Source organism: Salvia splendens, chromosome 17, assembly GCF_004379255.2.
Source record: "Salvia splendens isolate huo1 chromosome 17, SspV2, whole genome shotgun sequence".
In the NCBI taxonomy this organism is placed as follows: domain Eukaryota; kingdom Viridiplantae; phylum Streptophyta; class Magnoliopsida; order Lamiales; family Lamiaceae; genus Salvia; species Salvia splendens.
In genome coordinates this window covers 5,055,767-5,117,352 of record NC_056048.1, presented here as the reverse complement: position 1 = coordinate 5,117,352, position 61,586 = coordinate 5,055,767, and the positions used below count along the sequence as shown (strand labels likewise).

General features: G+C 41.0%; 4 protein-coding genes, 2 long non-coding RNA genes and 1 pseudogene across 8 annotated transcripts; 3 read left to right on the top strand and 4 right to left on the bottom strand.

Annotated features, from left to right (window-relative positions):
* Nucleotides 1-11,783: 11,783 nt before the first annotated feature.
* On the bottom strand, nt 11,784-13,224 carry LOC121773338. Its single transcript, XR_006044742.1, has 4 exons — nt 13,072-13,224; nt 12,766-12,993; nt 11,963-12,525; nt 11,784-11,838 (listed from the first exon to the last, which is right to left on the bottom strand). It is a non-coding gene; the product is annotated as an uncharacterized LOC121773338 (long non-coding RNA).
* Nucleotides 13,225-13,354: 130 nt separating this feature from the next.
* On the top strand, nt 13,355-16,922 carry LOC121773337 (nuclear transport factor 2-like). Of its 2 annotated transcripts, none has more exons than XM_042170165.1 (9): nt 13,355-13,667; nt 13,813-13,880; nt 13,955-14,092; nt 14,413-14,692; nt 14,774-15,003; nt 15,170-15,332; nt 15,441-15,562; nt 15,686-15,751; nt 16,301-16,922. In XM_042170165.1, the coding sequence occupies exons 2-9, from the start codon at nt 13,836-13,838 to the stop codon at nt 16,655-16,657; spliced, it is 1,401 nt and encodes a 466-aa protein (XP_042026099.1). In that variant the 5' UTR covers nt 13,355-13,667; nt 13,813-13,835; the 3' UTR covers nt 16,658-16,922. The 2 variants fall into 2 exon arrangements, with proteins under 2 accessions (XP_042026099.1, XP_042026098.1); XM_042170164.1 differs by having other exon boundaries at nt 15,170-15,338.
* A 14,444-nt stretch (nt 16,923-31,366) lies between these two features.
* Nucleotides 31,367-32,708, bottom strand: LOC121773718. The gene is made up of 2 exons (XR_006044835.1): nt 32,569-32,708; nt 31,367-31,598 (listed from the first exon to the last, which is right to left on the bottom strand). It is a non-coding gene; the product is annotated as an uncharacterized LOC121773718 (long non-coding RNA).
* An 8,933-nt stretch (nt 32,709-41,641) lies between these two features.
* Nucleotides 41,642-42,874, bottom strand: LOC121774204 (annotated as a pseudogene).
* A 3,902-nt stretch (nt 42,875-46,776) lies between these two features.
* Nucleotides 46,777-51,030, bottom strand: LOC121774907 (protein ORANGE, chloroplastic-like). Of its 2 annotated transcripts, none has more exons than XR_006045065.1 (4): nt 50,774-51,030; nt 47,540-47,689; nt 47,203-47,364; nt 46,777-47,128 (listed from the first exon to the last, which is right to left on the bottom strand). XR_006045065.1 is itself a non-coding variant. In XM_042171813.1 (4 exons), the coding sequence occupies exons 2-4, from the start codon at nt 47,663-47,665 to the stop codon at nt 47,086-47,088; spliced, it is 318 nt and encodes a 105-aa protein (XP_042027747.1). In that variant the 5' UTR covers nt 47,666-47,689; nt 50,774-51,025; the 3' UTR covers nt 46,777-47,085. The 2 variants fall into 2 exon arrangements, 1 of the variants encoding a protein (XP_042027747.1); XM_042171813.1 differs by having other exon boundaries at nt 47,203-47,351; nt 50,774-51,025.
* A 27-nt stretch (nt 51,031-51,057) lies between these two features.
* Nucleotides 51,058-54,672, top strand: LOC121774203 (ethylene-responsive transcription factor-like protein At4g13040). Its single transcript, XM_042171116.1, has 6 exons — nt 51,058-51,192; nt 51,987-52,052; nt 52,501-52,656; nt 53,714-53,888; nt 54,094-54,215; nt 54,296-54,672. The coding sequence occupies exons 1-6, from the start codon at nt 51,156-51,158 to the stop codon at nt 54,412-54,414; spliced, it is 675 nt and encodes a 224-aa protein (XP_042027050.1). The 5' UTR covers nt 51,058-51,155; the 3' UTR covers nt 54,415-54,672.
* A 2,718-nt stretch (nt 54,673-57,390) lies between these two features.
* Nucleotides 57,391-60,774, top strand: LOC121775345 (protein KINESIN LIGHT CHAIN-RELATED 2-like). Its single transcript, XM_042172423.1, has 3 exons — nt 57,391-57,812; nt 58,152-60,146; nt 60,292-60,774. The coding sequence occupies exons 2-3, from the start codon at nt 58,207-58,209 to the stop codon at nt 60,503-60,505; spliced, it is 2,154 nt and encodes a 717-aa protein (XP_042028357.1). The 5' UTR covers nt 57,391-57,812; nt 58,152-58,206; the 3' UTR covers nt 60,506-60,774.
* Nucleotides 60,775-61,586: the final 812 nt, after the last annotated feature.

The following is a 61,586-nucleotide window of genomic DNA, read 5'->3' as shown; positions in this document are numbered from 1 at the left end:
GGAGCCGCGGTCCTATCATAGTAGAAGAAGCGATTTTGCCACTTCGGCCACTTCGTTTTACAAAAGGCCCTAAAGGGCTGTAAAGGGATCAAGTAAAACCAAGACCCCTTCCTCTTAAATTGAATGAATTTAAGGATCGCCTTCAAAGACAAATCCCTTCCTAACCTACGGAGTTCGGCAGCGAAGGCCGACAAGTGCCTCCAAGAGTTCGGAGTCACTTGGCCTAAAGGAAGCTGAAAAAAATCTAGTAAATCTATAAAGGCAGAAGGGAGGGGGAAACGAAGCCCGCATTCTAAGCAGGCCTCGTACACGGTGGCGTACCCCTCCGGCGGGGAGTCAGCCCTATGATCACCGTCAGGTACCACCGCCTTCCCCCCAGGAAAAAAGTATTTTTCGGGTAGGGATATCACAGTATCCTTACTCAAAATACTATGGAAATACTCTACGGTCTTCTCCCCGGACTCTTTCCGGCCAGAAGACCCCTTATCCCCTTTCCTACCGCTACCCGACTCCGAAGAAGAAGAAGACATTTTTCTTACTTTTTGAAGGTGAAGAAAGTCTGAAGAAGCTCTTGAAAGCGGAAGAAAATTTCTCGAGAAAGAGAGAGTATAGAAGACGCAACAGCAAAGGTGTTCAAATGAGGAAGAAAGAGCATATTTATCAGATTCGGGAAAGATTTCGAGATCGTTGCGCCGTTTCGAATCCCACCTTTTCAGGATTCAACGGCCGGATTTTACTGTCGCATTTAATGCAGGCACGCGCAAGGCACGTCCCCTGACGTCAGCCTCCCCCTTACCATTATCCAGAATGCCGAAGTGACTCACCTCGCCGAAGTGATTCACTTCGCTTTTCGGGGGGGGTAGTGATGGGGTACGAACTAAACCCTAATGGCAAGCCCAATAACAGTGACGGCCCATCAGCCCAGAGCCCAAGAAAGAGTATCTGTTCGGCACCAAAGAGTTCGGCACGACCAAAGAGTTCGGACTCAGCCTACAGCTCGGTAAAAGCCGACCAGTCAAGCTCTCCTCTCAGATCGGCAAGAGCTGATCGGTAAAGTCCAGCAGTTCGGTCTCAGCATTCGACCGAACTAGGAGTTAGTGGACTCATGAAAGGCCTCCACGACCTCCGCTATACCCACGATCTATTTAGTGGTACGAAGCAGTTATTGAGCAGTTATTGCTCACCCACGATCTTGTTAGTGGGGCTGCAAACCACGACCTTAGTTCAATGTATAAATAGAACTTAGATCAGATAGAAAAGGGTTAAGCTCTCTAGAGATAAAATACCATATAGCAAGTCTGTGTTGTAAGCTGTAATCCCAGATCAAGCAATACAATCTTGCCCTCCCTTCTTCCCGTGGACGTAGATTTACTTCAGTAAATCGAACCACGTAAATTCTTTGTGTCGTAATCTTCATTCTCTACCAGCATTTACTAACATCAGAAATTCGCGGATCCATCACACAATGATCGTAATTAAGCAGAATATTTAAAATAGTATATTTTGTATACCTTTACACATCCTATATATAGACACACATTTCCAATACTTTTAATACACAAACATAAATTTAAAAAAACCTTGACAATTAATAGTCTAAAAAATGAATTGTTTCTCCGGCAGCAAGCGCCACTACAAAAAGATAGCGCTGCAGCCGCGTCAGCCACCGCCACCACCATCCATGGCGCCTCCACCTGAGCCACCGTAACACGGCCATCGCCTCAACCAACTGTACCGTTTGATTGGGCGCCGTATCGTCGCTATTAGCATTATGACCACTCCTGTGCGTGGTTGGGATAGCTCTCGGCTTTTGTGGTTGCGCTGTTGGTTACCTCTTATTTGTTGGCGGAGGGAGGTGTGTGTTGGTCGTGGTTATGTCATTTGCTTCTTTTGTGTCTTTGATTTTTTACTTAGATGCGCGTCTAGCTAGTTCAGATATTGTTATGTTGGTGATTTTTTTTTATTTTTAGTTGGATTGAACTTTCTACTTTTAATGCTCACAGTCTCTTGTGATTGGATTGAACTTAGTAATCCCACCTTCAGTAAATAAAAACACATACTATACTATTTGGTTCACATGTTTGATTTTGATTTTTGGAATCGTATTTTTTTCCGTGTTAGTATTGCGTGATTGAATTGGTCCATATTACTAACAGATTTGTAGAATGTTGGTTCATTTATTGGTTTATTAATTAGCAAATTAGGTGATTGGCGATTTTTAGTAGGCAATTCCTCATCCATTTAAAACTTCAATTTGAAATTAGAATCCACATTATCATGCATGTCCTATCGTTCTCTTACCCATCCCAACTTTCACCAACACAAGAAAGACATGTCATAATACTTTTCTCAAATCACACATGCATCACGTCATGTGTAAAAAGAAGGAAAATAAATAAATGGAAATGAAATTTCATTTTTCGCAAAAGACAAAAATTCACGTCTTTTCGTTTCGATACGACGAGTAATTAATGTGGCCGTCGTTAGGAAAACGTGCCTGATGCGATGTGGTTCTTATCCAACTTTTCATCTTGATTTGATGTCAAAAGTGTATTTGATACGTGGTCTATTTTTTCGTGTAGGTATCGGGAGTGCAAAAAGTGGTGATCGAGCAAGACCCGGAGGACAGAAGACGGGCTGTCCCGGTGCTGCCCGGCACTCGGCACGGCTGTCCGGCGCGAGTCCGTCCTGGCACGACTCTTGTGAAGTTGAACCGTCGTTCGTAGAACGCGAACCGTCATTTGGAAAACGTGCTTGATGTGATGCGGTTCTTTTTTTTTCTCCCTTTTTTTTCGGGGTGTTACACATTATATTTGTCGAGTTATTAGTTTTTAACTTTTTATTGGGTCACCCTAGCCCGTTCATTTAAGAATTTCTGGCTAGCCCATTCTTCAATCAGATTATTTATCTTATAGGCAAAATATTATATATTCATATCGCGTATTAATTTAAGAAATCTAGATTACTTACTTGCACTAGGCCCATAAAATCTATACCTTCCTTTATTCAATAGTCCAATTAATTAAAGTATCAATATAACTAAAGATCGAATTATATCATTACTTAAAAATAGTTACAAACATCAACTAATTGATTACACAACCCTTCAATATTACAATTAGGTTAAGAACATCGTTTATAACTACTTATGTACATATATTTATTTTTAAGACGTACATACACTTTCTAAAATTGTTGATGCTCGTCCATATTACACTATTAGTATTCTCCTACATTTTCAAATTATTAATATGACCAAACTATTAAACTTCTACCCCTAACTCAAAGTCATAAACTCAAACTCCCTTATAAATATTTTCGAACTGATATTCTCATATATATTTAAATAATTTATTATTAAGTCGTTTTCTATACTTTTAAAAAAAATGAATTCTAATATGTTTTCTTCTCATCGACATAACAAAATCAAGAACCAAATTTTCCACCATAATCACCAATATCGTGACATTTTACCCTCATACATAACTAAACTCATTAACAAAAAATCACACCCAAAATTCGATCAAAACAAACCCAAGATCCACATATGATATATCCATATCAATTATCAATACACAAAACCCTCTCTATAACTTAAATACAAACCACCAAAACTCCAAAAACATAAACCAAAAAATAAAAATGATTCTTTTCGGCAGAGCGGCGCTCTAGACACGAGGCTTCGACCTCCCATGATCCCCCGACGCCGGAGCCGGAGATGCAGCTGGTGCGGCACTACGACTACCCCCCTGCGCCGGTGACGGAGCAGCAGCTGGTGCCGTGCTACCACTATCCCCCTTCCACAACGCCGGAGCCATACCGCCGGAGTATATCGCCGGCGCCGGAGCCGGAGGATCTGTACTACCGCCCAGCACTTATAGTGTTAATTATTCAGTAGGCTTTTAATTTTTTTTGATATTTTTTCCAATTTGTCCAAACATACATAACACCACATTTGATTCGCATCATGAATCTATTTTTAACATTTATAAACTTGTTACACTAGTAAATTGTGAAAATCTTCTTATCATACACGTCATCGTATAACTATTTACAGAATGTTTTAAATTTTAAGTTGACGGCATGTGTAAAAAACTAATGAAATATAATTTTTTTTACTAACTTATCTAATTAATTTTGGGATGAATCCAATGCTGTGCATATTTTGATTACATATCAAAAATTTAAAATAAATATTGCTTAAATGAGTGGATATATTTAGCACGAAAAACACAAGTGGTTGATTTACTTTTCAATTAGAATTAATAATTAAAAATCTCTGTGTCAACATATTAAAGTTCTCTTTTGACTAAACAAATATTCTAAGAAATTGTTTTAGTGTGTAAAGAAAGCAAAACGGATGACATATTCTACATCCCACATAACACACATTGCTATATTTATCTCGAACACTAATATATCATTTAAAAAATCATCATTCCCATCGACATAACTAAATCATGACAACCAAACAATTGTTACCGCAATCATTAAAAAAGTTACATTATATCCCATCCTCATAACTAAAAATTCGATTACAAAATCACATTTCATATAATTCGATCCCCCTATACTTAACCCTCTATATAATACATGCAAGAACTAACAATCAAATATACCAAGCCACAAAAATGGGTTTATTTGGCAAAAAGAAAAGCAAGAGATTTTCTACTCTATTTCAATCCAACTTCTTTAATTTCACATCACCATTTCCGTTCTACAATGAAAATTAACACCTTTTTAACTCTAAACATATATAACAACACATAAAATGAACGAGAACAAGGATAGGAAATTTGATTCGCATCATTAATCTATTTTGAACATTTATAAAATTTTTATACAAATTAATTGTGAATATCTTCTTGTCATTATGAGAAATTTTAAAACAAAATAACTAGTTCAATTTATTAAATTGAGGGTATTATGCATATAGAATTATGTATAGAAAATAATTGAAATATAAAATATTTTACTATCAAATCTAATAAATTTCGGAATAAATCCAATGATATGCATATTTTAATAGCATATCCAAAATTTAAATAAATATTACATAAATGATTAGAAAAATTTAGTATTGTAAAATTAAATTTCTCTAATAAATTTGATAGTATCCAAAATTTAATTAGAATAATCAAATTTAATTTTTGCTATATTTTGAAAGGTTTTTTTAAATCCCTTTTTTCATTTTGTATGATATTTATAAAATGTATAAATAATGTAAAAATACTAGTACATTTTTTAGAACTAACATTTTTTCATCAAAGTAGAATATTCTAGTCAATAGGACATATTGATGTACCTCCTGTCCTCAAAATTAATACTAGTTCTATATATTAGTAAAACTTAATGATATAATATTAATAATTAACAGATATTATACTGCAATAATATTTAAGAAAGAACTAAAAAAACTCTGCCCGCAAATTAAAGTCCTCTTTTAACTCAGCATATGTCTTAAGAACCCAATCTCTCTGTGTTTTTATGTTAAACTTTTTGTGAGCAATATTAACTCTATGATAAAATTAACATAATTATATTGGGCGATTAGGAATCTCTTTGTGAAATCACATAAATCCTATTTATATAAGGCAAGTCATAAAATCTTATAAATAGAACACCAATTCCATAGGAGAGCCCAAATTCGAGGTGGTGTGCATTTGGTGTGAAAATAAACGACAGTCGAAATTTGCTAGAGAGATAAAATAGAGAGGTGGTGTGAATTTGCTGGAGAGAAGTGGTGTGCAGTTTTATACAGAAAGAAACAATTTCATGTGCAGTGTTACAACTATAATTCATGGAAAAAGTAAATTGTAGTATGCTTTTATTTTTTTGGTGTGTAATCTCTGGCATGCTTATTATTCTTTTGGTTCAAAGTTAGAATATGATCTCCAAAGACTCAATCCATCAAAGAATGAAGCAAGATTTCTTTAAATACCTACCATCAGAGATCCTCACTGATATCTTGTTGAGACTCCCTCTCGAATACATTGCAACTTGCAAATGTGTTTGCAAACCGTGGCTCAATCTCATTGATAGTAACTATTTTTTCAAGTCCCATTTTTCTAAATCCCCTCCTACCCTAGTAGTCTCGATACCTGGTACTAATGCAAATTGGTTCAATCTTTTCAAATTGGAAGAGAAGCCCAAGCGCAAGCCGAATCCAATCACAAAGTTTGATTTCCCCCAAGCAACAACAATACAAGGTTCTTCCAATGGTTTGCTTCTTCTGAAAAATCCTTTTTGTGATCATCTTTATGTATGTAATCCTATCACCCGTGAATTTGTTGAGCTTCGTGGCCGTCTTACTCGCCCTCGAGAAGATTGTTATGGAATTGGAGTGAGCAAAATTAGCGGACAACATAAGGTTGTATATCTTAACCCTAACTACGACGGATGCCATGTATACACTCTTGAATCGGTATCGTCGTGGAGACGCGTTAAAGGTGTTATCCCCTCGTTTGATCGTTGTTACAACTCCGTTGCTGCATTTGTTAGTGGCAATCTCCACTGGTTTGTTTCAAATGGAAGCGAGACTCCTTATATTTGCTGCTTTGATCTTGAGAAAGAATGTTTTAGCACATTCTCTCCCCCCACTTGAATGTCTCAAGAGAACTATCTCTGTCAATGGAATGTTGTATACTTTGGGGGACCAAAATATGAATGTGACAATGATCATGTGATCTGGTTATTGAAGGAATATGAAGAAGTCGAGAAATGTTGGTGCAAGGTACATGTCTACATTAGGCAAGCACCTCTTTTAAGGGTCCTCATCAAACATCCTTATTATGGTCATGGTTTACACAAACGTCTTCAGCCTATCAATGTTTACGAGAATGGAGACATGTTGACGTTATGGAATGTGGAGCACTTTCTATACTACTCTAACAAGAAGAAAAGTCTTACAAAAATTGGTTTGTTTGGTAAGATGGATGATGATTCTTTGTGTATTAATTCCATTATTCTCACTCAAAAGACACTATGGTATGAAGAATGTAATATCATTTTAGTTTGTATTTTTTTAAATCCTCGTTGTAATTTACTTATGCTGACTTTTTTATTTATTTAATTATTATTAATAGATTGTTTAGTTAAAAAACCATTTTCTTTATTTAGTTTATATAGGGGTTGTAGCTTTGTTTATATATTTATTTTTCTTCATTGTCATTTTAGTTTACACTATATCCTAATCTTTCTGTCATTGGGGTTGTAATTTAATTACTGTATTTGTTTTCATTTGTCCATTAGTAATTGTGGTGGTCTATATATTATAAATTTATTACCAAAACTGGCGTTAAGTTACTGCTATTTGTATTTTGTAAACTTAGTTAGACTAGTTAACTCTGCTATTTGTATTTTGTAAACTTAGTTAGACTAGTTAACTCGTAGTAAGTAATACTTCAAAACACTATCTTGACGCCAAGACTAAGCCTAAATTCAAATTTGAGGCTAATGGTTACCAAACAATGATAGATGTATCAAATGGGTCAGTAGATAATATTTTAAAATGAGTTTATTAGACATGATACATTATACAGTACTTTAAATGGTGTTGTGTACTAAATGGGCTTTCATTAGTGCCACTAAAAAGGTTTTCTATTCTAATTAGTGTGACCTATTATTATGATTGAGGCCCATAGCTATAGCTTATATAGAGCTATGCAACCAAAATCTGTTGTTGCTACATTTACACTCTATTAATAATTAGACTGAACTACATAAAATGTCTCTGACGTTTCCATTTGTTTTACTTCAGATCCCTGACTTAAAAAATATCGTCATAAGTCTCTGGCCTTTAACATAATCACATATCAGGTTTTTTCGGACTAAAAGGCCCTTTAGCCCTAAAAGGGCATTATGGGCATATCACACGGACTTCTGCAGTGGCGATTTGACGGGTGTGCGTCAGCGGCTGCCACTTATACCAGACTCCATTTGTAATTTAACAAATACATTTCAAAATTTTCACTTTGCAGTCGTGTCCCATCTTCTTTTTTATTTATAACATTGTATTTTAATTAATTAAAACAACATACTCCTAGAAAATATAGTCAATACATATAAGAATCATCCAATGTAGTTTTTGAAGTATGGGGTAGTTTTAATATCACCAATTAATTTGGATATATTCTTCAATATTTAAAAAAGGACATGGGTATGGTATTTATACTAATTAATATGGTATTTATAGTCCAGGTACGTAACAATCCATTTCTAGTGATTTTTAATGTTTTTTCCCACAAATTAATGAACATTTACTTACTGTTTAAATGACCAATCAATTTGGTGCAGGCAGTCACATTTAATATCGTTTGCCTTTTTTATTTTCTTTATCCCATTTAATTAATAAAGTGCTTAGTCACCTATAATCAACGAGATAATATGGGATAAAAACTGTTTGAAAATATAAACCGTAAATTTGTAATTTTGTAAAATTGAATGATAACAATAATAATAATGAAAAATTAATGGAATTATTTTATATTCAAAGTAGTTAGGTGTGGCCGTGTGGATAAATTATCTGAGCATGATTTATGGTTGCCCGCAATATACCAATTCTCCCTAAAACTATTGGCCACATCACTTCCGAGGCCAAATACTGTTTACTGTTTTCTCCCTAAAATTATTGATTTACTGTTTCCGAGGGAATAAGCAACGTAATATTCAGCACTTCTACTACTCCTACTTTATTCGGGTGTGACGAGTCGATAGGATACAATTTAATTTTTTAAGTAAATGAATGAGTGATATAAACTCTTTTTTACGAGTAAAATTGTGGAGTAATTTAAAACAATTCATAATGAATGAGGAATTAATTTTTTCACTTTAATAATGGGTAAAGTATATTTCATAAAAAATCTCATAAATATATTTAAAAAATCTCATAATGAAAAGTGAATTGAGTAGAGGTAATGGGCTAACGTCAGTCCTTTCTGCATTTTTGGACTTGCAAATAATAACAAACAATTTCCATAACAAAAAGCTGGGGTCTCTAATTAGGAGAACAAATTCCAACAACATTAAAGAACATCATATAGTGTCGTAGCCTATAGATCTCAACAAATAATAGTACTGCCTCTTTCGAGAAGCTACTGCCTAAAATTCATATATATTTATGATTCTTTTATTAGATAACAGACTATTGATTTGACAAAAGTGTAGAATAGGCATGCTAAATGTCTACAAAAGTGCAGAGTAGGCTGGCAAGGGTTGGTAATTTATCTTAAATGCCCTGCATGGCATAAGGGTATTATAGTCCGAAAAATGGCTACAAATATACGATACGTGATTATGTTAAAGGCTAGAGACTTGTGGCGATATTTTTAAAAGTCATGGGTCTGGAGTGAAATAAATAAAAACGTCAGGGACATTTTATGTAGTTCACTCTAATAATTAAACAAAACAATTAAAATATATTAATACAAATATAGTCATTTCTTGTTGATAGTTGATACTGTCCATTAGAGGCCCATTTTTCTAACACAGTGATCAAATGAAAAAAAAACGAAGAAAAGAGAACTGTATTAAAAAGAATTACGAATAGTTATTTAAATCTAAAATAGTCAAATTATGATTAATTCTATAAGATTTGAAAACGTATTATTAAATTATTATGTTTCAATTTTTAAATTTCTCAAATCAATGTTTGAATTTCGAATCCAATAAGATTCACCAAAATTTGACCGAATTTGATTATAAGGATTATTTTAGAAGTACTCCGTATTTATCTTTATTTAAAACGGAAAGAGCCAAAGAGGGCGAAATTAGTGTTCCTTTCGATAGCTAATCTTTAGGGCATGTTCAAGGTCCTAGATATGGGAAGAGCATGATAAATTCTGATCCATAATTTTAAATGACTAAAAACTGTATGGCCCAGGAATGAGAGAGTCATTTCATGTGTTTGAGTTCCAAGAATTGGGCCGTCCACTCCATATTTTCGGATTTTTTATTAATTAATTGACTAATGCAGATTTACAAATAGACAAAAATGCCCTTTCAAAATTTTTGGCAATTACGACACATCCCGCCAAGTATTACCGCGAGGCAATTGTACTGATTTGAATTATTTCGGATGAAATAAAATTGGGGAAGGCAGACACATATTCACTCACCCATTTGAAGATAGTCACAAATTCCTTCACCCAGAAGAAGACATGGAATCGAGCCTCTTGCTGAATAGAGGTAGGAACCACACAATCCAGCGCTTGACCATATTATTGAAAAGGTCTTCAATTGAATCGTTGTATTGGCTCATGTTTTGGTTGATGATTGTTGTGTGCATTTGGGTCTGATTCCTAAAACCCACAAATCTTATGTTAGCATTAGGTTCGATTGATACATATTTGGGCGACGTGGTGATTTATCGAGAGCTGGATGTTTACTTTTGGTTAAACGATGAGATTTTTGTATCTATCTATTTTGTATAGGATATACTACATTATTTATCGAGAGTTCCATAATGTATACAACTTTCTTTGTGAAGTCCAGCTCTCAAAATTATGCAAAAACTGACTTCCTCTACGTGTGCGAATTGTAGGTGATAAGGCAAAAGGGAAACGACCATGGAGCAATCGTTCAAGTAGCCTGGGATCTGACAGTCGGTTTTACAGTTTACAAACATTGAATCAGCTGTTTTTCAAGGCATTCGAGTAGAATATGTATTCCAATGTCTGAATTTTATGTGTTTTGTTGGTTTATTCAGTGCTTGCTGGCTCCTCCCGGCAGAAGTTTCGCAAAGGGGACCGTTCTCGTCGAATGTGGACCCAAAGGGAAGAAGAAATACTTGCGGCAACGCTGCTCGAACTTGTGGCACGGGGCTGGAAATCCGACAATGGTTTCCGGGCTGGGTACCAAACTAAATGTGAAGATGCAATCCGTGCAGAGTTTCCCAATAGCGACTTGAAAGGTACCCCTCACATAACATCCAAAATCTAATCTTGGAAGAAGAGTTACGGATGTTTGTTAAACATTTTGGCGAGAAGTGGGGTTGGGTTTAGTCCAGATGGTGATTATAAGATAGATTGCAGCGATGATCAATGGGACCAAATTGTTTCGGTATGGAGATTTTTTTTAGGCATCTGCCATTGCTATTTCTTTCATATATATCCCACGTCCTCTACTTCTGCTACTAATTTGATTGTCAACCACCTAGACTGATAAAGACGCCAAGCTTATGCCTCGAAGTCGTGGCCTCTTTGGGAAACCTGGAAGTTAATCTTCGGCAAAGACCGAGCATCTGGTAGAGGGTCAGAGGATTTAGAGGCCGCCGCAACTCGAATGCGTTCCCAACTGGCCGGTGGTAGTCAATGCAATGAGAACGATTACTACCCTTCGTTTGAAAACTTTATTGATCCAAATAGTCCTATGGCTGGTAACACTGATGTGAACGATACTAGCTCGGGCAATGGCGGCAAAGAAGCGTCGATCAACAAAACAAGTTCTGGCAGCCGCAAGAAGGAGTCAAGTGATGCAGTTCTCATGGAGTTCCTGGGGAACCTTCATGCCGAAACAAACGCGCGTCTGGAGATGATTTCTGCACGAATTGGCTATGACTTTGACATGGGGAAAGCAAGGCAGGACGTCTTTGAAAAGCTTGGGATGGTGGAGGGCCTAACTCTTCCCCAGCGCTACCTTTTGTGCAACATTCTAGGCGACAAACCTCAGCGCCTCGAAGTGTTTATGGGGATGCAAGCCAATGCTCGACTTGGCTATGTTCTATGCCTCATTGATGAATACCGCAAGGAAGGTTAACAGGATATGTGTGTTTGGTAATTAGTATGCTTTATTACTCACTAACACGTTGATGTGGGTACCATCAAGGGCACCTAGACATCCCTAAGAAAGTCAACCAAATCACACAGCTTAGGAAGTGTTAGTGCACTTTATAAAATGACGAATGCATTCAATTTAAAAGATATAACAAATGATAACCATTACCAATTGAGGTTAGGAGTTTTACCTTAAAACATCTCCAACGGTGGTCCGTGCAATCATCGGGGACAGGTATGGGCTTCGCTAGGAGGACAGAGTGTAAATTGACTACAGCACATAAAACTCTATGCACATAATAAGAAATAGTGCCACCCGAACGCCAGAAACTAAACCCCAAACTACGGTTTTTCCTATGGTGCGCTAAGACTGACACAAATATAGCTACGTGTTCTTCCACCCCAACGCATTTTCCCATCTTCAGACCCCCACGCTCACTGAGTATACGACATAGTCGACCGAACGTGTTACGGTCCATACGCAGATTGGAGACGCAATCTGCATTTGACACATGCAGTAGGCGATTCAAGCGCTGCAACTGTACTGGGATCTTGTTCAATACGCTTAACCGATGAGCATGCTCAACAATCCTCCATTTTTTCCGTGTAGAACGTGTGCGCAGATATCGATGAATAAGAGTCGTCGTCTCAACTCGATATAGCAACATAATATTCTCGAGCATCAGGCACAAACGAGCGTGATTTGTATGACGTGTTGGCATAATTATTTCTGCGTTGGTCGACTAAATAACAACTATACCGAGCAGGGTATAATCAACATTACACACAATGTAACAAGCTTCATCATTTTCAAACAACTGAGCAACGTAAAGTCAGATACAGATACTACACACAAAGTGATAAATAATATTCTTATGATCGAAAACCCCCAAAAATTTGGGCTTGACGGAAAACAGTTGCAAGTAAAGATACAATGAAACATCTTTTCAAATTTGCACACGGCATAGAAATGCAATTAGGCCATGCTTTTTACCTGGGGATTAAGTCAGTCAAAGCTCGCTTCGAAAGATAGGTGATGTAAATTCGCTTCTGGAGATGAGACGAGGCGGACTGCGGCTGAGCTTGTCTGATGAATTTGAGCCGTTAGAGTCACAAGTGTGTAGTCCCTTCTTGCGCTTTGCTCACGAAATTGTAGAAGATTCTACTCATCCGGTATCGAAATCCAATTGCTGAACAAACCTCACTCACTACCGTTGATTGACTGCTTCAGATCAATAAGATCAGAATACGTATTAGGGAGTGCTCAATTAGTCGACAGCTATGAGCTAAAAATCTTTACCGTAGCGAGATCAGGCACGTCACTGGTGTTGGAGAAGCGGGTAGTGAGGAATTTAGGGCTCTTGTGATTCTCCGTCGATTTTGGGGAAATGAAAAATGGGGGAGTGGGTAATAAGCCCGTTTTGGGGTGTGAGAATTTTGTCAAAGGGGTATATTTGGGATTTTGTGTTCATTTATCGGTGCATTGAATGAGGCAGAATTTAAAAACCACCAAAATTTCCTGATTTGTTTTGTGCATATAACATATTGAAACAGTGCACAAAATCTTGAAACTTGAACACTGTATTAAGCCTAGAATTGAAGGCATTTCTTGCCATTTGAAGGAACTTGAACATGCCCTTAGTTAATTTCGATTAAAATACTAATATATAAATTCATAAATCTTCGGAAACCCTTCTTCTTCTTCTTCTTCTTCTTCTTCGTCGCCCTCTCTCTCTACTGCCAGCGCTCGCGCCTCTTCGAGATCCTCATCCACCGCCGCGCCTCCATCGACGTCGTCCAAGCCCTAGATTCCGTCGCCGGAGCTGCGGAGGATTTTCGGATTTCGAAATCCGTTTATTTCTCGTTGCTCTTTGCGGCTAATCGATTTGCTTCCAGGTACGGCGACAATCTATTACGATTTACCCGCGAATTTCTATGAATTTTGATGTGATTTAATTTGATTTGATTGGTAGGAAGTGATCCGTAAAGTTAGTTTTTTTAATTAACTGCGGCGTGATTAATTCGTTGTTAATGTGTTTAGGGCTGTTGTAGGTGAGATTGGGGATGGCAGCGGCGTTAGTAGCTCAGCAACTTGTTACTGCTAGTGTTGTAAGTTTTTTTTTTGTTGAGGATTTTTTATTATTTTGTTGTTGTTGCTAATTCGGCTCTTTGGTGTGAGCTAGGTTGGGAACGCATTTGTGACACAGTATTATCACATTCTGCATCTATCGCCGGGGCATGTTCATCGATTTTATCAGGACATAAGTATGCTTGGTCGACAAGAGGAGGATGGCACCATGACCATCACCACCACTATGGAAGTAATTCCACTCTCCCTCTACTGCATAATGTTTGAGATTGGAGCTCACGAATTTGTTCTTGAAATGAGAAAATAAGTCGATGTGACTATCGATTTTGCAACAGAAAGTTTGTTTTTTTAAACTTTTGTATTGATTGTTCAAGCCATTAGGCAAACAAAAGGTCTTATCTTATGTTTGTTTTTGTTTTTCGACGAAGTTCACTCCATTTGTTCTTGATTGTCATAAATAATTGTAATTTAATGCGTGTTTCTAAATCGATTAGTAAATGTTGATTGTTGATAAAATGTTCTCTGTTGTGCTGCTATGATGTGATTGCACAGGCCATTAATGCGAAGATTCTTTCCCTGCACAATGATAAGTTGAAAGCAGAGATTAAATCAGTTGATTCTCAAGAGTCCTTTAGTGGTGGAGTTCATGTTCTTGTGACCGGCTGTATGAGGGAGACCGACAACTCATGCTACAATTTTGCGCAGTCATTTTTCCTTGCCCCACAGGACAAGGGTTACTTTGTTTTAAATGATACGTTTCGGTATTTGGATAGTGTCCCTGCAAACCCAGCCGTGGTCAATGACATTGTGGTGCCTGCCTCTCCTGAGCTAGGTAACCTATATATACCTCTCTACTTTTATACTGGTCCTATTGATTGCCGATTGTGAAGTGATAAAATCGTACTCTTTTTAGTATATGCCGTCCCAGCAACAGTTGTGGAGAATCATGTCCCTGTCAACGAGGATAGCGCACCCCCTGTGGAAGAAGCTGTGGCAGGAGAAGTTTACAGTCCATCTGAGAGTAATGGTGTGGCTATTGTTGTTGTGGCTGAGGTCGTTGATGAAGCTGAAGATGATAAGCAAAAGATTGTTGAATCTAGTGCCAAAATTGAGGAATTGCCAAAGAAATCTTATGCTTCTATTGTAAGTAGGACACAAGTCATGAAGTTGAGATATTTATCTTTTGTCTCATAGTTTTGTGGTTATTATGAACAAAGTTCTGACTGAACTGTGTGCATGGTTTGTTTAGACTTTACGAAACTCTTTCTCGTTTCAAATGTTTATATCCATTAATATACGTAATGTGCAGGTGATGCATCTCAAGGGAAATGTTGCATCTTCCCCACCTCCACAAGTGACTCATCGGAAAGCTCCACCCAAGATTGTAGAGCCAGTGCATCCACCTTCTGCCCCAGCAACTGATGGACCTATTTCTGGTTCAGAAGTTGTTGATAATGGAAACAACCCAGATGGTGAAGGCATTATATTCTAACTTCCATTTTCCGTTATGAGAACAGGTTGTCGAGGGTTGTATCATGTTTTCTTCTATTTTTCTAATACACCCTTCTTTATTTATGCAGCTGATGGTTACTCAATATACATAAAGGGTCTCCCTATGAATGCTACCGAGAGCTTACTTGAGGAAGTATTCAAGAAATTCGGTACTATCAAGCCCGATGGAATTCAAGTTAGGAGCAACAGAGTATGTTTATTTCCGACTACTGTTTTCGATTAATTGTGGCACATCACATGCAAGGGATCTTTACTGTGGGTGTCAATCTTTATAGATACAAAAAAATAACACTCCTAACTATTCTTGCTGCAGCAACAAGCCTTTTGTTTTGGCTTTGTGGATTTTGAGGATGCAAGTTCAGTACAAAAAGCTCTCGAGGTATGCATTTTATGCTCACATGCAACATGAAGCTTTTAAAAAAATTCTGTGTCTAGTCTAGATCAAATATGTAGTTCTATTTTCTTAGAAGCAAGCTATCCACTACTTAGAATTTGATGTTGGCTAATCTTTCCCTAGCGATCTAATTCATTATTGATGGCCCTCTCTTGATTGGCCACCATGCACAATGTTTAAGTTCAACTTATGTGTTTACATTTATGTAATATGTAGTATAATAATTTTCTGCATATGTTGTCTCAACTGCTTCACCTGTGGAGACATGGCTTATATGATCGACGAATCTTACTTTGTCTTTTCTGACCCAAGTTCATATGTAGAACTTATTCATTTCTGTATAATACTTCTTCACACATAGTATATCACCTTATTCACTGAAATAAGTCCGTATGGAGAACGTTATTCATTTACGGTGCTTCTTAATCATCTATGAAAGAATCAGTTTCCATGTATATGGAGCTCTCTCAACACGAAGCTGGTGGCTAATCTCTGAGTTTGATTCATAGTTTTTACATGAACTCAACGTTTCAGGCTTCTCCCGTGACAATTGGTACACGCCAAGCATTTGTTGAGGAGAAGAGGTCTACTAACAATCGAGGAAATTCCAAGGGGAGATTTCAACCAGGAAGGGGTTCTGGTGGATTCAGAAGTGAAGGAGTAAGAGGACGTGGGAACTACGGAGGTGGGAGGGGATACGGGAGGGGTGATTTCAATGGAAGGGGTGGTGAGTTTGGCGGCAGGGGTGGCAGGCTCTCAAATCGCGATGGATATCAGTGGTCTGAAAACATGAGCAACAATGGTGGCAGTCGCATGAACCGCGCTGGTGGCTTCCCAAATGGCAACACAAAGACTGTCGCTGTCGCTCCTCAGGTTTCTGCTACTGCTTGAGCAATGAAGGTAGGTAGTCAGTGTGTGGCTTCAACTAGGTGGATTTATTTTAGTTTCTATTTAAATCTGTAGGGAAATTTTGTCGAACAGCTTAGTCCGTATTACCGGTTTTGTTCACAGTTTTCCCATTCTTGGGTACAGTTTTCTATAAGTAGGCTGAGGTTTAGTTTTTTTATTTTTTGAATTATAGCATATTGGCTGATGAAAAATTAAAATATTTTGTACTGGGCTCATTTCTTGGAATGAAATTCAGTTTCCCATTTTATTTGTTGCTTATCACAATGGTGTTTTAATCATATAATCTAATTTTTTCACTGTGTTTCATTTTGGAATATAACAAAAACTTTAGTACTATCAATTTTGCTGATGCTCTTTACTTTTTCTAACAATGCATGTTTTTTCAGGGTAATACTTGAAAATTATGAAATGGAAAGAAACAGAACTATATAATACTATGAATAAATTGGCACTTGTGATGATTTTTTTTGTATTATGTAGAAGAAAAATATGTTAATATTATTAGTGTCTTGGCAATAAAATTTGAACACCCCAATAACATTGACATGTTATCCTTTTAGAATAGGTAAAAAAAGGCTCACATTCAAGAACTTTTTTTCCTAAAACCACACCAATTTCGAATGTGGCACTAATACTCCTTCCATTTTATTGCAAGTGAGTCATATATTGATTTTAGGCGTTCGTATTTGAATCATTTTCCCCTTTATTGCAAAAAACAACTTACTTTATTTTAAATTCTATTTAATTCAATCAATATCAATTACTCAATTTCCTGAATCAAAAGAAACACACAAGTTCAATGAAATTGAAGAAGTAGTAATAACTAGATCATCTTAATCTCCTATGACAATAATATTCCATCCGTCATAAAATAAGTTAACACATTGATGAATCCGCGAATTATTGATGATGATGAATGCTCGTAAAAATAAATTACGACACGGAAATTTTACGTGGTTCGATTTACTGAGGTAAATCTACGTCCACGGGGAGAAATGGGGGCAGGTTTGTATTGCTTGATCTGCAAATTACAGCTTACAACACAGACTTGCTATATGATTTTTTCTCTAGAGAGATTCTAACCTCCTCATATCAGATCTAAGTTCTATTTATATATGGAACTAAGATCGTGGCTTGCATCTCCACCCTAAGTCGTGGATGTCGTGTAGGTCATGGCCTAAGATCGTGGATGTAGCGTAGGTCATGGCCTACGATCGTGGCCTGAGTTGACACCACGTGGTAGTGGGTGCGTTGGACATCCTGTATGGGTCCACTAACTCCTTGTTCGGTCGAATACTGAGACCGAACTGCTTTGGTTGCCGATCTTTGAGTAGAGCTTGATGCCGACCTGAGAGCAGAGCTTGATTGGTTGGCTTTTACCGAGCTGTAGGCTGAGGCCGAACTCTTTGGTAATGCCGAACTCATACTCTTCCTTGGGCTTTGGGCTGATGGGCCGTCATTGCTGTTGGGCTTGTTTAGTGCGCACCCCATCACTACCCCCCCCGAAGGGCGAAGTGAATCACTTCGGAGAAGTGAGTCACTTCGGCATTCTGGATAAAGGCAAGGGGGAGGCTGATGTCAGGGGACGTGCCTTGCGCGTGACTGCATTAAATGCGACAGTAAAATCCGGCCGTTGAATCCTGAAAAGGTGGGATTCGAAACGGTGCGACGATTTTGAAATCTTCGCCGAACCTGATAAATACCTCCTTTCTTCATCATTGAAGCACTTTTGCGACTGCTTCTTCTGCACTCTCTCTTTTTTGCGAAGATTCTCTCTCCGCTTTCAAGAATTTCTTCAGACTTTCTTCACCTTCAAAAAGTAAGAAAAATGTCTTCTTCTTCTTCTTCGGAGTCGGGTAGCGTTAGGAGAGGCGGTAAGGGGTCTTCTGGCCGGAAAGAGTCCGGGGAGAAGACCGTAGAGTATTTCCATAGTATTTTGAGTAAGGATACTGTGATGTCCCTACCCGAAAAATACTTTTTTCCTGGGGGGAAGGCGGTGGTACCTGACGGTGATCATAGGGCTGACTCCCCGCCGGAGGGTTACGCCACCGTGTACGAGGCCTGCTTAGAATGCGGGCTTCGTTTCCCCCTCCCTTCTGCCTTTATAGATTTACTAGATTTTTTTCAGCTTCCTTTAGGCCAGGTGACTCCGAACTCTTGGAGGCACTTGTCGGCCTTTGCTGCCGAACTCCGTAGGTTAGGAAGGGATTTGTCTTTGAAGGCGATCCTTAAATTCTTTCAATTTAAGAGGAAGGGGTCTTGGTTTTACTTGATCCCTGTACAGCCCTTTAGGGCCTTTTGTAAAACGAAGTGGCCGAAGTGGCAAAACCGCTTCTTCTACTATGATAGGACCGCGGCTCCTAGTTTTCCCTGGAGAGGGCCGAAGTCCGTTATCCGTCATCCTCGGCCTGAACCGTTGGACGAGCTCGATGGCGAGCTCAACAAGATTCCCATAGTTAGGAAACAATACACGGAGTCTGAGCTCGTCAAGGGCGACGTCGTGTTCGACATCTCGTCTTCGGACGAAGAGGCCGAGGGTGAGGATTTCTCTTTATCTTTATGCTCTACTGCTTTAGCGAAGAAAACTAACCTTGCTTTCTTGCTTTTTGGCAGTGTACATGCTGAATAAGGCTATCCGAAAGTCCTCCGAGCTTGTGGAGCCGGAGAGGCAGAGAGCCCCTCGCTCGGCGTCTGAAGCCGAGAAGGATCCGAAGAGGCAAAAAACCTCTTCTTCGGATCCGAAAGAGCCGGAGTCGTATTCGGCTAAAGGGAAGGGGAAATTTCATGAGTCCCCAAGAGTGCCGGGGAAAGACCTGGTCATCTCCGAGGTGGTTGCAGACATCCCGGAACACGTCCCTGAGCCTTTTCAATGGCCGACGAATTTTGTGGAGGTAAGCTTTCTGACTTGGCTTCTTTTCCACATTTTTTGATGGCCATTCTGTTGAGTTTTTTCCTTGTTCATCTTCAGAGAGCCAAGCTCGTCTCCGTGGAGCTCTCCAAAGCATCCCACGACTACGAGGAGATGCAGAAGGAGTTGCATCTTGCTCGTAGTCTGGCCGAACAGGCTGAGGCCAAATTTGAGAGGGCCCGAGCTGCTAGGATCTCGGCTCAGGATGAAGCTCGGTCAGCCAAAAACCAGCTCATCATCCTGCGAGAGCAGACGAAGCTCCGGGAGGCTCAGAAGGAGGCAGCCGCCGTGGCTGCCCAGGGGGAGGCTCTCCGTGTTTACACGGAGAAACTCTTTTTGAGCAGCCAGTTCTCGGCTTTTGTCGGTAGTCTGGTAAGGCTAATTACCGATAAGGGCGAGCAGGGGGCCGACGTCGTGCTGCCTCTGTACAGCCGAGAGATAGCAGCTCGGCTTCAGAATCTGCCGCTCCTTGAGGAGCTCGCTTCATCCTCGGTCCTGCTTTCTGCAGACCGAGTCCGGAGTTGTCGAGCTGATCGGGACGAGAACCTGGAGGCTATCTTTGCCTCCGTGGGACCCGTTTCACCCGCTTCGACTTACAACGGAGAGGGTGAGGCCGAGCCGCTGGAGCCGGAGGCCGAAGTCGAGCGGGCCGGGCATCCGGAGAAGGAAGCCGATCAGGAGGCGGAGGCGAGGCCGGCAGGATGCGAGGCCGAGGCTGAGGTAGCTCAGGAGAAAGAAGCTGAACCAGAGCGAGGAGCCGGAGACGAAGCTGGCGGAGTATGATTTCGTCTCCCTTCTCTTACTCTGGTTTCTTCCTTGTAAAATGGCCTTGAAGCCCTCCTAGTGTAAAAAATTTTCCTTGTGAATGAAAAATTCTCTACACTTGTCTTCGTATAGCTTTTCGTACTCGCCTTTACTCCTGTTGTATTTTACTATCTGCTCGGTACAGCTGCCGAACTAATATAGCTGCTTTGTACTCAAGGAGATGGAGATACTTCACTGGAAACGGCTGTACTCTTCGGCTTTAGACGAAGCTGAGAAAAGAGCTATAGCCGATCAGACGAAGAATGACGAGCTTCTGGCTCGTTTAGTGAAGCTGGAGGCCGATAATAAGGACTTAGAGTCCGATAAGAAGGATCTGGAGGCCGAGCTGAATACGACCATTGCTGAGAGGACTGCGTACGAGGATTACATCCGTGTGCGCGGGGGAGTGACCATATCAGATGTTCAGAGTCGAGTTGACGAACTGTGGGAGGAATATCATGTACTCCGGAGGAACAATGCGCTGGAGAGCTCGGCTTGCCAACAAGTTGTGAAATCATTGCGGCGCTGGGCTTCTCGGTACAACATTGTTCTTTCTCGGCGCCCCTCCATAGAAAGATTGCTTCGGCATATCGTGCCAACAGATGCTCGCACTCCAGATCAAACCTCTGGTTCCCTTGTTCAAAATCCTACTCCCAGTCAACAACGAACTCCGGAACAGCCGGAAACGTCAAGACGAGAACGGGCTCAGGAGCAACCGGAATCGTCAAGACAGGGACGGACTGAAATTCGCCGAGGAGTTGTGACTATGAGCGAGCAAGATCAGCAGATGCTTATTGCAGAGACTCTTCATCGCCGAGGTGTTAGGACTTCTCGGGCTCGGGGAAGAGGCGTTGGGTCGAGGATAGCATCTCGTCGACCTGCTTATTCTTCATCTGCTCGGAACAACCGAACTCGGCTTCCAGAGGATTTTGCAGATAGGTGGCTTAACTTCAGCAACCCTGGACAGTAGAATAGTCCTTTGTAATAGCGTAACGCCATTTTGTAGGGTAGCGGAGTTGTGTGCCGAACAAGATTTGAAAAATGAAATTTTGTTTTCGCTTCTAACACTGTATTTACAGCTTAGCGAAAAAATTTCATCGTACTTGTCCTCGGTCTTATGAAGTAAACTTCTTTGACCGGACTCGTCTTTGGTCTGATGAAATAAACATCTTTGACCGGACTCGTCTTTGGTCTGATGAAATAAACATCTTTGACCGGACTCGTCTTTGGTCTGATGAAATAAACATCTTTGACCGGACTTGGTTTGTGTTCTAATTTGGCGATTTTTGTCGCCGGGATCGAACTTTCCCTTGTCCTAATTCGGCGAGTTTTATCGCGTGGATCGGACTTTCCCAGTTAACCGAAGTGGTCTTATGCAGTAAACCTCTTTGACTAGACATGGTCGTCCCCGGTCTTATGAGGTAAACTTCTTTGACCGAACTTGGTCGTCCTAATTCGGCGAGGTTTATCGCGTGGATCGGACTTTCCCTTATTGCAGTTCGCTTCAGACGAAGTGCTTATTAAGCTGAATTGCGGTCTTGTATCCTCCTTGGAAGCTTGGACTCACAATCGTTGGCTTATTGCAGTTCGTTTCAGACGGACTGCTTGTTAAGCTGAATTGTGGTCTTATATCCTCCTTAGAAGCTTGGACTCACAATAGTCTTTAATAATCGATCTAAAAAGGGGATCAGTCTTTAAAGAACGATATACCTTGGTACCATTTGTAAGAGACGACAAGCACATAGAGACAAAACACATAGAGAAAAATGAAAAAGACGAAGGAAAAAAACTTTAAACCCCTTTTTTTTTTTTTAAAAAACGACAAGTAAAAGGTACAAGTAAGAAACAAACAAATAAAAACATATACCCCTATGACCGAACTAGACACGAGACGGACTGACCGGACTTTTGTCTCTTACAAGTGGAACTTCTTGAGGTTGGAGACGTGCCATGTTCGGGGTACTTGTTCTCCTGACATGTGAGTCAATTTATAAGACCCTTTGCCGAGGACTTCTGACACCCGATATGGACCCTCCCATGTGGGTTCGAGTTTGCCCAGCTTTTCTGCTCGGCTTACTTCGTTGTTTCTCAAGACGAGATCTCCCACCTGAAATTGAAGCTTTTTCACCCTTTGGTTATAATACCGGGCTACTTGCTCCTTATACTTGGCTGCTTTTATGCACGCCAATTCTCTTCTTTCTTCGGCGAGATCTAGTTCTGCTCTCAGTCCGTCGTCATTCATTTCTGAGGAGAAATTTAGAGTTCGGGGACTGGGTACGCCGATCTCCACCGGAATTACGGCTTCAGTGCCGTACACCAGACTATACGGAGTTTCACCGTTGGAGGTTTTGGGTGTAGTTCGGTAGGACCATAGGACTTGAGGGAGATTTTCTACCCATTGTCCTTTGGCTTGTTCTAACCGAGCTTTTAACCCTTTCACCAGAATCCGGTTCGTTACTTCCGTTTGTCCGTTTGCTTGGGGATGGGAGACCGAAGTGAACCGCTGTTGAATGTTCAGCTCTTGGCACCAATTCTTGAACGTCTTGTCGGTGAACTGAGTCCCATTATCCGAGATGAGGATGTGGGGTATGCCAAATCGGCACACTATGTTCCTCCAGACGAAGTCCAATGCCTTTGAGCTCGTTATCGTAGCTAGTGGTTCGGCCTCCACCCACTTCGTGAAGTAGTCCACGGCAACGATAAGGAATTTCATTTGCCGAGGAGCTTGAGGAAGTGGTCCCACTATGTCTATGCCCCATTGCATGAAAGGCCAAGGGCTTTGCATAGTGTATAGATCGGTCTGCGGCATCCTTGGGACATTTGCATGAATTTGGCACTTCGTACACTTCTTGACGAGCTGCACTGCCTCTTGTACCATGGTTGGCCAATAATATCCCCATCTCAGAACTTTTTTAGCTAAAGCTCTGGCTCCGATGTGGCTACCGCACGATCCTTCATGAACTTCTCTGAGGATGTAGTCCGTCTCTTCTGGTCCTACGCACCGCAATAACGGCTGGAGGTAAGACTTTCTAAAGAGGACTCCTTCATGAAGTTCGTACCGAAGTGCTCGGCACGTGATCTTTCGAGCTTCTCTCTTATCCTCGGGCAATTGTCCTTGATCCAGATACTGCAAGATCGGCGTCATCCAGTTCGGCGAGCTGGATACTGAATGTACCTCGGCTTCATCAATGCTTCGATGCATTAATTCTTCCGCCTTTGAGCTCGGATCTGAGGCCAACTTACTTAAGGTATCTGCTCGGCTATTTTCCGCTCTGGGAATGCGGATTATCCGAAAATAGGAGAAACTTCGGCTGATGCTTTGCGCTTTGTCCAAATACTTCTTCATTCTCTCGTCACGGGCTTCACTTGTACCCAACATGTGATTTACTATGACTTGTGAATCACAATGGACTTTGAGAGATTTGACGAGCAGACTTTGCGCTAACTGGAGTCCGGCCAGGAGGGCTTCGTACTCGGCTTCATTATTAGTAGTGGGGAATAGGAAACGAAGTGAGTAGGTTACCTCGTGTCCGTCGGGAGCGACAAGTAAAATACCAGCTCCACTTCCCATCTTGTTTGAAGCTCCATCTACGAATCCGCTCCAGCAGTCCGGCGGCTCTACTTCGGATTCCAAGGGCTGTGCTAGTTCGGCATTGGCAGAATTCTTCTGTTCGGCAATAACAGGAATTGCTTGATCGAACTTTGCTTCTGCAAGAAAATCTGCCAAGGCTTGTCCTTTGATGGCTTTCCGAGGTAGATATTCAATTGTGTGCTCTCCCAACTCTATAGCCCACTTGGCGATTCTGCCTGATGCTTCTGGTTTGGTCAACACTTGCCGAAGTGGCAGATCAGTTAAGACGCATACCTTGTGAGCATAGAAGTATGGCCGCAGTCTCCTTGCTGCATTTACTAATGCCAGAGCAATCTTTTCCAGAGGTTGATACCTGGTTTCTGGACCTCTTAATGCCCGGCTTGTAAAATAGATGGGAAGCTGCTTTAGGCCTTCTTCTCGTACAAGCACCGCGCTGATGGTTTGATCCGATGCCGCTAAGTATAAGAATATTACTTCGGCTTCGGTTGGAGCAGAGAGAATAGGAAGCTCGGCTAGATAACTTTTGAGCTCGTCAAAGGCCTTTTTCTGCTCGGCTCCCCACTCGAACTTTGGTGCCTTTTTCAACACCTTGAAGAACGGCAGTTGCTTTTCGGCTGCTTGGGAAAGGAATCGATTCAGTGCGGCTAGACATCCGGTTAGCCTTTGCACGTCATGTATGGACTTCGGCATTGCCATGTTCTGAACGACTTGAACTTTTGAGGGGTTTGCCTTGAGTCCGTCCTTTGAAACCCAACAACCCAGAAACTTTCCCGAATCTACCAAAAAGGTACACTTTTGGGGATTAAGTTTGAGGTTGGCTTTCTTGAGCACGTTGAGAGTGGACTTGAGGTTGTGCTCGTACTCCGAAGTGCTTTTGCTTTTGACGACTATATCGTCAACATACACTTCGACCTCCTTTCCAATCAGGTGCCGAAAAAGCTTGTCTACCATCCTTTGATAAGTGGCTCCGGCATTCTTTAAACCGAATGGCATCTTTTTATAAGCGAAAATGCCGAAATCAGTAATGAAGGCCGTCTTTGAAGCGTCAATCTCATCCATTAAAACTTGATGGTATCCTTTGTATAGATCAAGAAAACAAAAAATTTCAAAGCCTATCAAAGCTTCTACTTTTTTATCTATGTTCGGAAGGGGATAGCAATCTTTGGGACAGTGCTTATTTAGATCGGTGAAATCTATGCACATCCGCCATCCTCCTTCCTTTTTCTTGATCATGACAGGATTGGCCACCCACGAAGGATACTTCACTTCGAATAACACATCCGCCTTCAATAATTGACGGACTTCGTCATGGATGACTTGACTTCGTTCTGCCGCAAAGAGTCTTTGCTTCTGTTTTATCGGCCGGACCGAAGGATCAATATTTAAACGATGAGTGATTACCTCGGGGGGCACTCCGGTCATGTCCAACGGAGACCATGCAAAGACGTCTTTGTACTCCTTGAGGAGCTGGATGGTTTTTTCCCGAAGTAGAGGCGTTCCCGCGAAGCCGATCTTAACCGTTCTGGATGGATCGTCTTCGTAAAGCTGAACTGTCATCGAATTCGGCTCCGGTATGACTTCGGTCATTGCCTCTGACTCCGGCTGCTGTGATTGCTATGCTTGGTGGTGCCGATCTGAATGCTCGGCACTTCTAAGCGCAATTTGCAGACATTCCTTTGCTCTCTTTTGGTCACCTCGGATGACCGCTATCCCTCCTTTAGTAGGGATCTTGATGGTGAGGTGATAAGTGGAGCAAATGGCCCGAACTGTGTTGAGCCAGTCTCTTCCCAGGATGACGTTGTACGGGGACCGAGCTTTCACCACGAAAAACTCAATCATCGTACTGGAGCTAGTAGGCGCTTTCCCCCACCGTGATCGGAAGGCTGATAATACCTTCAGGGCGGGTGTCCTCCTGGGCGAAGCTCTTCAGGGGAAGCGGAGCCGGGCTGAGCCGAGCTGGGTCCACTTCTAGTTTGTCGAAGCACTCTTTAAAAAGAATGCTGACTGACGCTCCTGTATCCACAAACACCCTGTGGATCAGTTTGTTTGCCACTCCGGCTTGGATGACAATGGCGTCTTGGTGAGGAGAGATGGCCGGGACGGGATCAGCATCCGAGAACGTAATCACTTCGTCCTGCTTCAGCCTTTTATGCGTTGGCTCCTCTCGATTGGAGCCCCTGCGCTCTGACTTCAGGGACGACTTGGTCTTCCCGGCAGGGAGAGCGTCAATAGTCAGGATTACTCCATCATATTGCGGCTCGTCATCGTCTTCGGGATCCGGCTGCCTTTTCGGATCCTGAGGAGCGCAGTTCGCACCTCTCTGCTTCTTATTCTTCTTTGACTGCTTGCTTTGGTATTTTTTCAATGTCCCTGCCCTCACAAGAACATCGATACCTGCAGCCAAGTTTCTGCACTCCTCGGTATCGTGACCGTGGTCTTGATGGTAGGAGCAGTAGTTATCCTGGGGTCGGCGCGCGGCTGATTTCGTCATCCGCTTTGGCTTTTCGAACAGGTCAGAGTGCAGTTCGAAAATTTCCGCTCTCGGCTTGTTCAGCGGTACGAACTGAGCGGGCGGCTTCTCGGGATTGAGACGGGGTCCCAATCTGTCTTGCACCGGAGTCCTTTGAATCCTTTCAAAAGGAGTTCGGCGAGGATGTCCCTGATCGCCAAAAGGAGTTCGGCGAGGATGTCCCTGATCGCTATGATCGGGCTTCCTCCTGTCTCCTCGGGATGAGCTGTCTAAAGACCGTTTGCGACGGTCAGCCTCATCGGCACGGGAGAACTGGTCCGCAATGTCCCACATTTCCTGAGCTGTCTGCGGACCGCACTCAACGAGCTTCCTGTAGAGAGCTCCGGGCAGGATTCCATTTTGGAATGCCGAGATGACAAGCAGATCGTTGAGGTCGTCTACTTGCAAGCATTCCTTGTGGAATCTTGTCATAAAGTCGCTGATTTTTTCGTCGCGACCTTGACGAATGGAAAGCAGCTGAGCCGAAGTGATTCGGGCTTCCGCTTTCTGAAAGAACCTCCTGTGGAAGGCATCCATTAGATCTCGGTAAGATCTGATGCTGCCCTGGGGGAGGCTATCGAACCACCTTCTCGCGTTCCCGATGAGCAGCTCGGGAAACAGCTTGCACATGTGGACCTCATTGAGACCCTGGTTCGCCATGTTATATTGATAGCGCCCCAAGAAATCGTGAGGGTCCACGAGCCCGTCGTAAGTCATCGACGGAGTTCGGTAGTTCTGTGGTAGGGGAGTTCGGGTGATGTCGTCCGAGAACGGAGTCTTCAGCGCTCCGTACACGGCGAATCCGATATCTCGTCGGTATGGAGGAGATTGAGTTCTCCTGTGATTCCGGTACCGAGGAGGAACGGGAATATGTCGGGGTTGAGGATTCTTCTTCCTGGAAGACACGGCACTACTGCGGTAGTGACTTTCATGTCTGGATGAGGAAGGAGAATCCTCCGTTTTCGTCTTCGGCTCTTGGCTCTTTTGCAGGAAGGCTAAGAACTCATCCTGCTTCTCAGCCAAGAACAGCTTGACAGCCTCATTCAAATCAGGCTGCTGGGAAGACTCAGTGGGACGATTTTTGGAGCGGCCTGTTCCTTCGCCATGAGAACTGGTGGTGGATTTATCCCTAGGCTGTTTTCCAGACCTATGGGATGGATTGGCTTCCTCCTGGTTCTCACGGGCAGGAATGCGGGTACTCTGCGATCTGGTATGCATTTTTTGGGTGGAAAAAATGGTCAAAAATTCGCTTTATCACAAATTTGGTTCTCTGCTTCCCACAGACGGCGCCAGTGATGAATCCGCGAATTATTGATGATGATGAATGCTCGTAAAAATAAATTACGACACGGAAATTTTACGTGGTTCGATTTACTGAGGTAAATCTACGTCCACGGGGAGAAATGGGGGCAGGTTTGTATTGCTTGATCTGCAAATTACAGCTTACAACACAGACTTGCTATATGATTTTTTCTCTAGAGAGATTCTAACCTCCTCATATCAGATCTAAGTTCTATTTATATATGGAACTAAGATCGTGGCTTGCATCTCCACCCTAAGTCGTGGATGTCGTGTAGGTCATGGCCTAAGATCGTGGATGTAGCGTAGGTCATGGCCTACGATCGTGGCCTGAGTTGACACCACGTGGTAGTGGGTGCGTTGGACATCCTGTATGGGTCCACTAACTCCTTGTTCGGTCGAATACTGAGACCGAACTGCTTTGGTTGCCGATCTTTGAGTAGAGCTTGATGCCGACCTGAGAGCAGAGCTTGATTGGTTGGCTTTTACCGAGCTGTAGGCTGAGGCCGAACTCTTTGGTAATGCCGAACTCATACTCCTGCTTTGGTTGCCGATCTGAGAGTAGAGCTTGATAGGTTGGCTTTTACCGAGCTGTAGGCTGAGGCCGAACTCTTTGGTAATGCCGAACTCATACTCTTCCTTGGGCTTTGGGCTGATGGGCCGTCATTGCTGTTGGGCTTGTTTAGTGCGCACCCCATCACACATTATTTTCATCTTCTCTAATTTACTAAACATAGGAGTACTTTCTAAATTATATATCTATGACAGAACATCACGAGCATCTAACAAAGTAGTAGAAAATTCAGTATTTCATCAACCATATAAAAAAGAACATTAAGAAAACACAAAACACCAACAACTAAAACATATGCTACTACTAGTATTTACCACAAATTCAAAAGTAGAAGCTAATATCTATTTATGATCAGCATTGTTATGAACCTTCTTGCTACTCTTATGCAAATGCAACCACCCAATCCCCTTAATCGCCTTGGAAATCTTGACAAGATTCGGCCTTCCCACTCCAAGATTCATCTTCCCCGCCGACATCTTCAACGCCTGCAAACAACACAGCCGTATCTCATTCTCACCATCCTCTTCCTCCTCCACCTCAACAACCTTCTTTCTCCTCCCACCGCTCTTGTTCGAATCCATCTCCCACAGCGAGTCCATCCCCTCTCCTCCTCCGCTGTGCCTCTCCTCGAATAGTTTCCCGGCCAGCGTCCTCCTCCACTCCCTCTCCCTCCTCATCGACCCGCAGCTAGAGAGCGAGTTTGATCTCGGCACCACCGCATTCATGATCACTGAATCATCAAACCTCTTCTCCTCCTCCATAGCCGGAGTCTTGATTTTTCCGGAAGCGGCGATCGGAGATTCTCCGGCGAGGCCCGGCAGCGGAATCGGCTCCAAAATGGGATCTTTTTGGGGGGTGTGGTGTGACTCTTCTCTCACCTCTGCCATTGATGGATGGCCGAAGAAGATTTCGTAAAGTTCACAGCTTTGGAGCTCTTCATTGGGATGGTGATCTCTGTTGAGCTGCAGTCTCTGTAGGAAGGCGAGGGAGATGAGGCAAGTGGTGAGGAAGAGAGGGGAGAGGAAGGAGAGGAGCTTGAGGAGGTAGGGGGAGAAGAAGATGAGGTATGAGAAGTAGAGGGGATGAGAGAGAATGGAGGAGTAGAGGAAAATGAAGAAGTCAGAGATCAGAGGACTAGAAAAACGAGACTTGGAGATGCACAGCTCAGACATTTCTGGGAATAATAGAAAAATGGGAGATGGTGAAGAAATGGGGAAGAAGAATTAGAAGAAGGAATCTTGGTGATTGGGAAGTCTAGTTGTGGAAGTAGTGAATGCGGCGTGAATAAAGGGAAGAGAAATTAGTTAAGTAAAAAAAAAGGGTGATTTGCTTTGGAAAGAAAAGCTTTTTGCATTTCTTGATTCCATTGAACAACCGAAATTATGACCTTTTCTATTAGGTCTATGTGAAAAGGCATTGGAGTGTAGTGTTTTAAGCTCTATTTGAGGAATGTGCTTATAAACTTGTGTGGGATCAGATATGATAAACATGTCTTCAAATAGAGAATTACAATGAATGATCTAATAATTACTACAATTAAGTGATTTTGTGACTATAACGTGGAGTGAAATAAATTAAATATTACAGTACAGAAACAAAATTAATACAACCATCTTGGAGGCTGAGTTATAACAAACCCAAATTTATTCGATATTTTTTGCCATATTGAGAAGAAAAACAAGAAAAAATATAACTATGCCCATGATATTTTTTGGATTATTGAATTATTATATTCTAGTTTTGCATTGGCTATCTTTTTGCATCATCTTGAATTCGGTTTTAAATAAATCAATTGCTACGCATAACATACTCACATGAGCATTCTTATATAAGGCTAATATAGATCATGCACTGTATGGGAAATAATTAAGTTAATCCTATCTAATTAATGCAATTAAAGTAGTCGGCAAAGAACCAACGTAGACATACATCACATGGGCGAGAAAAAATAATTAAATTTAGAGCTGAAGCCAAGTCAAAGGCCATCAATTACATTCAATAATAACACACTTAAACACTATACTCTCTGCCTCGACATTCTCCACAATACAAAAAGGCAAAAATTCTAACAAAGAAATAATGACATGTAAAGACAAATTTGACTAATCCGAGTTTTATATGGCAGAGAATATGCATCGAAGCATCTTGCAAATAATTAAAGCACCAATCTATCTTTTAAATGCACAGATGAATAGTAACCTAGTAGTTGAAATAGATCATGACAATCCACACTTTCTTGATCAGACCCTACAGATTGTTCAACCAAGATCAACCATAACCGAATGGATCAAGATCAAATTATTAATGTGGCAGTGATTAAAGCCCAAGCATCAATAATGGGGGAAGGTACATAAGATAAAGGGGGGTTAATTGATGGTGAATTCTAAAGGGGTTTCTGGTTTGGAAAAAAAGGAAGTTCAAAGTCATCAACTTCACATGGGGGACACTCAATTACTACTCCATTGCACACACCACCTTTTTTCACAACCACCACCTAAGCCTTTTTTCTGATTAGTGGACCCCTAATTGTCTGTTGTGACCATTTTCACAATTTTTACAGTGTCAATCTTGTGAGAGCATTCACTGTGTAAATCCCACAACAAACTTCACCAGGTAAGTCAAAGCTTTCACAAGTTAAAAGCATAAAGTAATTCTTCTATCATCTAAAGGCAGCAACAATGCAAGATTTTCATGAATATAAAGCAGACGAAGTAAAGACTAAAGAGGGAAATAATTCAGAATCCCTCTAGAAGACATATGTCATAGATACCATAACATCCAGAAGGGGGGATGAATTAACCACGAAGCATAAACTAATTCTTCTATCATCTAAAGGCAGAAACAGAGTAAAGAGGGAAATAACTCAGAATCCCTCTGGAAGACATATAACATAGATACCATAACATCCAGAAGGGATGAGGAATTTACCACGAAATATAAACCAGCACACCATATAGATATATGCCGCATCATATAACAGAAGCGGAGAACATGAGACAAGTAGATTATCAGGAAAAAAAAGCTTCACTAAATAAAAACCAATATCTTGTTACATATGGTCTAGAGAAACAAACTCGATATTCAAGTTTAGAGAGTTGCACTTATAAAGTGAACATCTAAACACTAGGAAACTCCATCCAAACTAGTGCTTGCATAATGCACGCTTACTCGTTCATAACAGGTTTGTTCTCATTTGCCTTTGGCCTATGTTCCTTCGGCTTCTGCTCTTCAGTTTTCCTTTTGAAATGAGTCAGCACCAATGTCAGGGAAATTAAATTATTGAATCAAAAACATTGTTCTTGTTCTGCTAAAAAAGTCATATACAGTTTTTTTTAACTGCGAGTTTCAAGAATAGAAGAAAACACATAGGAAAAGATAATTCGTGTGTGCACAAAAAATACATAAATCGGTTGATGGATTCCTTACAAAAACAAGCACTGGATGTATATTGTCTTTAAATGAGAGCATAAAGTGAGCAAGTAACTCATTGGACATATATTATCTCCAAATGATAAGCAAGCAAGTCGCATAAAGTGAAGCCAAACAATGATAACCATGGAAAAATCCAAAATTGAGCAGAAATAAAGTACAACTAGAACTCCAATTATCCCTCTCAACTCTGATCTAAACAGAACTGGCAGAACAAAATCACTCAATCTGTATATGAAATTACATTTCTATAGTGATAAATTGGGGAAATTATATAATTATGCAAAACATCTCAGGTTAGAACTATTGCAAAATAAATGAACACTGTGCTATATGATTATATTCCAAACCAGCTGGCGAGCTACAATAATTATTTAAACAAGAATATGCAGGGAAAGAAAAAAGAAGTTAACATTTTGGACATAGAATTATAGTTCTAACTCAATCAATGGAAAATTCTATACATATGCAAAATATCACAAGAAGCTCGAGTTAGAATTGTTTATTGCAAGATCAATTAATCGAGCAATATTAGATTATTCCAAATAAAGCAACAATCAATGAACAAAAAAAAAACATTAACATAACAATCCATCTTCGAACTTTAGGGTACGTGAAATTTGTTGTAATTTTATAAAACAAAACCACAAAATCACAGAATCATTATACATTCAAGGCGGCAACTAACAAGCAACAAATCCTGCGGAAAACAGTTTTGTGCAACGTAAATTGACAAAAATCAAAACCTAAAGAACTTCAAATTCGAGTAGAGATATACCTCTTGTCGGAGGCGCCGCCCTTCTGGCTGAGGAACGAACGGAAAAGTGGGGAATTCACGTCGTAAATCATTTTCACGGATCAATTCAACGGCGCAAGAAAAAACCCTAATCTCTCAAATTCCAGCGTTGGGAAACTTCGTTTAGCTGATGAGCTCTTTAATTCAATCAGGGTCTGAATATTATAAGCCTATTAAAACTTTATACTGGGCCTAGGCCCAACAGTTTACATAATTTGATAAATTTATTCAAGAAATAAATGTTGATTGATCAAGAATTTCCATCAGCAAAAATAATTATTTTCAAATAGTGTTCGATCAATTATGTATTAGTTGGCTTAATAAGAGATGAAAGAAGATCCATTTTTCCTAACGGATTACTCTATTCGAATTGAATAAATCCGAGTTTTCCTTATGAATCATTTAATCGAATCTTATTAGATTTTTATCAGAAAAAATATTTGTTTACAAAAGAATCAAGTAAAAAGAAAAATAAATTATAAACTTAATTTATAACCTACCCATCTTATAATTCAATAATTGTATATTTTGAGATGAATAACAATTATGAATTATGAAGTCTTGAGGAAGTCTTTCTATGACTTGATCAACTTTTCATACTTGTCATTGCCATGACAATGGAGAAAAAAAGACTTAAAAATGAAGTCGTCTAGAAAAATATAAATAAATGAACTTGTCCAAGTCTTTGAATATATACCTAAACCATCAAAATAATTCCACGACGTATTTATTTTGATGGCCACGTAAATTCCGAACCTATAACATTTATTTTATTTAAAAAAACATAATTTTTCTCATGACTATTTTTTTTATATATACCCTTTCATTAGGGTCGGCATCTCTACAATAAAATTTTTTTTCCAATCAAAAACGCTGTGTGGGCTGGGGGTTTAGACAGACCCCCAACCCGTAAATAAAATCAAAATGAAATGTTCCAAAAACATGATCTTAGCCCAAAAGTGACTAAGATCTAAACAAGAACATGAAGAAGCATAGTAGAGGTCCCACAAGCCGGGATCCTCCATTCTATCAAGTGGAAAAAAGATGACTAAAAACACTAAAGGGGAAGAAAAAAAGCCCAAAGCCAACCACCAGAAGAGCTAGATCAACCCACATCTCTACGTCGGAAGCGGAAATTAGGATATCCCAGCTGGTCCATCCGAACTAACGCCTTCAGGTACCGAGGCGCAGAGATTGGATCAAAATATATAAGTGCAGGGGTCTGGACCCCCTACCTGCCAGAAAATCAGCAGCCCGGTTTCCTTCTCTGTAGATGTGTGAGAATCGAACATGCAGCTGAGCTGTCATGCTCCGGATCAAAGCCATATGGTGTCTAAAATCCGCGGAGCCAAAGTGTCTAGATGACAACAACCTAACCAGAGCCGCTGAGTCCAGTTCTATCCAAATGTGAGTAGAAAGCTCCATAGCCATCACCAAACCCCGAATCAGAGCCAAAATCTCCGCTTCAAAGCTCGATGATGCAGCTATCGGAGCACAAAAAGCCCGAAGAAGGCCTCCATCAGAACCACGAACCAGTCCTCCTTCCCTCGCCGCTAGTGTCGATGTAGAGAAGACACCGTCTGTGTTCAGCTTCACCCAAGGTGCATCAGGGGGATGCCATAGGACCATGAGCGACCGCAGAACACGCTGTCTGGGGGAGAGAGGCATGAAATCAACCGACGGCGAGCATCCCCTCCAATGAGTCGAGGTGATCCTGCCGGCCAGAACTAGCACATGCAGATGATGAGTGACCAGCCAAATAACATGTGAATGAAGAAAAGGACGACCGCCATGCTTGCAGTCGTTCCTCTCCGTCCAAAGAAACCAAGCAATCAAATAAGGAACAAGAAAACTAATATGCATGGCGGGAGCACTCTGGAAAGAGGACCTCCGCCAGTGACCTAGTCTAAGTGCAATATCGGTGCTCGTGTGAATCGGTGTGTGCGAGGAAGGAAACCAGGCATCGAAATACTCCCATGCAGAAATCGCCGACTGACTCGAAAAAAAGACATGGCTGAGAGACTCGACAGAAGGAGACCTACAACACTGACACCTAGACGCTAACTCAATTCCCCTCCTCTGCAACTTCTCATCCACCGGCAACCTACCAAAAAGTAACCTCCAAATGAACACCGACATAGTAGGAGTCAACCCCTAGTTCCAAATAAGACAAAAAATCTCCTTCTTCGGTAGTCTAGTCCGGATGCTCTCCCAGGATGAGGTCACAGAGAACTCGCCATGGCTAGTCAGACTCCACCGCCTCACATCCTTCGCCCCAACTCGATCGGCGTGGCTCTGATCTGGTCTATCACATCGAGAGGAACGCCAAACCTGAAATATAAACTATGCAGCATATCCTCATCCCATGCATACTCATGCCAATACGATGCAACGGCCTGAGATTGGGGAGGATCATTTCCCGGGACGCACAGACTCCGGATGGAGCTAGCCCCAAGCCAGACATCATCCCAGAAGCTGATCTTCTCCTCACCCAAGGACCAACGAATATACTCATGCATGTATGACCAAATACGACGCAAGCGACGCCAAGTAGGACTATCATGTGACCAACAAGGGGATGTATGCAAATGACAAGGAAGGATACTGTACTTCTGGGTCATGAACTGGGCCCAGAGAGAGTCCTGAGCTAGCAGTCTCCACCACTGCTTGAACCCAAAAGCCACTGCCACCTCCCTGAAGCGGCGAATACCCAAGCCACCCTCATCAAAAGGTAAGCAAATCTGTCGCCAAGAAATCCAGTGCAACTTCCTCTTCTCTCCAACTGTGCCCCAAAAGTATCTAGCCAATATCTGCTCCAACTCGCCATGAAATCCTAGCAGAGGGTTCATAACCTGTAAGATGTGTAGCGGGATGGCGGCCAGAGTACTTTTAATCAGAGCCAGACGACCTCCAAAAGCAAGATGTCGGTGAGACCAGCTGTGGATCCTGTCCATCAGCCTCTGCCTAAGGGGCAAAAGATGGTCTGCCCTCCTCGCTCCTCGAAAAATCGGGACCCCAAGATATGTGAAAGGCATCGCCCCTCTCTGAAAACCTCCAGCCTCCTCCACAATGTCAGCAAACTCCATGTACTCATTCGCCAAATAGAATTGTGTCTTCCCATTGTTCACCAGCTGACCAGACACGGCTATGTAGTGGTCCAGGCAACCAACCAACTTCTCCACCGTCTCTCTATGAGCCCTCGAGAAAATGATGATGTCATCCGCATAGGAGAGGTGAGTAATAACGGGAGCCTTCTTCCGGCACCTTTAGACCATCTCTCTATCCCCCTTGATCAATCTGTCAAGACATCTCGATAAATAGTCTGCCGCCAAAACAAGAGGGAAGGCGATAAGAGGTCTCCTTGCCTCAGACCCCTAGACGACTGAAAGAAGCCTGCCGAGCCACCGTTCACCAGGACAGAAAACCAACATGACGAGATGCATCTCCTGATCATATCCACCCAGACCTGTGAGAATCCCATCGCTTCCAAAACCTTGAGTAGGAACGGCCACTGAACTCTATCATATGCCTTCGCCATATCCAGCTTGAGAGCTAGATTGGGCGATCTCCCTTTACTCGAGAGCTCCTTCCCCAGGTCATGTATCAACTCTTGTGCTAGAAGAGCATTGTCGCTAAGCAGACGGCCCTTGATGAACCCACTCTGATTCGGTGCAATGACTAGGGGTAGTAGAGGTGCAAGTCTCGAAGCAAGGATCTTTGTGATGATCTTGTTCGTAACATTGCAGAGGCTGATCGGTCTAAAATCTCCCCACGTGACCGGGTTAGGCTTCTTTGGGATGAGGACGATCATGGTCGCCGTGAATCTTCGGGGCATAAACGCCCCACTGAAGAAGTCTCCCACAGCTGCAATCACATCTCTCCCAACGGTGTCCCAGCATTACTGAAAGAACAACGAAGTAAACCCATCCGGCCCGGACACACTATCACCACTGATCCCAAACACCGCATCTCTAACCTCCTTATCCTGCGGCGGCGAACACAGAGCCTCCTGATCAACTGAGTCTGGCAGTGTATGGATAAGAGATAAGTCGGGCTCTGCCAGGACCCCCACATCCGATGTCAGAATTTGCTGAAAGAAGGCTGCCGCCGACTCCCTGATCTCTGTCTCTTTCGTCAGTGCCTGTCCCCCAAACTCGACCGTATGTATCCTCGACTTAACTCTCTTCTGTCTGACCCATCCGTGAAAGAATTTGGAGTTCCTTTCCCCATCAGCAGCCCATCTAATCGCTGCCTTTTGCCTCCAAAATTCTTCCTCCATCTTGGACGTGATGATGAGCTCTGCAGACACTCTACTGAATCCGGCTCTATGTGTAGGGGTCGGGTTAGTATCATATAGAGTCTGTGCCTCAAGAACTGCCTGCTCTGCATCCTTTAGGTTCTGGATGATGTTGCCAAATACCTCTCTGTTCCAAACCTTTAAGAACTTCTTCGTCCTGATAAGCTTGAGCTGGAGGTTCATCATGCCATTGTATCCTGTCTCTGCCTCCCAGATTCTGGCAATCTCACCCCTAAAAGTCTCATGTCTCACCCACATATTCTGAAATCTGAAAGCCGGTCTCATGGTCTGGACAGAAAACTGACATCTCACCAAGAGTGGAGCATGATCAGAGCTGAATCTCGCCAAATGTGTCACTCGGGTCGTGGCAAAGACTGATGTCCAATGTTCTCCAATCAAGATGCGGTCCAACCTCTCCCAAAGCCCCCCTATGCCACGTGAATATTGGACCATCAAAACCCGGGTCAATCAGCTGGCACTCGGCAATAGCATCGGCAAAATCCATCATGTCTCTGTGTCTGTCTGTGTCACTCCCCTGCCTCTCTTCATTGGTCAGGAACATGTTGAAGTCACCTCCCACTAGCCACGGTCTGCCCTCCATAGTCAGCGAAATATCCCCCAACTTTTCCCAAAGTGCATGTCTCGTATCTCTCGTATGCCGCCCATAGACTATGGTGATGTAGATCGGGAGTGGAAAGACTGCGGCAGAGACCTTAACGTGTAGAGCCTGTCTGGAGTCATCAACCAGTTCCACTGTCTAATCTTCATGAGCAAGAATCCAAATGTGGCCACTTTCATTAGATCCCGCAAACTGAAGGCCCTGAAAGTTTCTTCCTAAAGCTGGCGGTGTCCTCTGTGGTTCAATCACTGCTGCAAACAAAATCTTATGTTCCAGAATTAGATATCTCAGGTGTCTCTTTGTGCGGGCATTCGCCACACCCTGCACGTTCCACACTAGGAACTGGCTCGTCATGAGGAAACAAATCAGTTTGAACGCGAGGTAGAAACCCTCGCTTTCTTCATCGGTGTTTTAATCACAAGGCGTCGATCCCCATCACTGGCGATCTCCATCGGCAGACTCCCATTTCCGGCAGCCCCAATCCGTACCCCCTTTGTCCTTCTAGCCTCGTGAATAATCTGAGCATCCGCGGTCCCATCGTGCAGAACCAAGTCCATAGATGACTCAGTATCAGGCTCATCATCCTCCAGAATGTCAAAACTGTTACTATGAACGCCGAGTCCCATATAAGTCTCCAAGTTAGGAGTACGATTCCCTCTAAAGGTGGGTGAGAATGATCTCGTTCTGCTCTGAAACTCGCCCCCATCATCAGTCTCAAACTCCGAGCCCTCGGTCTCTGTCATGGCGCGACCCTCAACCTCCTCTAGCCTTCTCAACCTTCTTTTCTCTCTGTATCTTGCTCTGCTCTCTGGACTTCTCTTCTTCCTTTCCCTGCCCTTTCCAGATGGGTGTTGGTCAACCATGCCCGAGTTCAGAACAAGAAGAGGCTCACGAATCTGCAGGCTGGTATCAGGGATGATGTCCTTCCGGTTTACTACGGCTCTGTATTCATACCTTGATGCCTGCACCCCCTTATTTTGTCCTTATGCCGATGCGTCCTTCAAGACATTGCCTTTCTTACCCACACGATTCCAACCTGATTCTGCATCTGTTTGCACGGCTGGTTGCTTTCCCCGGGGCTGGTCCCCCTGTTCTCCTCTCATCTCATTCTGTCTTTGTTGTGCCGGTCTGGAGAAGTCCTTCTTGGGTGGGGCCGGTTTATTCCCTAAATGACTAAGTTTGAAATATATTTTAGTCATGGAGTAAATTTAGGCGAATGGGTATTTTTAACTGACCTTCGTCTGAGTTTACCTGAACCTAGAATGAATAGGGATTGTGGAAACAAAAACATGAATACTCGATTTTGTCCCATTGTTATTATTTCATAAAAAATATCAATCTTAATGTAATTCTAATCGTCACCCAATATTTCAATTTCAATTTCAATTATAAATATCAAACCTGAAATTTACAGACAAAATTGCTCCCAAAATTTTGAAAGAAAAATACTCACGGTTATATCTAAAATTAGTTTGAAAATTGCTGAAGCATAGAATCTAAATCAAAGTTAAGTTTAGAGCATCTCCAGTAAGACTGGACGTTAAATAGCCCTCACATAGCCTTCACACTGCCACATTATCAGCACTACAATTCTCCTGCACATCAGCTTGCCACATCAACTGGACATCAAATAGCCCTCACATAGCCTTCACACTACCTATCCACATCACTAATAACAATTATATAATTTAATTTACAATCGTATCAACATACGGAATTTAATTTACGAGACAAATACATTTAAATTGAATAATACTATTAAAATTTCAAAAAGTACAATAATTTAAAAAAAATACATTTAAAAAAATTACATAAATTTACATAAAAACTAACGCCTTGCAATCTTCCGCGCCCACAACTCTTCAACTAAATTCTTTTGGAGTCGAATATGAGCCTCCGTCTGACGCATGTCGGCATGTGCTTGGAGGAGGGCTTCTTCATCGTGAGGTACCCCACCTCGTACGTTGGCGGTGGCGACGCCGTGGCTTGGACCGGCCTCATTATCGTCGTTGGCCCAATCAGTCAGTTGTACACCTTCATCTTCGACACTCATGTTGTGCATGATAATACAGGCGTACAGTATATCAGCAATGCAGTCGACATTCCACAAACGCGTTGGTCCCTTAACTGCAGCCCCTCGAGCCTGAAGCACACCAAATGCGCGCTCCACGTCCTTTCGCGCCGACTCCTGCCGCGTCGCAAAGTAGGCCTTCTTCGCATCTGATGCGCACCGGATCGTCTTCACAAAGACGGGCCACCTAGGGTATATCCCATCCGCCAAGTAGTAGCCCATATCATGCTGGTTGCCGTTGGCGACAAAACTGATGGTCGGACCGACGCCCTGGCACTGCTCGTTGAAAAGGGGCGACGAGTTGAGGACGTTTAGGTCGTTGTTTAAACCGGCTATCCCAAAATACGCATGCCAAATCCACAACCGGTAATCAGCTACGGCCTCGAGGATCATCGTGGGATTTTTTCCCTTGTAGCCGGTCGTGTAAAACCTCTTCCAGGCAGCGGGACAGTTCTTCCACTCCCAATGCATACAATCTATGCTGCCTAACATTCCCAGGAACCCATGCTGATCCCCGTGCATCCGCAGCAGATTCCGGCAATCTTCGGGGGTAGGCTTTCAGAGATACTGATCACCGAATACTTCGATCACGCCCTGACAGAAATACTTCATACATTCGATGGCAGTCGTCTCACCGATGTGGAGGTATTCGTCCCACATGTCTGCCGCGGTGCCGTAGGCCAACTGCCTGATTGCCGCAGTGCACTTTTGAATAGGGGTGTGGCCGGGTCTGCTAGCCGCATCGTGCCTGAAGCGGAAATACAGATATCGCTGCTCCAAAGCGTTAACAATAGGCATAAACAAGTCCCGCCTCATCCTAAAACGACGCCTGAAATGGTTGGCGTTAAAACGCGGCTCCTCTGCGAAGTAATCTGTGAACAGGCGCTGATGTGCAGCTTCATGATCACGATCAACCACTTGTCGACGGTGGACAACTGGTCGTGGGCGAGGTGCCGCCGGCTGCATATAACTCTGGATCTATCGATCAACCTCACGGCTCGTATAGGCATCTTGCTCTTCGTTCAGCATACGCTCGTACTCATCCGCATCCCCACTACTACCACCGGCATTACTCATTTCTTAAATTGATCTTGTTCAGAAAGTAAGGTAGAGAGAGAGTACTCGTTAAAACAAGTGGTGCGAATGAAAATGACGTTCAAAGCGCGTATATATAGTGTTTTCAAAAGAAAAAAAATAAAAAATAAAATCTGACGCCGATCCGGGACCCACAATGGCGCCGTGAGGATCGGCGTCGGAACCGGCGTCATCGAGCGAATCGGCATGGCCACGCCGATTTCGCCGACGCCGATTCCAATGGTTCGGCGTCAGAACCGGCGTCGGCAAAAAATCGGCGTCGCGATTTTGACGCCGGTATTGGAGATGCTCTTAGAACTATTATAGCAGTGCATTTATTTTGGACGTTGCATTAATTTTGTAATTCAATGACATTGAACTCTTATCCATTAGCTATAGGGGTCATAACATCATCAATACCACTGAAAAATCAGAAAAGACAAAACGCCGATTGGACGTAAGTGAATTCAATGGTAGTGTTGAACCAAGCGCGGCTTCGTAATTGATTGGACGATCAAGGAACAATTGACACAAGAAGATTTATAGGTTTCAAAACTCAAATGTAATTTCATTCGATCTTTTGGACATATTTAAGTGACAATTGAAACGTAACAAATTAATATTTATCCGAAAATATTAATAAAAGTGACAGGGCGTTATCCGGTGGAATTGGCAGGCGGGCTATCCTATCAATGGTTTCGTCGGTGAAGTTTTTATTATTCGTCGCTATACCACCAACCATTTTTCAATTATTGATTCATTTCCCTAAATTCCTTACTATTTTATGTTTCTCTTCAAATTACTCTTTTCTCCTCCTCTCTATTTAGGGCTCGTTTGATAGTTATGTCATGTTTCGACTAGACATGATACCATTATGATAGTTATCATAGTTTCGATTAGTTAATTTACATATATTGGGTGTTTGGTAGATTAAGATAATTGTGAGGTATCTTATTGTAGTATTTGGTACAATAAATCACAAGCAAGGATTAAAATTATGATTGCCAAAATTATCCTCATTAATTTAAGTTAATTACTAAACTATCCTCAAGATCTAGTTTATTATTTTGGAAATGAAGTTAATTGTATTTTTCTTTGTCGAATATGCACGTGTTGTCCATTCGTCTTCAAAGAAACAAAGAGGCATTTCATGTATCAGAGCTCAATTTTAATGAAAATTATGTAAAAATTAAGCTCTACTTAAATCTGAAAGTGAAATGAAACCAAATGCGGGAGCAGGTCTTGTTATGAACCAAAAGCGAAGAAGTAAACCTAAGCTGTGAGGCATCCACGAACGCCAGGCACATCGTCTTCCGATCAACCTCCACCATCGCATTCGCCAGGTCAATCGCCGGAACCTCCGGCCTCGCACCCGTCCTCTTCACCGTCTCCGCGCTGTAGCACGCTCTGAACGGCCCCACCGCCGCCACGCTCCTCAGAGGATGTGCGCTTATAGATCGACGTGTGCATTGCGGTGTAGTTTTGCAAGCTGCTAATCTTCGTCCCGCCTACTCAATCCCCGTTGATATCGAAATACTACTCCTTCACCTCCACCGCCTCTCCGGTGACCCTGATCGACCTCACGTCGATGAAGTACTCCTGCAAGGGATCGTTGTCAGAGAAAAACGGCTGATTACTCACCGGTTTATTCACGATCAACGGCGTCGTTTTCATCAAACCGGAGATGTCGGATTTCGTCGGCGCTCCAGCTCCGACGGTCAGTTTCCCTATCCCCGACGACGGCGGGCAGATCGAGAAACGGTCGGGGAGTTTCATCTTCGCGGCGACCACTTTATGGAAGGCGATGTCGAAGCGGCCGAGGCCGACCATGCCGGAGGCGGGGTCTGCGAGGCCTTGGATGAAGTCATTGGGGACGCAGGAGAAGATGAAGTCGGGGAGCTGGACGTGGTCTTTGGAGGAGGCAGAAGCAATTTTTGTGAAGAAGAAAAGAAGGGAGACGTATGTTTAGTTTAGGATTATAAATTTGACGGGTAAAAATGTAATTTGCCAATATTAACTAGGTATCCTAGTTATGTAACATGCCAAAATGGGTGGTTACATATGTGATTGAAACATAGATTTTTTAATGGGCCTTATGCGGGCCGGATACAAAACACGGGCTATTAAGTTTATTAACTTAGCTACCAAATGCACAAATAAACCCAGATTAATCCTCTTATCTAATCGTAACATAGCTACCAAACGGGGCCTTAATGTGTGACAGCATAATTGCCGTGGCATATATCTTTTAATATGATATATTGACGGTATTACCCTCGCAGCAGTCCTACAATTATTTTTGTACTCATACTATTTATTTGCTTTAGTGTAGTGTAGTGTAATAATTTAATTAGTAAGTTATTGATTCCGATTTTATATGTATTTTATTTGAATTTGAAAGGGATAAATTCTACAAAAATAAAATAAAATAAAAACACAATGCCATCGATTTTTGTCTCAGCAAGAATGCCACAACAACAAAATCACTATCATCACCAACTTAATTAACTATTCTATGAACAACAATCAAAATTATTAAATTACCACAATTTCAATATAAAACATACAATGACAAGATAAAATATTGTTTATGTCACGACCGCCCTTTAGGGTTTATAAATAAGGGCGATCGTGATTAAAAGACCTTAATAAACAGGCGAAGGAAACTAGGGTTTCAATAAAGAGTTTGACCAATAATTAATATTTAATAAAAAGGGCCAAGCGGTTGACATTATCCAAATAGTTAGGTTCAAAGCTAAAAGGTTGATGAGTAAAAACAATGTCTCAGCGGAAGCGTTCAAGAGAAAGAGTGACGTCATGTGTGGAGACACAACGACACTCGTAGTTCACAACTAACCAAACCATGCTTCAATTTTAAATTGCTCAACACCACCAACTGCTCGTCGCCGCTCAACCTGCACATAGGGAAAACACATGCAAGGCTGAGTACTTAATATACTCAGTGGGCTTATGCCGAAAACATTTGATGAAAGTTATGTCATCCATACCATAGTGAACTCGAGTTTTACATTTAGAAAAGAAATATCATCGAGTATCACAAAACAATTTCATAGACTGGCCAGTCAAAACAATCTCCCCACTTTCTCATCAATCATTCAATCACATCCTCTTTCCATCATTCAATCAAATCCTCTTTCCATGGTGCGACGAAAGTGTGGCCACACTATTCGCCCACGAGACCGGCCGACTAGCAAGGACGGCTCACGATCTCACCTGTGTACACTAGCCTGATAGTGTTTGCGGCCCTACTCAGACCCGAATTCGTTTAACATAGCCCTATAGCCTAATGGAGCGAACTCACAAACTAGGCATCATGCAACAATCTTAACATAGCCCTATAGCCTAATGGAGCAAGCTCAACAAACTAGGCATCATGCAACAATCTCATCATCAAAACAAACATGGCATGACATAACAATTTAAACCACCCTTATTCCACCATAATCATACTTTTGAAAACGTAAAAGAGTTTGGTAAAAGAAAGCCCACCTCGAATGCTTAAAATCTCAAGTTCTCACTTCCCTTTGGTATCACGATTCACATGCGATGATTCACCTTTAACATTTAGATAATATACATATCAACACACTTTTCAAATACATAATTAAAAAATTGCGTGCATCCTAAGTAAAGTCTTTTATCTCTTTTCTCAATTTTTGATTATTCGGCGGCCACTTACGCCCCTAATTCCTCCATTGGCTCCTCGTATTTTTTTACACGATGTCAAATAAATTCACAAAGTTATATAAGCGCTTAGCTGAATTATCGCAAGTATTTCCCCTCGCAATTACATTTATTTCAAAACTTGGGGTAAATTAATTGTACATCGAATTATTCCAAGAATTAACTAAATAATTCCCCACAATTAATTTAATTATTAACTCAAAGATTTATTTTATTATTGGCCCAAACTAAAATATCCCCATCCATCTTATTAATCCAATTCAAAATTTGTGAGGCCAAATTAAAGTTGCCCAACTAATATACTCCCATCCTTACTTCTCCTTAATCAAATAAAAAGGCCCAAAATTTTTTTAAAACCAAGGCCCAATCTCTTTTTTTTAAAAAACTAAAAAGGCCCAAAATTACTCCCCATACCCCACGCCTCTCTCTATCTTCTTCTCCCTCTCCCTTCTTCTCTCTCTCGACAAATTGCAGACATTCTCAATCTGTCGTCGTCGTCTCCCATCCTACCAGCCACCGCTGCCTTTGTATAGTCGCCTCGCCGGAGCTGGCTACTGCTCCTTTGATTTCGCCGGAAGAGGACGCTGCTGTCGCGCTGCTGTTCCGTCGCCGCTGGGAAGAGCTTCTGCTGGCTGCGTCGTCTACACAGCCGTCCAGCCGAGCCGCCTTCGCCGTCAGACGCCGGGAGATGCTGTTGTCGCCGCCTGGAGATGCCGCTGTAGCCGTTGCTCCGCCCCGGAACATCACCGCCACCGCTGCTGGATCGTTGCCGCCGGAAGAGCTGCTGTCGCGTCGGGAAGACGCGGCTCGCCGATGGTCGTGCAGCCCCGAACATCACCGCAGCCAACCCGAACAGCCCCGCACAACCCCGAAATTCTCGATTTAAATCTTGTAGGTAGGTTCTTACTTGATTTGGTGAAATAAGGTTCAATTCTTTAACACTATCTGTCGATATGGGTTATCTGCTTATGTTGAGTTCTTGATATTGCCCACCTTCTGCAAAATTTGATCTTGAAAGTGATTTATATTTTGCTAGATATATTTGCAACCTAGACATGGTTATGGTTTCTCTTTGGCATTCTGCCGAGATGAGGAAAGAATCAAAACGCCAAAGATAGGAGATAATAACCCCGAGAATTTTGAGATACAATTGCAACATTGGTTGCCTTGGTTCGGTTTTACTTTATTTACTTCGATTTTGAGTTTCGATTGGTGCAACAAAGTGATATGTTCTAGCAGGTATTTGAGTTCCAAACTATGTGGTATGCTCTAGTATGATGTACACGATAGGAATTGAAATTGGGAGGAAGTATACCTTGAACAGAATTTGAGAAAACACGCGATAGCTCCGTCTTTCAAGTTTGGTTCACGGTTTCTGCTAGAAGAAGATTGAATGAGTTGGCTTGAATCATGAAAACTAGAATGAAATTTGTGAGATTACCTTGAGAAAATGAAGAGAACGATAGGAGAGAATCTGATTTGGAAATAAAATATATAATAGAGAGAAGGTGGCTAATGGTAGTTTAGGTTTGGGGAGAGAATTATGGGAGTGATGGGGAGGGGCGTTTTATTTTAATCGTGGGATTAGGAGTGGGATTTGAATTCCCTTTTTTATTTTATTTTATATGATTTTGGTTTAATTTGGATTTATTTGGTATTTTATTTGCAGATTACGGAGGAGGAAAAACTCATCGCGGATGAGGAAAATCTCTACATAATATTTAATTAAACTAGTTAATTTACAGTCCATTGTATTTTATTTTAAATTGTGCAGTCCACGATTTATTCATCACGGACTGGATTTCTATATTATTTATCCAATTTATTCGATTCAGCTTGCGAATCGAATCCAATATATTTATTCCTCATGGAAAGGAAATTATTTTAGATTCGCGCAGTAATTTATTTCACAAATCTCTAGTCCAGAAATTCCACTCAACAATTGACATAACTTTCATCAAATGTTTTCGGCATAAGCCCACTGAGTATATTAAGTACTCAGCCCTGCATGTGTTTTCCCTATGTGCAAGTTGAGCGGCGACGAGCAGTTGGTGGTGTTGAGCAATTTAAAATTGAAGCATGGTTTGGTTAGTTGTGAACTACGAGTGTCGTTGTGTCTCCACACATGACGTCACTCTTTCTCTTGAACGCTTCCGCTGAGACATTGTTTTTACTCATCAACCTTTTAGCTTTGAACCTAACTATTTGGATAATGTCAACCGCTTGGCCCTTTTTATTAAATATTAATTATTGGTCAAACTCTTTATTGAAACCCTAGTTTCCTTCGCCTGTTTATTAAGGTCTTTTAATCACGATCGCCCTTATTTATAAACCCTAAAGGGCGGTCGTGACAGTTTAACTAGCCAATGTTCCAAAATACAGACTATAAATTAATCACTTACTCAAATATTGAAGTGCTACATATTTCTATCAATGTAACATATTCATAACCAAAAATCACAGCAAAACCACAATGGTTCATCTTTAACAACATATGCAAAAATTCACTAGCTATCTAAGGTTATTGATATGATTACAACATCCATGTTTCATGGTTCTAGGTGAACATTTACCTAAGCATCTACTCCATTTTATAAACATTTCGAAGGTAAACATGACGAATTCCTAACTCGAGGTGTGTGTAAGTGTGACTTCTGATTAGCAAAAACAGACAATTCCGATTTCAACAAGATTGAGAAGATCCAATCTTACTAGCACCATGATATTGAAAACTTATGCAGAGCCGTATCCCAAGCAGTTAAGACAGCGTTGGACCCTACAATAAGAACGATAACCTTAAAAACTTTATTTCTTACACGACACGACATTTTTGAAGAAGAAATAACTCACTTGAATCCATCACAGGTTGGACAGACACAAGGGTTTATGAAGATTGGATCATAGAGTGGAGACCAATTTATAGTGCCACGCCCTTTACACGTCTTACACGCGTAGTAGCCAACTGCTTTACAGCTCCGACACGGCCGCCCATATTTTTTCTGCAAAAGCAACCTACATTAAACAGCCATAAGTGTACATAATAGCTAAACATGATTCCATGAGCTGCACTGGTCTTAACCTGAACCGAAAGCGAAGCAGTATAAAGAAAACGCAAAAACGACAAAGACATGTATACTTCACCATAAAAACTACACCAAGTTACTTATACAACACAGTGCACTCTAACCTTCTTAAATGAAGTGTAGCGTTCGGAGACTGAAGAGGACAGAAAACCAACAGCGAAAACTCCACCAAGAAGCGAAGCAGCAACTGAAGCTACCATACGCAGGGAGTGGGAAACGCCGTTTGGCATTTCAAATAACAATGAATCTGTAAACTGCAAAGCAAACCGAGCTTCTACTCAAGGAATGTAACTTGTACTTCAGTAATCAATCAGCATACAAAACCGGCTAATTAAACGGTAATATTACCGTTTACAATTTTTTATTTTTTATTTTTTTTAATATTCGATTTTTTAAAAAAAAATGATTTATTGCGTCAGCGTGACGATTTCCACTCGCGGGCCGGCGAGTGGGCGTCACGCATGGCGCTAGGGCGCACCACGTCGCCTCCACGTCAAAATCAAATTGAAATCAAATTGAAATTAGATCGGGTATCGATTACTAGACTTTGGGAAATTTTCTAGCTTTGTTTATGGTTGAATTTGAGATTATCCCTGTTTTGTGCGGTGCATTATGTGATAAACTGCACACAGAAGGTAATATTTCTTCTAATTTTCATTTTCTGGCTTTTTTAATTCGGAATTTATGTCAAAACTTCAATTATCGTGTTGCTATAATGTTCATTGGAAATGGGTTAGGAGACGAATAATTGGATAGCTGAAAATGAATTATTTGATCGCTGAATTAACAAAGCTTGTGAATAGCATGAGTTTGTTCCAAATTTGATAGCTGAATTTGCTAAGCTTCTTAATACTATGAGTTAATGGAATGTTCTTCACACAAAGGTCTTCTTTTTAGGAACTTAGCAGCAGTTAAAATTGTCCCTCGTTAGCATTTAAGCGTTAACGAGGTAGCGATTTTCCCTATAGGATTAGGAATGCCTCTTCTGTATGCTGATTGATTACTGAAGTACAAGTTACATTCCTTGAGTAGAAGCTCGGTTTGCTTTGCAGTTTACAGATTCATTGTTATTTGAAATGCCAAACGGCGTTTCCCACCCCCTGCGTATGGTAGCTTCAGTTGCTGCTTCGCTTCTTGGTGGAGTTTTCGCTGTTGGTTTTCTGTCCTCTTCAGTCTCCGAACGCTACACTTCATTTAAGAAGGTTAGAGTGCACTGTGTTGTATAAGTAACTTGGTGTAGTTTTTATGGTGAAGTATACATGTCTTTGTCGTTTTTGCGTTTTCTTTACATTGCTTCACTTTCGGTTCAGGTTAAGACCAGTGCAGCTCAAGGAATCATGTTTAGCTATTATGTACACTTATGGCTGTTTAATGTAGGTTGCTTTTGTAGAAAAAATATGGGCGGCCGTGTCGGAGCTGTAAAGCAGTTGGCTACTAAGCGTGTAAGACGTATAAAGGGTGTGGCACTATAAATTGGTCTCCACTCTATGATCCAATCTTCATAAACCCTTGTGTCTGTCCAACCTGTGATGGATTCAAGTGAGTTATTTCTTCTTCAAAAATGTCGTGTCGTGTAAGAAATAAAGTTTTTAAGGTTATCGTTCTTATTGTAGGGTCCAACGCTGTCTTAACTGCTTGGGATACGGCTCTGCATAAGTTTTCAATATCATGGTGCTAGTAAGATTGGATCTTCTCAATCTTGTTGAAATCGGAATTGACTGTTTTTGCTAATCAGAAGCCACACTTACACACACCACGAGCTAGGAATTCGGCCACGAAGCTCAACAAATTCACGGGTGATAGGATTACATACATAAAGATGATCACGAAAAGGATTTTTCAGAAGAAGCAAACCATTGGAAGAACCTTGTATTGTTGTTGCTTGGGGGAAATCAAACTTAATGATTGGATTCAGCTTGCGCTTGGGCTTCTCTTCCAATTTGAAAAGATTGAATTAATTTGAATTAGTATCAGGTATCAAGACTACTAGGGTAGTAGGGGATTTAGAAAAATGGGACTTGAAAAAATAGTTACTATCAATGAGATTGAGCCACGGTTTGCAAACGCATTTGCAAGTTGCAATGTATTCGAGAGGGAGTCTCAACAAGATATCGGTGAGGATCTCTGATGGTAGGTATTTAAAGAAATCTTGCTTCATTCTTTGATGGATTGAGTCTTTGGAGATCATATTCTAACTTTGAACCTAAAGAATAATTAGGGGTGGGTCGATATGAGATATCGTATCGAAAACGTTGTATCGTATATCGTATAAAAAATATCGATATGAAAAAATTTCGTATCATTATCGTATCGAAAGTTTCGATATATCGAATTTCGATATGGATAATATCAATATCGATATCGTATCGAATACCTGTATATCGAAAATTATAATTTCAAAACTTAAAATTCACACAAAAATTAATAAAACTTCAATATGTTTCGATATATTCGAATATTCGATATAAAACGATATATCGAAAATATCGATATATATCGTATATTCGATATATCGAAAATATCAATATATATCGTATATTCGATATAAAACGATATATCACGATATAAGGAAATTCATATCGTTATCGTATCGAAAACTTACGATACAGTATCGTTTCGTATCGAAAATTACGATATATCGAAAATCCGATTATTTTTTGATATTTTTCGATACGATACGAGCGATATATCATTTTTTCGATATTTATCCCCAGCCATAAGAATAATAAGCATGCCAGAGATTACACACCAAAAAAATAAAAGCATACTACAATTTACTTTTTCCATGAATTATAGTTGTAACACTACACATGAAATTGTTTTTTTCTGTATAAAACTGCACACCACTTCTCTCCAGCAAATTCACACCACCTCTCTATTTTATCTCTCTAGCAAATTTCGACTGTCTGTTTATTTTCTACACCAAATGCACACTACCTCGAATTTGGGCTCTCCTATGGAATTGGTGTTCTATTTATAAGATTTTATGACTTGCCTTATATAAATATGATTTATGAATTGCCTTGTAGTATATAAATAGGACTTATGAATTGCCTTGTATATAAATAGGACTTATGATTTCACAAAGAGATTCCTAATCGCCCAATATAATTATGTTAATTTTATCATAGAGTTAATATTGCTCACAAAAAAATTTAACATAAAAACACAGAGAGATTGGGAGTGGGGCACCCAGAATTCTGACTAAAAAACCTTATTCCTAATTTAAATAGTAGTGGTAACTATTAAGCTTTTCTATAATTCAAAACCAGAAGTCATAAAAATTGGATCTTGGAGATAAGTGTACGGTAGATAAGCTATAAATGAGAGGAGATTACCTTGGGCGAGCAGGCGGGCAAGAGAGAGAGCTTGAAACTGGTAGAGAGAGGACCTGAATTTGGGAGAGAGAGAGTACTAAACTTGAATTTGGGAAAGAGACAGAGCGGCGGCCAAAAATAATGAAACAATGATATTAGTATTTCCTACTATGATTATATTTATACACGCGTGTACCCTCCGACCCGGAACCGGTGCAGATCCGACCCGACATACATAAAACAACATTCCCAAAACAAGTTACGGTTTTTCGATCAAAACTAGGTGAGAAAAATCTCTAAATGTGAGCTGAGAAAAAGTAACTTGCGTCTGAGTTGAAGAATTTCGTTGAGCTATGTTTATGTTTCCAAACTGTTTTGCCTGGAGTCTTGCACTAATTGTCACATGGGCTTTGGCATTGGCTCATTTTGGATGATGACAAGTTTGTGTTTTTTTTTCAAACCTGTTCTGTTGTGGGTTTAGCTTCTCGATTTGTGGGTTGTGGGAGTTTAAAGTTTGTATTTTTTTTGGGTAATTATGTAGATTCGATTAAATTATATTTCTGTTTAGGGTGATGGGTGGTATTGGGTGCTGGTCTATTTTTAGGGAAAATTCAGATATGTTGGGTGTTTATTTCTCACCACCTTTTTTAATCTTTTGGGTAGGATTGGCTAGGGTTCTTGATTTTTTCTTGGTCACCTTTGGCTTTTTTGTTTGAGAAGATTCTTAAAGCTTTTAGCTTGTAGTTTTCTTAAAATGGGATGTTTATTGAGGATGTGTCTTTGTTCAGATAGATGTTCCAAATTTCTATGTTTCTTGTTTGTGATGGCTTTGAGGATGTGGCTGATTACTTGGGGTGACAGTTGAAGTGTTATGGCCAAAGTGTTTGTGTTTGATATTTAGTTTCTTGGATATTTATGTGCTCAAAGTAATGTGATGTCAAAAACTTGGGTGCAGAACATAGGCATGCTCTGTATTTTGGAATGGGAGTCAGTAACTTGCCTCTTAGTTCAAGAATTTTGCGGAGTTGTTTGTGTATTTATGTTAATGACTTTTGGTTTCGGGTGTGAGATCTGAGGTGCTACACATTATGTTGAGATATCTGGTGTGAAAATTCTTTATGCTGGCATTTTGAGCTATACACACGTTAGTAGGCTATTATTGCATTAATGTAACAACTCTTGATTGTTCTTGTGTAAGATGAGGCCATCAACTAACTTTTTGCTCGTCTTGTAGGACCTGCCATGGTGAGCCTTCGTAGACGCAAGCTCTTAGGATTGTGCTTTGGTATTTCCAATTTCTGTTAGATGTTGTTCTTTGTATGCTTGTAATCAGCCATCAATGCATGCCTATTTCATGTAATCATGAATGATTAACTATTTCTAATTCTCGTTCATTCATGGTAATTTTGCATATTTGATTATGTTCGTGTGGCCCTCAATGCTCGTCTTTTACATTGTTAGTTGATTGGCTTTACTAAATAATCATCATGTACAGATAGAGGGTTGTTCTAATCCTCATATTATATCATCTACTCCACTAAATAATGTATCACATATAGATGATTGTTTTACTCATTTAACTCCATCAAATTTTCGCATGTCAACACTTTTGAATGTTTCTTGAAACTCTGCCCTTGTCGTTGGCATCGCTGTTAATATTGATTCAGTCTTCTTTAAACATCTGAATAGAGAATATGAGTAGCTAACAAGTTGTGTTTAAAGTTGATGGATAAATGCTGGAATATAAATTCTCGATTATCTCATTGTTTTTGTCGTTGCAAATTCATTCTTATGTATATTTGTGGACATCGATTTCTATCATTGTCCAGGAACCAGTTTGGAAACTGGCCCTGGTTCGTCAAACATATCTGCTGCTTCGAGTGCATCACTTCAGCCTTTTCCTGGTCTATTTTCATTCTTTGTGCCTCCATCTTCGGTCTGGTCGAGTACTTCTATCAGCTTTGGTTCAAGTAGAATTATCTCTATGTAAATTAAAGTATTAGTTTCATTTTGTAGCTATTTAATACAGCTGTAGATTTTGCTTTTCTGATTAATTCATCCATATATGTTGGAGTGATTTAGTAGGGAGTTTCTATGATTCATTCTTGCTTACTGGTTTTATTCTAGCAGAGGTTAAACGAAGAAAGAGACACAGAAAGATGCATGTCGAAAACCAAGAACCATGCATCATGAGAGGTGTTTATTTCAAGAAATTGAAATGGCAAGCTGCAATTAAAGTTGACAAGAAACAGATCCATTTAGGAATTGTGGGCTCTCAAGAAGAGGCTGCTTGACTTTATGACAGGTATTATAAACATCTCTCTTCCCTTAGTCGATGGATCAGAGATAAAGGGTTTAACTTCATGCTCGTTTTAGGCAGTCGCGCACTTTCTCAAGTTGAAAACCCTCTAAAACACATTCAACTCGTGAGCATATAAACGATATTTGGGAACATTTGTGTGGCAATATTGCTCGACGTTTCATTCTACTCTAAAAAATGTGCTTAATTTCCTCTTATGTTTTTCATCGGTCTGTTTATAGCCCATAGTGAATAGGAGTAGCTCCAGAAAAAGACGAAGTCATCTCAAATTATGACCGAGCCACGCATTATAATGGCTATCACGTATATACACATCTAACCAAATGTAGCAGCAAAGCTCCTTGAACTTTGTTGATTTGAAGATCTATAGTAACATAAGTCCACTCAATTTGAACTTTGCCTTTGTGATGAATTCACCCAAATTTGTTCAACTGTCAGTATTTAGTTGGTCTCGTCGTATATCCATGCTGTATCAAATGTAGCAGCAAAGCTCCTTGGACTTTGTTGCTTTAAAGATCAATAGTAATATATGTCTACTCAATCTGAACTTTGTTTTTCTGATGAATTCACCCAAATATGTTCAACTGATTCAGTAGTCAGTTTCTTTGATTCTTTCTTGCTCACTGGTTTCATTCTAGCAGAGGTGAAACGAAGAAAGAGACACAGAAGGAAGCATGTAGAAAACCAAGAACCATGCATCATGAGAGGAGTCTATTTCAAGAATTTGAAATGGCAAGCTGCCATTAAAGTTGACAAGAAACAGATCCATTTAGGAACTGTAGGCTCCCAGGAAGAGGCCGCTCGAGTTTATGACAGGTATCATAAACATCCATCTCCCCTCCGTCTCCATCATCCCAACAGCATCATTAGTCCTAATCTCCCCATTATGATTCTTGTATCAACTTGATTTCCCTTGGTCGTTAAACCTTAGAGAAACGGTCCAATCTCATGCTCGTTTTAGGTAGTCAGTGTACTTTCTCAAGTTAGCAAAGATGACACATTCGACTCTAAAAATGTGCAGGGCTGCATTCATGTGTGGAAGAGAGCCCAACTTTGAACTTTCCGAGGAAGAAAAGCAGGAGCTCAGGAAATTGAACTGGGACGAATTCTTAGCCATCACGCGCTCCGCCATCACCAACAAGAGTAAGTTTTTCCCCCAGTTCTTGATACCTCACGCCACTCACTACATAACGCGCCTCTGATTCGAACCTATGAATCGCCAGAAAGCCAGAGACGTAGTGGGACTGGGCCGCGGAGGAAGCTTCTAGACAACGACTGTGAGGGCGAGGAGCAAGGACGCAGTGGTCCATCAGCTTCTGAAGATGATATGTTAGCACCATAACCCCCCATTGATCACCTTCTTTGCCACTTTTTTTTCCTTCTTTTTCTTATATATACATATATTTTGGCTTAAGGCTAAAGAGTTTATTCGGTTCTTGGTATATAAGCGCCCCTATTAGGGCAGATTCCGCAAGGAAAAGATGCATCATTTTGCTGTAACATCATCATTGTTTATCATCTCTTATCTCAGAATTATTAAGGTGATTGCAAATTTTAAGGTAGCATGAACATGTGCAAAATGTTCATGATCTTGTTTTTATATCTTTGTTGATGATTTACTTTATTACTTATAACCAGAGGCTCTCCTAAGTCCCAACTTTGGCTTAGTAACTCTAGTTATAATTTTCTTACATTGTCAACTCTCGACACATCAAAGAAAAGATGTTTCAACTAAGTGAATTATAGCTTTAAATACCAGCTAAAGTTAATTAAGTCAAATGAAGACAATTATGTTTATCAAAGTTTTCATTTGTATTGAATTGATATGTTACATTCAAGAATCACTCCAATTTATAGAAATTGTTTCAATGTGAAAATGAAAGGTACTATCAACATAATTGGAATCTTCATAAGATTGAGCTATATGGATTTCATGCTATATAGGGGTGTTTCTGAGTAAAGTTTGGTGATTCTTTTATTAATGATTCTTTACCATTTCTATTTTATTTCTTATTATTCCCCTCCTCAGGTCATGATTTTCCAAACATTGTTATCCTTAACCACGTGCCATTGTGACACTATTTCGACACTGCTAAACAATAAACAATCAATTAATAATAGTTAAATAAATACAAATACGAGTCACCATAAGAAAATTACAAGTCCGTGATGAGGATTAAAAAAAGGTACAAATTATAATGATGTTACATTTTGCATACCAAAGCTTCTTTTGAGTGAGAGAAAACTTGGAGGGAGAAGAATGGACTTAATATACAAACAATCATCATCCATTTTACCAAACTTACCAATTTTTTTAAGACTTCTCTTCTTGTCAGAGTAGTATAGAAAGTGCTCTTGATTCCATAACATCAACATGCCACCATTTTTGTAAACTTTGATAGGTTGAAGACAGTTTGAGATAATCTTGGCCATAGAAAGGATGTTGAGTAAAGATACTTAAATTAGGTCCTTGCATGGTGATGACAGATACTTTGCACCAATATTTCTGGACTTGTTCATAGTTCTTCAACAACCACATCAGACTCTCGTAGTCATAACTAAATGTTGGTTCGTCATCACAAAAACACAGGCAATCCCCCAAAGTATACAACATTCCCTTGTCAAAGAACATTCTCTTGACACATTCAAGGGGTGGAGAGAAAGTGCTAAAACATTCTGTCTCAAGATCAAAGCAACAAACAAAAGGAATCCCCCTCTCTTTTGAAACTAACCAGTGGAGATTGCCACTAACAAATGCAGCAACGGAGCTGTAACAACAATCAAACGAGGGGATAACACCTTCAACGCGTCTCCACGAAGATCCTGATTCAAGAGTGTATACATGGCATCCATCGTTGTTAGGGTTAAGATAGACAACCTTACACTGTCCGCTTATTCTGCTCACTCCAATTCCATAACAATCTTCCCTGAGGGTGAGTAAGTCGCTCATGGAGCTCAACAAATTCACGAGTGATAGGATTACATACATAAAGATGATCACGAAAAGGATTTTTTAGAAGAAGCAAACCGTTGGAAGAACATTGTATTGTTGATGCTTGGGTGAAATAAAACTTGGTGATTGGATCCGGCTTGCGCTTGGGCTTCTCTTCCGATTTGAAAACATTGAACCAACTTGAATTTGTAGACGGTATCGAGACCACTAGGGCAGGGGACGATTTAGAAAGATGGGACTTGAAAAAATAGTCACTCTCAATGAGATTGAGCCATGGTTTACAGACGCATTTGCAAGTTGTAATGTCTTCGAGAGGGAGTCTCACCAAAATAGGTAAATGAATACAGATAATTAAATTACAACCTCTATGTATAATAAGAAATATACAAACTAAAATGAGATTGAAGAAAACTAGTATAAATTTCAACCCTTATATAACATACATAAATAAAAAGCAGCTTGTTTAGCTGAACAATCAATTGATAACAACATGAGTAAATAAAAATAGTCAACATTGTGCCCGTTCGGATGCCCGTACTACACCCAGACTCAATCTCAGTCACCGGATTAGCCGACGTTCGGTTATTGTGACAAAGTTATCTCTCGGCCCGTCGGCCCGCGTCGTGGCCCGTCTCTTCTGACTATTTTCACCCTAATCTCGCGACTTTTCATCTGGGCCCAACCCCTACGACTAAAATTGTCGCATCTCTCTTCTCTCCCACTTCTGCTTCACTCCGCCGTGCACCACCAGCTATGCAGCCGATTATTTTGATCGATTTATTTATGTGGATGTGGATTGTTTCCTAGGATGAGAAGAAGGGTTGTGAAATTTTTTGGGGAAATGGGTAATGTTAATTAAATGAAATTAAATACTGTTTGTTTGGGGAATGGTGTTGGAGGAGGTGGTGAAAATTAAATAAGTAGTAATGCTTGTGGTATAATTATGCTTTATGTTCTGTATTTGTATTAATCCTTAATTTTCCATTCTATTTTTATGATTTTGAGTTTTTCCTCCAACAGTGATTATGTTATGCAGTTTCATGATCTTTCATAAATTAGTATTACTAAATTAGTAATAATAATTTAGTCCAAGACATAGTCTCTTCAACCAAATATCAATATAAAATTTAGTAATATTAACTAAATTAGTAAGAATAATTTAGTCCAAGACATAGTCTCTTCAACCAAACATCAATATAAAATTTAGTAATATTAATTTAGTTCAAGACAAGATCCATCTTATCTTATCCTATATTGAATCTCATTATTATTTTATCTTTCCAAACGAACGCCACCTCAATAAATAAAATACTTTTAATAATGCTACTGGAAGAAAGAAAACAAAAAATCGAAAAATACAAAAACTGAATTGCGGCGGTTGGCAACGGCGGTGGGAGGTGGCGGTGGTGGAAGATGATCAGCCCCCTTCACCCTTCCAACATTTCAACTTCTCTACTCCCCAACTATACATACACATCCTTCTACACATATATTCACACACAAACACACACTAAAATGTAAAAAAAATAAAAACTTGGAATCATCTACCTACATTTGTGCAATCATTTGATCTCAATCATCAGTTATATATTATATAATCTGGATTCTCCATTTATCCAATTCTGCCCCTCCCTTCCCTTCCCTTCGTCTTCAACTTCAAACCAATCACCATTTCCATTTCTCTTCATCTCCTCTGCCCATCAATCTATATATACATGAACAACAAGCAATCAAGGGCAGAGACACAAATGCACGCGCATTGCCGATAACCAATCAGTTTCTCTTCGGTATGATCATTTTATGAACTTTCTTTTATTTAGTTTTCGCTTTTGTGCAGTGATTTTTTTGAAGATTTTGATGCATTTTTGTTGTAGAATCTAAGAAAAATGTCATTCCTTTTTTGGATATAATTCCTAGATTTCTGGATGATCATATTTGTGTGGTGAAAAGAGAAAAAAAGAAGGAATTATCTGATCTATAATGCATTAAAGATTGAATTTTTGCAGTTACATTCCACTTTTAATGCGTTTGATGAATTGGGGCTATCATTAAGTTCTCTGTAATGCTGTAATTTCCTAATGAATTTTGGTCAAAACTAACTGCAACTTTTGAATTTCAATCAATAGGAAAAACAAAGTAAGAAAAAGAGGAAAGAAAAAAATCTAGTTGGATTTAGTGAGAATGCCTGAGTTGAAGGGGAGGTTTTCCAAGGAGAAAGAGGAGCAGCATTATGTTCCTCGCAAGGAGAGTTTCATGGAGAGGTCGCCTCGTAGCCCGTTGAGCACTCACAGCCTCCCCACGAGCTCAGCGAGCCACGACAGCGACTCTCTCGACCTAGCCATGGATGGCATGGTGGAGAACAACACCATTGAGGACCTCTACAACAATGTGTGTGATATGCAGAGCTCGGATCATTCTCAATCCAAACGCAGCTACCTCTCGTATGGTGAGGAGTCGCGCCTTGACTCTGAGCTGAATTTCCTCGCTGGAGGCGAGCATGGCGTGAGTGGGAGTAATGGAGGAGGACGGATGAAGAAAGTAGTAGTCAAGGATGACAGTTTTGGGGAGAAGTTTAGGGTCAATCCTGCCGGTTTTAGCTGTGACTCGCCTACTTCAAAGTCGCAGGTTAGGCGCCACTCGTGTGTGGAGCTTCCCTCGGAGGCCTCCAAGAAGGCGACGATGAGGAGCAAGACACAAAATGGGAGGCCTCCGAATGGGAAGCCGCCTAGCATGAAGGGTGTTAAGAAATGGGGGACGTCTTCGTCTGCAAAGATTGAGCAGAATGGTGGGGAGGCGAAGTTTCTTGGTCCGTATCTGCTGAAGCAGGCGAGGGACATGATAGCAACGGGGGTGAATCCTCAGAAGGCTCTTGACTCGGGTATGAGGGCTATGAAGTCGTTTGAGGCCTCTTCGGGTGGTGAGAAGGCGCCTGATCTTGACTATGTGATGTGTTTGCACGTTGTGTCCGCGTTGCACTGCAGGCTCGGGAGGCACAACGAGGCCATCCCCCTTCTTGAGAAGTCGATCGAGATTCCTGCGATGGATTTAGGCCAGAACCATGCTCTTGCCAAATTTGCAGGGTGTATGCAGTTGGGTGATACTTACGCGATGCTGGGGCAGATTGAGAACTCGATTCTGCTCTATTCCGCGGGTTTGGAAATCCAACGACAGGTGTTGGGGGAGAACGATCCGAGGATTGGGGAGACGTGTAGGTATTTGGCCGAGGCACATGTGCAAGCAATGCAGTTTGAGCAAGCGGAGAGACTCTGCTATATTGCGCTGGACATTCATAAGTTGAACGGATTGGTAGCCTCACCTGAGGAGGCGGCGGACAGGCGGCTTCTTGGCCTAATTTGCGACACCAAAGGCGACTACGAGGGTGCACTCGAGCATTATGTGATTGCAAGCATGGCAATGTCTGCCAATGGCCAGAATGCTGATGTTTCAGCCATTGATTGCAGCATTGGCGATGCGTATCTGTCTCTGCTTCGCTATGATGAGGCCATCTGCGCGTACCAGAAGGCGCTCAGCACGTTCAAGGGCATCAAAGGCGACAGCCATCCATCCGTGGCATCTGTCTATGTTCGTTTGGCTGATTTGTACAACAAGATTGGGAAATTCAGCGATTGCAAATCCTACTGCGAGAGTGCTCTCAAGATTTACGCCAAGCCAGCCCGGGGCAGCCCACCTGAGGAGATCGCGAGTGGTTTGGTGGATATATCCGCGATCTATGAGTCGTTAGACGAGCCTCAGCAGGCACTCCAGCTGCTGCAGAGGGCCATAAGAGCGTATGGGAACACGCCTGGCCAGCAGAGCATCGTTGCAGGAATCGAAGCTCAAATGGGAGTGCTGTACTACATCTTGGGAAACTATGTTGAGTCGTACAACGCTTTGAAGAATGCTACAACGAAGTTTCGCTTGACAGGGGAGAAGAAGTCTGCAATTTTTGGTATTGCTCTCAATCAGATGGGGCTTGCTGCGGTGCAGCTCTTCTCGATCAATGAGGCTGCTGATCTGTTGGAAGAAGCTCGGGACATTCTCGAGTCCGAATGTGGGCCGTTCCATGCTGATACACTCGGAGTTTACAACAATCTTGCAGGAACTTATGATGCAATGGGAAGGTATAGTAATGAAAACTCTTTCAATAACTAATTTATATAAGTATGTCACAAATATAATGTGTGTAATCTCATCCATTTTGAGGCATATTTTGTTACAATGAGTTAAGATTTGATATTTGAATTTTTTTTGGAAATGTGACTATAGAACTAGTGATGCAATTGAAATCTTGGAGTACATTGTGGAGCTGAGGGAGGAGAGGCTCGGGACAGCGAATCCCGACATGGAAGATGAGAAGGCGAGGCTGGCTGTACTATTGAAAGAAGCAGGAAAGTCCAGGACCAGAAAATCGAGAAGATCATTGGAGACTTTGCTTGTCCAGAACGACGCTGTTCATGGCAGTATTATCGACGTTTCCTAAAAAAATGCGATTGCTTCTTTTGCCGATAGTTTATATGGTTTCCGTTTTCGTCTAATGTACATGTTTATTACAAAAAGGTTTTAGTTGGTGTGTTTCGTTACGCCTTGTGGTTACAGGATCGGCGTGTGGAATGAGAGTTTTGCTCGTTTTTTGGTACGAAAAGGTCGATATCAGCGTAGTAGATGTAGAGGGGCTCTTGAGATGTTGCTGTCGATTGTGTTATGTAACTTTGTGTTTTGATGAAGTAAAGATGGGATTTCATTTTCTTATTGTTGGTGCAACCACTATTGATGCATTCTTTGATGGATCAGATCTCATGTAAATGTTCTTAATTCTCTTTTCTTGAAATTGGAATTGGATTTGGATTAGATATTTCAACTTGTGAGTGTGACATGGGACTTGTATTAGATGAGGATTTGTTAAGGGACAAGAACTGCTTAATCATTAGTATTATTAGGGGAATTGGCTTGTTGCTTTGTGAAATCGATGGCATTGATGGAAATGGAAGAATAGAAGTGGGAAATGACAAAAAATGGTGAAATTTGGCAATTTGGGGATGTTTTTAAAAACAGTGGCACAGCCTCATTCGATCATGAGAGTAGACCACCCCCTCATTAGGATGCTAAATTAGCTCCACTAAAATTCGGAACTTTCTAAACTTAGAGTGGGCTGACGCTGAATCGTGTAAAACGACGCTTCTATCAATGCAATATTGCATTATACGTAATTCTTTTATTTTACCTTTATTTTAATTTAGTACAAAATTTATTAAATTTACCTATTTCATACAAAAAGTTTACATAGTGTTTCAAAATAATACATTCCGTCAAGTCTCTACTAACACCGTTACTTCTAATTACATTATACATACAAAAAGTTTCACCAATATTTTAGATTTGTACAAAAAGTTTTAAATTAAAACATTCCATTAATTAATTCAAACACAGTTAATTTTCACAAAAATGAAAAATACATGGAAAAAAATAACACTCTCCACCATCAAATTAACGAATTGCATTTTATTGTCGAAGCTTTCTCATTTAACAATGGAGAATACAACAAAAAAATATTAACTCTTTTT

Bases quoted from the DNA above. Each gene is read 5' to 3' on its own strand.
- LOC121775345 (XM_042172423.1), top strand. From the start codon at position 58,207: ATGCCTGAGTTGAAGGGGAGGTTTTCCAAGGAGAAAGAGGAGCAGCAT. The intron at 60,147-60,291 runs GTATAGTAATGA...ATGTGACTATAG, and splicing joins ACTTATGATGCAATGGGAAG to AACTAGTGATGCAATTGAAA.
- LOC121774203 (XM_042171116.1), top strand. From the start codon at position 51,156: ATGGGCTTTGGCATTGGCTCATTTTGGATGATGACAA. The intron at 52,657-53,713 runs GTCTATTTTCAT...TCATTCTAGCAG, and splicing joins ATCACTTCAGCCTTTTCCTG to AGGTGAAACGAAGAAAGAGA. The intron at 53,889-54,093 runs GTATCATAAACA...AAAAATGTGCAG, and splicing joins GCCGCTCGAGTTTATGACAG to GGCTGCATTCATGTGTGGAA.
- LOC121773337 (XM_042170164.1), top strand. From the start codon at position 13,836: ATGGCAGCGGCGTTAGTAGCTCAGCAACTTGTTACTGCTAGTGTT. The intron at 15,563-15,685 runs GTATGTTTATTT...TTCTTGCTGCAG, and splicing joins TTCAAGTTAGGAGCAACAGA to CAACAAGCCTTTTGTTTTGG. The intron at 15,752-16,300 runs GTATGCATTTTA...TCAACGTTTCAG, and splicing joins CAGTACAAAAAGCTCTCGAG to GCTTCTCCCGTGACAATTGG.
- LOC121774907 (XM_042171813.1), bottom strand. From the start codon at position 47,665: ATGCCAAACGGCGTTTCCCACTCCCTGCGTATGGTAGCTTCAGTTGCT. The intron at 47,352-47,539 runs GTTAGAGTGCAC...TTGCTTTTGCAG, and splicing joins GCTACACTTCATTTAAGAAG to AAAAAATATGGGCGGCCGTG. The intron at 47,129-47,202 runs GTGAGTTATTTC...TTCTTATTGTAG, and splicing joins CCAACCTGTGATGGATTCAA to GGTCCAACGCTGTCTTAACT.